The following is a 72,089-nucleotide window of genomic DNA, read 5'->3' as shown; positions in this document are numbered from 1 at the left end:
GTGCAGTGGTTCTTAGGGTTTGCCAAATACTACCGGAGGTTTATCCGGGGTTTTGGCCAAGTAGCGGCCCTCATTACCTCACTGCTAAAGGGGGAACCGGTGCGTTTGCGGTGGTCGGCAGAGGCTGACAGAGCCTTCAATAGGTTGAAGGCGCTGTTCACAGATGCCCCCGTGTTAGCGCGCCCGGGTACGTCACCGAAACTCCGCCCCTGTTCTTTCTTTTCGAGGAAGCTCAGTCCGGCGGAGCATAACTATGATGTGGGGGACCGGGAGTTGTTAGCGGTGGTAAAGGCCATGAGGGTATGGAGACACTGGCTTGAGGGGGCTAGGCACCCTTTTCTCATCTGGACCGACCACCAGAATCTGGAGTATATCCGGGAAGCTAGGAGACTGAATCCGCGTCATGTTCTTCACCCGATTCAGGTTCACCCTGTCTTATAGACCAGGCTCCCTTAACATGAAGGCCGACGCGCTGTCCCGTCTCCATGACATGAAGGATCGGCCCACTGATCCTACGCCCATCCTTCCAGCCTCTAGGCTGGTGGCACCAGTGGTATGGGAGGTGGACTCGGACATCGAGCGGCGTTATGGGTGGAACCTGCACCTCCTCAGTGTCCGACTGGTCGCAAGTACGTGCCGCTTGGCGTTCGTGATCAACTATTTCGGTGGGCTCACACACTACCCTCTTCGGGTCATCCTGGTGTGGCGAGGACAGTGGGGTCTCAGGGGGAAGTATTGGTGGTCCACCTTGGCTAGGGACGTTAGGTTCTTCCTGTTCGGTATGCACCCAGAGTAAGGCTCCTAGGCACCTTCCTAGAGGGAAGTTACAACCCCTCCCCGTTCCACAACGGCCATGGTCTCACTTGTCAGTGGATTTCCTGACCAATCTTCCCCCGTCTCAGGAGAACACTACGGTCCTGGTTGTTGTGGATCAGTTTTCTAAGTCCTGCCGTCTCCTCCTGTTGCCTGGTCTCCCTACGGCCCTACAGACTGCGGAGGCATTATTCACCCAGTCTTCCGGCACTACGGGGTGCCGGAGGACATCATCTCTGATCGAGGTCCCCAGTTCACGTCCCGGATATGGAGGGCGTTTATGGAGCGTCTGGGGGTCTCGGTCAGCCTGACCTCCGGTTATCACCCCGAGAGTAATGGGCAGGTGGAGAGAGTGAACCAGGAGGTGGGTAGGTTTCTGCGGTCGTATTGCCAGGACCGGCCAGGGGAGTGGTCTAGGTACGTCCCATGGGCGGAGTTGCCCCAGATCTCACTCTGTCACTCCTCTATGAACCTATCACCATTCCAGTGTGTGTTGGGCTACCAGCCGGTCCTGGCACCATGGCATCCAAGTCAGACCTGTCACGACTCCTACCGAAGGTGGCTCTCCTTCCTGTTCGGGTGGCGCTCGGCGGTCGTAGTCACCGGCCTACTAGCTGCCACTGATCCTTTTCCCCCTTTCTGTTTATTGGTTTCACCTGTTTTGTGTTTAGGCTGATTAGTCGGGCTATGTTAACCAGTAGGCCCGTCTTGTCTTTGTGCGGGATTGTTTGTGTAACTAGTGTGCACGTTTGAGTTTGTCATTTCATGGGGTTGCCCCCGTGTTTGGGGCATTTGTTTTGGGTGCCCCCTGTGTTTCGTGGGGTTGCTTATGTTCGCCATTTGTGCATTAAATAGCACTACCCTGAACTCTCTGCTTCCCGTGCCTGACTTCGCACCCACTACACCCAGATCGTTACACCATGATGATTATTTAGATGAATCTGCACTAAAATGTGTGACTGGTTGCTATAGGCAACATTCTCAAATGATGTAATCTTACACTAGCTTGTTTGAATAGTAGTCCAACTGGACCTGTGTTCTCTTCGTTGACAGTTTACAGTATCACATCACTGGCAGATTTCGGATCCTATTCTGATTCACAACAAAGTTTCAATGATACAGCTCTGACCTCCATCAGATGCCATGGTCATATCATAGAAACTCTTCCCCCTCCTCTCTGCTGCATTCACACCATGGTACTTGAGTCTTCATAGTCCACATTTGTCCTTCCGATGATGACTGATCGTTAAACCAAACGGCCTAATTGTTTAATTAGGTTGGTCAAAGGAGAAGTGGCAGCTGCAGGGTGATTCATGTTGTTGCTACGTTTCCTGCTACAGTAATGGCCTGTCAGCGGGTGGTGGTGTGCAGGCGGGCGGAGGGGTGGCGAGGAGTGATGCGCCCTTTAGCAGGAGAGCTGGCATCTGTCACTCGTGTCAGGGTAATGGGGGAGCGAGAGGTTGCCAGGTGGAACTGGGTGGTTGACTTTCTTTGTTTGTTTCTACACTGGGCTTAAACGTTCTCTCTCTCTGTTTCTCATTCCCAACTCACCTGTGCGGTTTAGAAGGGAAAATGAACAAATGTGAGGTAGTCTGTTTTACAATGTCCAGTATCTGCTCTGTACTACTAGCAGTTCTCTCATTGGGAGATTCTCAATTGGAAAAAGTCCATCCTCGTCTCCTCCATCCTCCATCCGGAAACCGATAAGCGGTCAAGGAGAGTGTCAATTTGTTAGTAGGCGAACTAAGGAGTATCCTCCCCTCCCGGATTACCTCCTTTGGTTCGAGGATGCACCAGAGTATCCAACCAGCGTCTATTGCAGAAGACTTTTGAAACCAGCCACGCCCCCTTTGAAACAGCTGTGCTTCTCTCGGAGGAGGAAAGCATATATTTAAAACAATATGATACATTATTTTATCCTTAAATGGTCTAGCACAATTAGATTTGATTTGACAATTTTACACATTTATTTTGTTATTCCCTGTAAACGTAATTTGCACGATGACGCGCTAGTGATTATGAAGAGTCTCATTTCTTTCAAGCACATTTGTTTCCATGTTTTCTCTCCTCATTTATCTTTAACCTTTTACAAAAGGAACATTTCCTGTTGTCCTCGGTTGGCTGGCAGGCATCTTTTGTTTCCGACCAGTCTTTGTCAGCCTAGACAGTGGGAAGTCAGTCAGTCAGTCACGTGTGTCTTCTCCGAGTGTGTAGTTTGTGTTATGCCTTGTTGAAGTTAAAGGTCCAATGCAGCCATTTTAATCTCAATATCAAATCATCTCTGGGTAACAATTAAGTACCTTACTGGGATTGTTTCAATTAAAATTGTTTAAAAAAAGCAAAAAGCTTCTAAGTAAAGAGTCATTTCTGGGAGTGGTTTGAGAGGGGAGGGACAAACTAAAAACTAGCTGTTATTGGACCTTTCTTTTTTGTTTGTCACCAGGCAGGCCAAAACTCCACCCCACCAAAACAGGCTGAAATTTCAGGTGGTATTTTCAAACAGCTCTTACACTAAAAGGGCATTATCATAATTTTCACAATTTCACAGTATTATTCCAACCTCATAGTGTGGAACTACTAAAACACAGGAAAAATAAAAATGTTGATTGCACTGGGCCTTTAATGCTCGGGAGCTTTTGGTTTAAATATTTCAAAACAAGATGATCGGATGAAGTTTCCTTGTTGTGTGGTGACATCCATTAGTGTGATGTTCCGAGCCCATCCTAAGGGGGAAGAGGAACGAAGCCAGCAGAGAGAGAAGACCCCTAAAAGGATTTCACTATCTGCCAATAGACTTTTCTCACTGGCAGCTGTGTCACCCACAACAGCTAGACTACACTACTTTCCAGCATCACATCACCTTAGGGCTGAAGTTGTTGATGCTTGGAAGGATTTATGTGCCAGCTTTCTCTGATGTTCGCTTTAAAATGTGACCTGATTAAACACCTCAAGTCTCTCTCTCTCCCTCTCTATCGACCTCCCTCTCTTTCTCACACTTCTCTCTCTATCTTTCTCTCTTCTCCGTCTCTCTCTTCTTATTCCTTCTGTCTCACTGGTCTCTCTCTCTCTCCCCCTCTTTCCCTCTCTATCATACACTAACACGCTTCATATTTTACACGTCTGTAGATTGGGACAGGTGGCCTTTACATAATTGACCACATTGCTGTGTGGGCTCTTCTCCCTCCCCTCCCTTGGCGTGTGGGGCGGCTATGCCGGCTAAAACTCAGCCATGCTGCTTCCATCGAACCCCTCAGCTGAACCCATCACACTGTATCTAGAGCTAAGAGCATTCGCTAAGAGGAATCTCTCCCAATCTCACAGACAAACTTTTGGGTAACTGCAAAATGCATTATGATTCAGGTATAATGCATTGCAAGACTTGTCATATGAATGTTATGACACCTTTATAATGGATTATTGATGCCTGTCAGAAAAGCCCAACCTTGCGTGGTACTAATACTATGAAATGTTCTTCTCGAGGGAATGAAATATCAAATAACATTGGCTCTGGTCCAAACAAACTGCCATCCGTAATTTATTACCCTGTTAGTGGGTTTATCATGTAATACAGTAGGTTGGGTTGGGTTGGGTTGGGTGACAGTTGAGATAAACATGGTGTTGTAGATTGATTCTGACAATCTCTGTTGGTTGCATGGTTGGTGTATTTATACTGGACAAAAATACAAAGGCAACCTGTAAAGGGTTGTTCCCATGTTTCATGAGCTGAAATAAAAGATCCAGGAAATGTTCAATACGGTGTCGATACCAACTTCAGTGGTCAAATGCTACCCTTCGATGGCCACTGGCACGCTGGTGAAGTGTGCTCTTAACGCATGAATCCTGGTTTCAACTGTACAGGGCAGATGTCAGACAGCGTGTATGGAGTTGTGTGGGTGAGTGGTTTGCTGATGTTAACGTTGTGAACAGAGTGCCCCGTGGTGGCGATGGGGTTATGGTATGGGCAGGCATACGCTACGGACCACAAACACAATTGCATTATATTAATGGCAATTTGAATGCACAAAGATACTGTGACGAGATCCTGAGGCCCATTGTCGTGCTATTCATCCCCACTTCTTCCATGGCCTGCAATACTGACATGTTTGGGATGCTCTGGATCGACGTGTACGACAGCGTGATCCAGTTCCCGCCAATATCTAGCAACTTCGCACAGCAATTGAAGAGGAGTGGGACAACATTCCACAGACCACAATCAACAACTCTATGCGAAGGAGATGTACTGTGCTGCAATGAAGCAAATGGTGGTCACACCAGATACTGACTGATTTCTGATCCACACCTCTACATTAAGGTATCTGTGACCAACAGATTCACATCTGTATTCCCATGTGAAATCCATAGATTAGGGCCTAATGAATGTATTTCAATTGCCTGATTTCCTAATATCAACTGTAACTCAGTAAAATATCTGAAATTGTTGCATGTTGCAATTAGGCCGTTATATTTTTGTTCAGTAGTATTTTATTAGGATCCCCATTAGTTGTTGACAAGGCAGCAGCTAGTCGTCCTGGGGTCCAAACAGGAATAAAACAATTCTTCATAACCTACATCGTAAAATAAAACACTACATCGAACCGAACATTGTGCATTATAAATATGTACACTGCTCTATTACTGCATCCTGTATTTACAGTATACAATGTACAGTATTCAAATGTGTGGGTGTGTGTAGCGTGTGTGTAGCGTGTGTGTGTGTGTGTATGCGTGCGGGCGTGTGTGTCTCTTCACAGTCCGCGTTGTGATGCGAGGTGTTGTTTTATCAGTTTATCTGGTGTGTGAGTTATATGGCCTACTGTATATTACAGTTGTATGTCCCTGGAGCCAGTCGGTGGAGCCATGCCAGTCTCATGCCTCTACGGCTGTAAATCACTACCATTGACAGACTGAATATTGGTCTGGGGAAATCTCTAGGTGTGTGTGTGCCTGCCCTGGGTTCCTCTCTCATGGGGAAATGTGCAGAGGGATGGATAGTGGGTCGAACTGGGTTTTGTTACCGGATAACCTAGCATGGCCTCAATAGACTATGTCAAAGATGCTGAGATAGGCGTTTTACATTCATTCAAGCTTTACATTGTTTTATAGTTATATCGATGAGCTCCTGGTGTTGAGTGTGTTTCTATATTTGTTGTGCAACCAGGCTGCTCGTAAAGTTTGGTAGAAGAATTGAGAGTCCCATAAATACGATCAAACACCCCTCTCTTCTGAAACACGCCACTCAAACAGACAAGCTATAACACTATTCTCGTGTTGGATAACAACCTAAAGCAATACCAAAATGTCGCTATGTTGCCAATAGCATGTTAAGTAGCTGACTTGCAGCACTGCAGAACTACAATTTTTTTATTTTATTTTTTATTTCACCTTTATTTAACCAGGCAGGCTAGTTGAGAACAAGTTCTCGTTTGCAACTGCGACCTGGCCAAGATAAAGCATAGCAGTGTGAACAGACAACACAGAGTTACACATGGAGTAAACAATTAACAAGTCAATAACACAGTAGAAAAAAAGGGGCAGTCTATATACAATGTGTGCAAAAGGCATGAGGAGGTAGGCGAATAATTACAATTTTGCAGATTAACACTGGAGTGATAAATGATCAGATGGTCATGTACAGGTAGAGATATTGGTGTGCAAAAGAGCAGAAAAGTAAATAAATAAAAACAGTATGGGGATGAGGTAGGTGAAAATGGGTGGGCTATTTACCAATAGACTATGTACAGCTGCAGCGATCGGTTAGCTGCTCAGATAGCAGATGTTTGAAGTTGGTGAGGGAGATAAAAGTCTCCAACTTCAGCGATTTTTGCAATTCGTTCCAGTCACAGGCAGCAGAGTACTGGAATGAAAGGCGGCCAAATGAGGTGTTGGCTTTAGGGATGATCAGTGAGATACACCTGCTGGAGCGCGTGCTACGGATGGGTGTTGCCATCGTGACCAGTGAACTGAGATAAGGCGGAGCTTTACCTAGCATGGACTTGTAGATGACCTGGAGCCAGTGGGTCTGGCGACGAATATGTAGCGAGGGCCAGCCGACTAGAGCATACAAGTCGCAGTGGTGGGTGGTATAAGGTGCTTTAGTGACAAAACGGATGGCACTGTGATAAACTGCATCCAGTTTGCTGAGTAGAGTGTTGGAAGCAATTTTGTAGATGACATCGCCAAAGTCGAGGATCGGTAGGATAGTCCGTTTTACTAGGGTAAGTTTGGCGGCGTGAGTGAAGGAGGCTTTGTTGCGGAATAGAAAGCCGACTCTTGATTTGATTTTCGATTGGAGATGTTTGATATGAGTCTGGAAGGAGAGTTTACAGTCTAGCCAGACACCTAGGTACTTATAGATGTCCACATATTCAAGGTCGGAACCATCCAGGGTGGTGATGCTGGTCAGGCGTGCGGGTGCAGGCAGCGAACGGTTGAAAAGCATGCATTTGGTTTTATTATTCACCAAGTGGAACAAACGAGGACTTGTTGAAACAGTCTAGAGACACCAGGGGAATGTAGACGTGACAGTGCGTTCAGTAGAAGCATTTGGAGAAATTCAAGAAATGAGAAGTGAGAGGTTGGGACAAAATATAGGCCAATCATTTGATCACTTTCCCACTTTTCCTGTCCGTGAGAACTAATATTACAGAGTGAGATATATAGTATGTAGATGCAGGGGAATTGCCCTAAACATTCACATATAGAACAGAGACATAATGGCTGGAATGGATCGTTAGAGGCAAGTTGCACACACAAAGCACCATTCCAAGAAACACAGTATCTGTAATGGCCGACATTATGCGATGTGACAAGAATGTATGTGGGAAAGCTGTGTGTGTGAAAACAGTAGGACTTGTTTAGCATTAGGCTATATGGTTGCTGGAGCTACAGTAGTTGATTATTTTAGAGTCTCCCATGCTATGATGTGGAGGTTTCTGGAGATAACTCGGTGACTCGGTAACAGAATGCCAAAGCAAAGTATTGAGGGAGTGGATATAATAGGAGATGTTTAGGTTAAGTGTAACTAAGGACACTTCCTCGTTCCACGTACAGTACCCTGAGTACAACTATCCAAGGTGCTGGACACCTCACATCCTCTATGTATACATATACTACGGTAAAAAGGAACTTGAAGCGGTTGCCATCAAGAAGAGTCAGCAAAAAAGAAAAGTTTTCCAATAAGTGTGAGATTGTGCGTGTGTGTGCAACTCTTCACAGGAAGCTCATTAACACTGGAGCCATGGCAAATTCCACAGCTGATATACTGAAAGTGCTTTGGCTAACTATCTAAGAGTGTGGACAGGCTTAGATTGGAGTCATAGGTCTCTCAATTATTGAGAATGGATATTGTCATAGGAAGAGCCAGATCAAGGTTCCTCAGGGGACCAAGATAATCTTTCAGAGAAACCATGGATGAAAAGGAAAACTTCAACCAGGAATCAAATATACTGTTAAACTTGATAACACAACCAATATATAAAACATCAAACAAAAACTGCATCTCTAGGTCTAAGGTCAAGGAGAACAACAACTAAACAGCTCAGCAATACAGCTTGAGTCTGAATCTCTGAGGTAAAGGTCAAGAACAACAACGTGTTGATTTGTGTTACAGGAGTTTCCTCTAAATCGCCTCCAAAGGATGAGCTTTAGGCCTGGCCCTGTTATGTTTGTTAACTCACAACACACCATGAAGGGTGTGACCTTTCCCCTCCTAACCCTGCTACACACACACACACACACACACAGCTATTCTATTGTGGCCTCAGGGCGGCTAACTTCCCCTCCGACTGACGAACAAGTCCTCTGCTCTGTGATTCTGACTCCAGTCCAGTGGGGTCTGGCCTGGGGGGGAAGGAAGGAGGTAGTATTTCCCATCAGGAAAGTCAAATCTTGCCAACGGTCAGCAGATCTGGAGTTATTCCTAAAACAACTAAAAATAAAACAGCCTAACCTTTATGTACCTGTTTTGTCTTCACTTACTGTACAACTAGTCTCTGTGTGCTTGATTCCTGTTATTTGCTGTGTTATTGAATGGTGAGTTAGAGGGACGTCCCTGCTTCACTATACACAGTATCTGTGTCTTTATAACACATCAACATGGTTCTCCTACTCTTTTCACACTGTTTTGCTGACCCAATCCGTACTATGCTGCCTTGGATATTTTCAGCATAGTTCCAGAAACTATGTTGGATTGCGTAACTAGGTCAGCCCGGTACGGCTTGGTTGGGCTCAGTGGTGTAGAAAGGGTAACAGAGGATGTTATGGTCCTTCTAAAGGTGAAGTGTGTGTTTTCTGTCATGTGACTCTGCTGGAGGGCCCATGTGGGTCCCCTCTGTGGATTCCTCCCTAACAGATGGTTATGGGCTGTGTCTGTGTGTCTCTCTCTTTCTCTCTCTCTCTCTCTCTCTCTCTCTCTCTCTCTCTGTCTCTTCCTCTCTCTCTGTATCTCTATCTCTCTGTCTCTCTGTGTGTTTCTCTCTCTATCTAATTTTCTCTCTGTGTCTCTGTCTCTCTCTATCTCTTATTCTCTCGCTGTCTCTCCCTCTCTCTCCCTCTCTGTCTCTCCCTCTCTGTCTCTCTCCCTATGTGTCTCTCTGTCTCTCCCTCTCTGTGTCTCTCCCTATGTGTCTCCCTGTCTCTCCCTCTCTGTGTCTCTCCCTCTCTGTGTCTCTCTCTATCTCTTACTCTCTCGCTGTCTCTCCCTCTCTCTCCCTCTCTGTCTCTCCCTATGTGTCTCCCTGTCTCTCCCTCTCTGTCTCTCCCTCTCTGTGTCTCTCCCTCTCTGTCTCTCCCTCTCTGTGTCTCTCCCTATGTGTCTCTCTGTCTCTCCCTCTCTGTGTCTCTCCCTATGTGTCTCCCTGTCTCTCCCTCTCTGTGTCTCTCCCTCTCTGTGTCTCTCTCTCTGTATGTACTAGTATGTTATTAGTGCAGTAGGTGTCCTGTGGGCGACCTGATCCTTTAGTGAATGGTTTATCACTACAAAGGGAATTATTTAGCCAGGGCCTTTATCCCAAACTGACCTATATTTTACATTGAATTACTTGTTGCTTATCATTTTGCTTTAATTGTAATGTTTTCCTCAGGTAACAATCGGAACAATCAGTCTAGACAACCCACAATCAATTCAGGACAAATACTCCTATGCTGACCTATTGTCTGACTAGACCAGACTGAATCAACAGTGCATATTTTGGGGTAAATGTGAAACATGCAGGACGGGCCCGTTATTATTGTATCATACAGTACATAATGGTCATTCTCCTTACGGATAATTAGAGGGATAACAGTGAATACTAAAATGTCTTATGACAATGTCAGAAATAGTCAGCTAGATCAGGTGAAAATGTCAAACTTGACAGAGTCAAGAGATGTTAAAACTAATTTCCGAACCCCAAAAGGCACAATTAAAGGGGATAGGTGTCTATCTATCCCCTTTAAAACAATGTACTGAAATCAGTATTCAGACATTGCTCTTACACAATGACCTTTCCTTGAGGTATAGGTTGTGCTATATTTGATGTTGCACAAAAGCAGAATCTTTAGTAGCTTGAATGAAACTAACTGTCCACTGGCGCATTCAGCAGATGGATACACAATTATGTTGAACAGTGTGTGTGTGTGTGTGTGTGTGTGTAGCAGGGTTAGGAGGGTAAAGGTCATATCCTTTATGGTGTGTGTGTGTGTGTGTGTGTGTGTGTGTGTGTGTGTGTGTGTGTGTGTGTGTGTGTGTGTGTGTGTGGGACAGGTATAAGCCAGAGGAACTGTTCTGGTATTAGCCAGAGGATCTGTTCTTGTCCCACTGTGCTGTGGACAGTGATGTTAGCCTACTTTGCATGTGTTTGTTGTCTAGGGGTTGTTCAGCTCAGGTTTGTGGCAGAGCTAACCTCTGTTTTGCATTTTCATTTGGGTTTAAAATACATTAATAAAATATTCATTTTGCATGGAATTTGCATTAATGTCAGTTCCCATAAGGGCACGCCAACGTCACATCGCTACAATATTTCTGGCAAGTGTTACAGGTTATTTTTGACGGCTTGGTTGCTGAATATGTTGTTAATGACAATTCAGTTTTTCATAAGGTGTTAGAAATGTACACTGCTCAGTCTCACACTCTCCCTACAACAATAATATAATAAAGTGACAAGGAATAATCAGGAGACAGAAATGTACCATTAGGAACACCCTTAGCATTTTGAATATCGTTGCAATTTGGCAGAAACCTTACTTGAACTATGAGAAATGATTATGTGTTTAATCACTTTATTCTCAAACTGATGAGGAAGCCTCACAGCACAGGTGTCACTACAAGCCTTCTTCTCACTATCCATCCCTACAACACTACTAGCTTCACAAGCATACCATTCTCCGACTTCTCACTATCCATCCCTACAACACTACTAGCTTCACAAGCATACCATTCTCCGACTTTTCACTATCCATCCCTACAACACTACTAGCTTCACAAGCATACCATTCTCCGACTTCTCACTATCCATCCCTACAACACTACTAGCTTCACAAGCATACCATTCTCCGACTTCTCACTATCCATCCCTACAACACTACTAGCTTCACAAGCATACCCTTCTCCGACTTCTCACTATCCATCCCTACAACACTACTAGCTTCACAAGCATACCATTCTCCGACTTCTCACTATCCATCCCTACAACACTACTAGCTTCACAAGCATACCATTCTCCGACTTCTCACTATCCATCCCTACAACACTACTAGCTTCACAAGCATACCATTCTCCGACTTCTCACTATCCATCCCTACAACACTACTAGCTTCACAAGCATACCATTCTCCGACTTCACACTGCAGAGCAAAACAGCACTGCCCATAATTAAATAAGTCTATCAGCTGAGTGAAAGATATGATTACATCCACTGACTATGTTTTTACAGTATATTCCTTAGGGCTGTAGCTCCTGCCTAGGAAATCTTGTTAACCTACAGGGCCATTCATTAATGTTGCATCATCTTCTCATACTGTCTGTGTGTCTGCCTGCCTGTCTGTCTGTCTGTCGGTCTCTGTGTGTGTGTGTGTAATGACTTATTGTGGAAAGGTGTTTACAGAGGAGTTGTCAGGACATGCAGAGTCAACGAGTGTGTGCCTTAGGGGCCACTCCACTCCTATGCAGTAGTAATTAAAGAATCCTCCAAATAGGCCTAGTTTGAGAGAAAAGACAATTACTGTAAATTATTCAAAGGGTTTAATATTTCAAATTAGAGCCAATCGAATTATCAAACTAATTTCCTACAGACAACCCCCAACAACCCTCAACAACCCCTCTATCTACGCAGCTCTCACACAGGAAGGATTCAAGAAAGGCAGTATCTTGGAATCACCTTCATGTTATTGTTTAAGATGAACTGGGCTGTTGCCACGACAACGCTGGGGAGGTGTTGGTCGCCTCAGCCTGCCTAATTTCTTGTTTCCTGAAATAGCCCCTTAGCGCTTTAAATTGTTTAAACAGATAACTGGAAATCTGGCCCTGTGCCAGGAGCATGCCCCACTGCCACATGGGATATTAGAGGCGGCACAAACAGAGGCCCGGCCACTGCGAGGGAATAGGTCCAGCAGCTAGCGAGTCACATCCCCCCCGATCAGTCGCTTTCAACCAGCCCGGCCTGCTAATTGTCTTCATCTCAGTCAGCGAAGGTCTCCCATTTGCTATCGAATTAGACCAATAAGGAGCTAAGTCATAGGGGGCTGTTGTTGGAGTGGAGGGGAGGAGGGGAGGGGGAGGGTTGATGTCTTCGACTTTAGCCAAGTGTAGGCTAGATAATTAGATGATAAATGAATGCTGTCTAGTTCATCCAATAGGCTTGGCTGTCATAAGATCCTGGAGTAATAGTGTTACATTAAAACCAGACAGGAACATAATCTGTTGACTATTAGTTATATTGTTTTCATGGCATTATTACTCAGAAGAGGGCATTCCACACACACACACACACACTCTCCCTCTCTGGCTGCTGGGGTCTGGGGGAGATCATTTTCGGCTACATTAGCAGCAGTCTCCATGTCCCTCCAATCCCCCAGCGAGCCAGCCAAGTCCCCTTGATGAAAGCCATCAGTCACTGCTGACCAACGGCTCTGGTCACTGGACTGTGAAGGGGATGTCTCTATAAGCACCTCTCTGCCCACCGCCAAATTATGATTTAATGCCTTTAATTCCCACCTTCCCGGGGCTTATCAAAAGGTTAGTTCAGGAGCACCCTGACAAGTTTATAAGGGCCTTGTTGGGTGTTTGGCTGGGGGACACTGCAACGCAATTGCTTTGGACTCCGGACACACAAGCTATGTATGGCTTGTTGAATGCATATTTTGGTGGTTGTTGGTTACCACCAGGACTGTTGGTGGTTACCACCGGTGCTGTTGGTGGTTGTTGGTTACCACCGGGGCTGTTGGTGGTTGTTGGTTACCACCAGGGCAGTTGGTGGTTGTTGGTAGTTGTTGGTTACCACCGGGGCCGTTGGTGATTGTTGGTGGTTGTTGGTTACCACTGGGGCTGTTGGTGGTTGTTGGTTGCCCCCGGGGCTCTTGGTGGTTGTTGGTTACCCCTGGGGCAGCTGGTGGTTGTTGGTTACCTCCGGGGCTGTTGGTGGTTGTTGGTTACCCCCGGGGCAGTTGGTGGTTGTTGGTAGTTGTTGGTTACCACTGGGGCTGTTGGTGATTGTTGGTGGTTGTTGGTTACCACTGGGGCTGTTGGTGGTTGTTGGTTACCACCGGGGCTGTTGGTGGTTGTTGGTGGTTTTTGTTACCACCGGGGCTCTTGGTGGTTGTTGGTTACCACCAGGGCTCTTGGTGGTTGTTGCTCGTTGTTGGTTACCACCGGGGTTGTTGGTGGTTGTTGGTTACCACCGGGGCTGTTGGGGGTTGTTGGTTACCACCAGGGCAGTTGGTGGTTGTTGGTAGTTGTTGATTACCACCGGGGCTGTTGGTGATTGTTGGTGGTTGTTGGTTACCACCGGGGCTGTTGGTGGTTGTTGGTGGTTTTTGTTACCACCGGGGCTCTTGGTGGTTGTTGGTTACCACCAGGGCTCTTGGTGGTTGTTGCTCGTTGTTGGTTACCACCGGGGTTGTTGGTGGTTGTTGGTTACCACCGGGGCTGTTGGGGGTTGTTGGTTACCACCAGGGCAGTTGGTGGTTGTTGGTAGTTGTTGGTAACCACCGGGGCCGTTGGTGATTGTTGGTGGTTGTTGGTTACCACTGGGGCTGTTGGTGGTTGTTGGTTACCACCGGGGTTGTTGGTAGTTTTTGGTTACCACAGGGGCTGTTGGTGGTTGTTGGTTACCACTGGGGCTGTTGGTGGTTGTTGGTTACCACCGGGGCAGTTGGTAGTTGTTGGTTACCACCGGGGTTGTTGGTGGTTTTTGGTTACCACCAGGGTTGTTGGTGGTTGTTGGTTACCACAGGGGCTGTTGGTGGTTGTTGGTGGTTTTTGTTACCACCGGGTCTGTTGGTGGTTGTTGGTTACCACCGGGTCTGTTGGTGGTTGTTGGTTACCACCGGGTCTGTTGGTGGTTGTTGGTTACCACCGGGGTTGTTGGTGGTTGTTGGTTACCACCAGGGCTCTTGGTGGTTGTTGGTGGTTGTTTGTTCCATTCCCCCAGCGAGCCAGCCAAGTCCCCTTGATGAAAGCCATCAGTCACTGCTGACCAACGGCTCTGGTCACTGGACTTGGTTACCACCAGGGCTCTTGGTGGTTGTTGGTGGTTGTTTGTTCCATTCCCCCAGCGAGCCAGCCAAGTCCCCTTGATGAAAGCCATCAGTCACTGCTGACCAACGGCTCTGGTCACTGGACTTGGTTACCACCAGGGCTCTTGGTGGTTGTTGGTGGTTGTTTGTTCCATTCCCCCAGCGAGCCAGCCAAGTCCCCTTGATGAAAGCCATCAGTCACTGCTGACCAACGGCTCTGGTCACTAGACTGTGAAGAGGATGTCTCTAGGGCTCTTGGTGGTTGTTGGTGGTTGTTTGCTAACACCAGGGTTTTTGGTGGTTGTTGGTTACCAGCGGGGCAGTTGGTGGTTGTTAGTTACCCTCGGGCTGTTGGTGGTTGTTGGTTACCCACAGGGCTGTTGGTGGTTGTTAGTTACCACCGGGGCTGCTGGTGATTGTTGGTGGTTGTTGGTTACCACCGGGGCTGTTGGGGGTTGTTGGTTACCACCGGTGGTTGTTGGTGGTTGTTGGTTACCACCGGGGTTGTTGGTTACCCCCGGGGCAGTTGGTGGTTGTTGGTTACCACCAGGGCTGTTGGTGGTTGTTGGTGGTTGTTGGTTACCATCGGGCGGTTGGTGGTTGTTAGGAGTTGTTGGTCACCACTGGGGCTCTTGGGGGTTGTTGGTCACAACCGGGGCTGTTGGGGGTTGTTGGTTACCACCGGGGCTGTTGGTGGTTGTTGGTGTTTACCACCGTGGCTGTTGGGGGTTGTTGGTTACCACAGGGACTGTTGGGGATTGTTAGTGGTTGTTGGTTACCACAGGGCTGTTGGTGGTTGTTGGTTACCACCAGGGCTGTTGGTGGTTGTTGGTGGTTGTTGGTTACCATCGGGCGGTTGGTGGTTGTTAGGAGTTGTTGGTTACCACTGGGGCTCTTGGGGGTTGTTGGTCACAACCGGGGCTGTTGGGGGTTGTTGGTTACCACCGGGGCTGTTGGTGGTTGTTGGTGGTTACCACCGAGGCTGTTGGTGGTTGTTGGTGGTTACCACCGGGGCTGTTGGTGGTTACCACCGGGGCTGTTGGGGGTTGTTGGTTAACACAGGGGCTGTTGGGGATTGTTAGTGGTTGTTGGTTACCACCGGGGCTGTTGGTGGTTGTTGGTCAACACCAGGGCTGTTGGTGGTTGTTGGCATTACAGTCATATATTCTTTAGGCAGAGCATGTTGGTGCTCTACACTTTCCCAAACACACACACACACACACACACACACACACACACACACACACAACCCTCTCCTGCCCCCAAACATACACACACTGGGAGTAAGAATAATGTTTGACTGAGTGAGATCAATGTGTGGAAAATGTAACATATGCTCTTGGTGACTGTGTAGATGAAGAGTGATGTCTTGGGGAGTGACATGGAGGGAGAGAGGATAGTCCCATGATTGTAGATAACACACAAACATTTAGAGAGGATAGTTTTCTTGACTCTGTTGATAGCCTGCTTAAACCAGACTAAATGCTGCAATCAACATTGTGAAACAACGTTCAGACAGTTTCAACCAGGCTAATCCACCAACGTTCAGTCAGTTTCAACCAGGCTAATCCACCAACGTTCAGTCAGTTTCAACCAGGCTAATCCACCAACGTTCAGTCAGTATCAACCAGGCTAATCCACCAACGTTCAGTCAGTTTCAACCAGGCTAATCCACCAACGTTCAGTCAGTTTCAACCAGGCTAATCCACCAACGTTCAGTCAGTTTCAACCAGGCTAATCCACCAACGTTCAGTCAGTTTCAATCAGGCTAATCCACCAACGTTCAGTCAGTTTCAACCAGGCTAATCCACCAACGTTCAGTCCGTTTCAACCAGGCTAATCCACCAACGTTCAGTCAGTTTCAACCAGGCTAATCCACCAACGTTCAGTCAGTTTCAACCAGGCTAATCCACCAACGTTTTTCCTACACACACATGGGTCTCTGTCAATCACCCTCATCATGTCTTCTTATGGAGTGATTTACACAAAATATATTCTGATCGAAAGGTAGTCATAATAAGATGCAGCTGCCATACTCGTACACACGCACACGCACGCACACGCACACACACACACACACACACACACACACACACACACACACACACACACACACACACACACACACACACACACACACACACACACAGACATGCTCCCATGATTTCATGAGTGGTGTGCAAAACAGATCGTGCCTAAGCATTGGATTTATCTGTCAGCACCAATTTATGACTGTCATCATCATTATCATTGGGAGTAATGTCTTTGGAGTACATATGGAGCAGTAAATTCTATTCCTGGGTGGGTTGTTAATGGTGAATATTACTCCTACACAGCCTATCTAACAGACATGTCATACACTGTCTGTCTGAGTACATAATCTGGTTATAGGATGGATATGCCTACATATGCCTCTACAACATATGGAAGAACAAGATAGCTTTTATTTAGGGGGAATTGGGATACTGTTGTATGTCTCTATAATATTTTTTTTTAAATGATGGTGATTATGTTGATGGTGATGATGATTTTGTTGTTGATGATGAAAACATTGATGGACAATACAAATAGAATTGTTGATCTCCTCCTTTATATGATATGGGCTTGTTAGGAATGACTTACAAAGACAAGCATTTTGATATTCACTACACTCTTAAAAAAAGGGTTCCAAAAGGGTTCTTCGGCTGTCCCCATAGGCTGGGTTCTACATGGAACTCAAAAGGGTTCTTTAAAGGGTTCTCCTAAGGGGATAGTCGAAGCACCCTTTCAGTGCTCTAGATAACACCTTTATTCCTACGAGTGTACTGTAGGCCTAATAAAGCATTGTCACCATATGCTTATGGCTGTTCAATATGATTACCCATAGGTGCCTCCTCTCCTCAGCCCAGTGACAAACCATCAAATTGAGAACATAAAAGTTTACTAGTAGAGTTGTGAGAATGGCACGGATGAAAGAACCTGTTTTCAAAGGGACTCCTTTTCTTCGTACTGTGTCATGCACATTTAAACCAATATTCTCCAACACAACACAACACAGTGACCTGGATCTGATCTGAAGCCTGTGTGGAGGAAACCAAATAATGAAAGTAGCTATAGTTCCAGTGGATTTTTTATCCTTAGATAATTAAAGATTTACCAAACCGATTCCGCTGTAAGACATAACCACGTAAGTGAAAGTTTGATTTATTTGATTTTAGAAAATAGGATTTGGATTTGTGATTCTATATCAGACTCGTCATGGTTGAGGAAATAACTATCAAAGACTAGAGAAAAAATAATTCTCCCCAATCCCGAATGAAAAGGAAATGTATTTCCAAGATCTCTGAGCCAGATATGCCTTTTTGTTTTGCTAGAGGTAATTACTTTGCTGCATTTAATAACTGCTCTTTTTACAAAACAAAACTGGAAATGTTTTATTCAAAACAAGTTATTTAATGAATGTAGGTCAGATCATTCTATATATATATAAAGACATCTGCATATTTCTCTATTTAATTTAAAAACAATATGTTTGTTGTTGTTGGATGTCTGCCATATCTGCCAAGATAGAATTTAACATGGACAAAATAAGGACAGAATTATGATACCACTTATGTAGAGTACTTGTGAATGTGTTAAAATAAAATACTGAACAAAAATATAAACGCAACGTGCAACAGTTTCAACAATTTTACTGTGTTACAGTTCATATAAGGAAATCAGTCAATTTAAATTAATAAATTAGACCTTAATTTATGGATGTAATTTGAATGGGTATAAGCACACCCACTTGGGAGCCAGGCCCAACCCCTGGGGAGCCAGGCCCAGCCAATTAGAATGAGTTTTCCCCCACAATAGGGCTTTATATCAGACAGTAATACTCCTCAGTTTCATCAGCTGTCCGGTTGGCAGGTCTCAGACAATCTGGCAGGTGAAGAAGCCGGATGTGGAGGTCCTGGGCTGGCGTGGTTTCACATGATCTGTGGTTGTGATCCCGGTTGGACGTACTGCAAAATTCTCTAAAATGACATTTGTGGCGGCTTATGGTAGAGAAATTAACATTAAATTGCATGCTCCCTCAACTTGAGACATCTTTCGCATTGTGTTGTGTGACAAAACTGCACATTTTAGAGTGGTCCCCAGCACAAGGTAAGCACACCTGTGAGCACACCAAGCACAACTGTGTAATCAGCTTCTTGATATGCCTCACCAACAGGGATGTATACAAAGTTGTGCACAACATTTGAGAGAAATACGTTTTTTGTGCGTATGGAAAACTTCCGGGATCTTTTATTTCAGCTCATGAAATATGGGACTTTTCATGTTGCATTTATATTTTTGTTCAGTAATAGTTTGGGCTAAATGAAGAAAACAAACAGTTCTTATATGAGATTGGCACCCTGGCCCATCCTCTTTCCCCGCCTCCCCAGAACTTATGTGGGTCCTCAAACTGACCTTTGACTGCAGTAGTGAGGAAACATGACCTATACAGTAAGGCAACCAAATACTTTCAAGCGCCACAATTTTTTTTTAAGACCCTTTTTCTCCCCAATTTTGTCGTATCCAATTGTTAGTAGTTACTGTCTTGTCTCATCGCTGCAACTCCCGTACAGACTTGGGAGAGGTGAAGGTCGAGAGCCATGCTGTCACGACTTCCGCTGAAGTTGGCTCCCCTGCCTGTTCGGGCAGTGCTCGGTGGTCTTCGTCACCGGCCTACTAGCCGCCACCGATCCCTTTTTAGTTTTCTGTTTGTTTTGTCTTATTAGTTGCACCTGTGTCTTTTGTGTTTGCTTGATGGGCTTCCTAATTTAAAGTTAGTATACCCGCCCTTGTTTTGTGCAGGATTATTCTTGTGTTACGTGTGTGTGTTATTAGGTGTGTTCGTGCTCTGGACCTGGTACCCTGTGTTTTGGGTGCCGTATTAAAGTGCACCTCTTCCTGTGGAACTCTCTGCGCCTGATTCTTCCCCACACACCTAGTCTCTCGTGACACATGCATCCTCCGAAACACAACCCAACCAAGCCGCACTGCTTCTTAACACAGCGCGCATCCAACCCGGAAGCCAGCCGCACCAATGTGTCGGAGGAAACACCGTACACCTCCCGGGTGGTGCAGTAGTTAAGGGCGCCAGCTGTGCCACCAGAGACTCTGGGTTCACGCCCAGGCTCTGTCGTAACCGGCCGCGACCGGGAGGTCTGTGGGGCGATGCACAATTGGCCTAGCGTCGTCCGGGTTACGGAATGCTTGGCCGGTAGGGACATCCTTGTGTCATCGCGCACCAGCGACTCCCGTGACGGGCCGGGCGCAGTGCGCGCTAAACAAGGTTGCCAGGTGCACAGTGTTTCCTCCGACACATTGGTGCGGCTGGCTTCCGGGTTGGATGCGCGCTGTGTTAAGGAGCATTGCTGCTTGGTTGGGTTGTGTATCGGAGGATGCATGACTTTCAGCCTCTCCCGAGCCCATATGGGAGTTGTAGCGATGAGACAAGATAGTAGCTACTAACAATTGGATACCGCGAAATTGTGGAGAAAAAGGGGTAAAATTCAACAACAAAAAACAAACAAAAAAACACCATACACCTAGCAACCTGGTCAGCGTGCACTGTGCCCGGCCCGCCACAGGAGTCGCTAGTGCGTGATGAGACAAGGATATCCCTGCCGGCCAAACCCTCCCTAACCCGGATGACGCTAGGCCAATTGTGCGCCACCCATGGGCCTCCCGGTCAGAGCCTGGGCTCAAACCCAGAGTTTCTGGTGGCACAGCTAGCACTGTGATGCAGTGCCCTAGACCACTGCGCCACCAAGGAGGCCGCAGGTTTTAATGTTAGGATATTATGTTTACTCAGATAACCCAATTCAATCCTGTTTAATATTCATACTGCCAGTGCACGTATGATCCTAATTTACTCTCAACATCACAGCATAATGTAACTGGCCACATAAGGACTCAAGCTTGCTTTAGTTTCTTTTTGTATTGTTCAATTATTCTTCTTTTTTTATCTTAAAAATAAACCAGAATTCCTAGGAGATGACTAAAGAACATGTGCAGCCACAACACTTAGCGATAATGAGGCAGACTACAAACTAAAGAGCAAAGAACTACAGACAACAACACAACTCGTTTCTGAAGTAGTGTGTGTGTGTGTGTGTGTGTGTGTGTGTCTTCTGTGCGGTTGAAGCAGCCTTGAGTGTGTAGCTAAGCTAAAGACTGCATACCCACTGAAGGCTCTGTATTGAACAGACGGTGTCGTCTGCCACTCCAGGCCATTCACGCAGACTCTCGGCAGAGGAGAGTGAAATATGAACAGCTGTCTCTTTTTGCAATTAATCTTATTCTGCTGTCCAGCAATGAGGTATGGTCCTGTTTCAAGGTTATTCAAGTTCTGTGTTTTTATAATAGTTTTAGTTTACTATAATAACCTTGTCTTGTATTACCGTATTGATCGCTTGGGAGGACTGTAATATACTGTATTATTGACAGAGAAAAAAGGAAAACATTCTTGATAGAAACAGTTCTCAATGCCACCGAGGTAGTCAACGGATGATCTGTACACTGTACTGCCCATAGTTCAACTATACCATCATGGTATTAGCCTGACCATGAACTTTCTTATTATTGCCATTGTCCCATGTCTGCACTGACTATCCGATGAGTTCTACAGCAACAAAGGCAATAGTTGACCACTAACACTGCAGCGTTCCTATCTTCTTCTAGACTTTGCTGAGAAACGCAGTGAAACTGGCTTTAGTGGAATCCTTCACTCCGATATTACAGGACCAGACGAGGTCATGTAATCATTTGAGTCTCACAATTTTGTAGTGTATTGAATATCTAAATACCTACTGCTCTGTGGCCGGCGAAGCCTGAGATGCACTGACAATGTTACCTCTAATATTGGAGATCTAGACTGGATCTGTCGATGTTAATACCTGGAACAATTCCCCTCCATCTACACTTATTGCAGCCAGCCACTCAGGTCAGAACTCATATTCCAAAAACCTGAAAAGTTTCAAAAAGTTGTATTTCTCCTGTTGGCAAAGTGCGGACTGTGAAGTGAAGAAAATGATTGTGGAAGCCAGACAAATTTACACCTTGGCGGAATATCATGAGTCCTGCAATTTCACACAGACACAGTTTTTTGCTCCACAGAAACAGCCAGGAAAACAGCCAAGTCTGACACTTTCCAGATGGAGGGTATGCTTATGAATAATGACTAAGTCCGAAAGTTGACTCTGACTGCCGGTGTTACAATGTTAGCTAAGGCGCAAATTTTCATCCACATTACTTATATAACCGAGGATAACTAATTGTGTGTTCATTTGGGGCCAAAGTTTCTTCATTGTTACCAAGCACAGGCCTTTAAAGGTAATAAGAATATGCAATTACAGTATGACAGCATTGTAATATTCTGAAGAGGCTATTTGTTTACTGACATGAACAACACATACTATCAGGTATAAAGGTAAGACCCAGATGGAGACAACGTTGAATAAACAATGGTTTAATAATCCAACAGGGGCAGGCAATAGACAGGTCAAGGCAGGCAGGGGTCAGTAAACCAGAGGTGGGGCAACGGTACCGGCAGGCAGGCTCAGGGTCAGGGTAGGCAGAGGTCAATAATCCAGAGGTGTGGCAAAGGTACAGGTCGGCAGGCAGGTTCAGGGTCAGGACAGGCAAGGGTCAAAACCAGGAGAGCGAGAAAAAGAGAGACTGGAAAAGCAGGAGTTGAGACACAAAACGCTGGTTGACTTGACAAACAAGATGAACTGGCAACAGACAAACAGAGAATCCAGGTATAAATACACAGGGGATAATAGGGAAGATGGGCGACACCTGGATGGGGGTGGAGACAATCACAAAGACAGGTGAAACAGATCACGGTGTGACACATACAGCGCATTCGGAAAGTATTCAGACACCATGACATTTTGTTACATAACAATTTTATGCTAAAATCAATCTACACACAATACCCCATAATTACAAAGCAAAAAAAGTTTTGGGGAAATGTTTGCAAATTTCATTAAAAAAAAAAGAAATATCACATTTACATAAGTATTCCGGCCCTTTACTCAGTACTTTGTTGAAGCACCATTGGCAGCGATTACAGACTTGCGTTTCGGAGACCGAGCATCATACCCAGGTCTTCTTGGGTATGGCTCTACAAGCTTTGCGTACCTGTATTTGGGGAGTTTCAAATCCAATTTTATTTGTCACGTGTGGAATACAACAGGTGTAGACCTTACAGTGAAATGCTTATTTACAAGCCCTTAACCAACAATGCAGTTTTAAGAAAATACCCCCCAAAGAGTAAAAGATAAGAATAAGCAGTACATTTAAATGTTGTATTTTATTTAACCGTAATTTAACTAGGCAAGTCAGTTAAGAACAAATTATTATTTACAATGATGGGCTATCAAAAGGCAAAGGGCCTCCTGCGGAGACGGGGGTTTGGGATTAGAAAAATACAAAAATAAATACAATATAAAAATATAGGACAAAACACACATCACAACAAGAGAGACAACACAACACTGCATAAAGAGAGACCTATAACACAACAACATAGCAAGGCAGCAACACATGACAACACAATATGGTAGCAACACAACATAACAACAACATGGTAGCAACACAACATGGTAGCAGCTCAAAACATAGTACAAACATGATTGGGCACAGTCAACAGCACAAAGGCCAAGAAGGTAGAGACAACAATACATCACACAAAGCAGCCACAACTGTCAATAAGAGTGTCCATGATTGTGTCTTTGAAAAATGAGATTGAGATAAAACTGGCCAGTTAGAGTATTTGTTGCAGCTCGTTCCAGTTGCTAGCTGCAACGAACTGAAAAGATGAGCGACGCAGAGATGTGTATGCTTTGGGGACCTTTAACAGAATGTGACTGGCAGAACGGATGTTGCATGTGGAGGAGGAGGGCTGCAGTAGATATCTCAGATAGGGGGGAGTGAGGCCTAAGGGTTTAAAGAGATGACCAGTTTATAGAGGAGTATAGAGTGCAGTGATATGTCCTATAAGAAGCATTGGTGGCAAATCTGATGGCCGAATGGTGAAGAACATCTAGCCGCCCGAGAGCACCATTACCTGCCGATCTATAAATGATGTCTCCGTAATCTAGCATGGGTAGGATGGTCATCTGAATCAGGGTTAGTTTGGCGGCTGGGGTGAAAGAGATGGTCGATCAGGCTCAAGTCTGGGCTCTGGCTGGGCCACTCAAGGACATTCAGAGACTTGCCCCGAAGCCACTCCTGCGATGTCTTGGCTGTGCGCTTAGGGTCGTTGTCCTGTTGGAAGGTGAACCTTCGCCCCAGTCTGAGGTCCTGAGCGCTCTGGAGCAGGTTTTCATCAAGGATCTCTCTGTACTTTGCTCTGTTTAGCTTTCCCTTGATCCTGACTAGTCTCCCAGTCCCTGCCACTGGAAAACATCCCCACAACATGATGCTGCCACCACCATGCTTCAACTTAGGGATGGTGCCAGGTTTCCTCCAGAAGTGAAGCTTGGTATTCAGGTCAAATAGTTCAATCTTGGTTTCATCAGACCTGAGAATCTTGTTTCTCATGGTCTGAGAGTCCTTAAGGTTCCTTTTGGTAAACTCCAAGTGGGCTGTCATGTTCCTTTTACTGAGGAGTGGCTTCCATCTAGCCACTTTACCATAAAGGTCTGATTGGTGGAGTGATGCAGAGATGGTTGTTCTTTTGGAAGGTTCTCCCATCTCCACAGAGGAACTCTGGAGTTCTGTCAGATTGACCATTGGGTTCTTGGTCACCTCCGAGACCAAGGCCCTTCTCCCCCGATTGCTCAGTTTGGCTGGGTGGCCAGCTCTAGGAAGAGTCTTCGTGGTTCCAAACTTCTTTCATTTAAGAATGATGGAGGCCACTTTGTTCGTGGGGACCTTCAATGCTTCAGACATTTTTTGGTACCCTGCCTCGACACAATCCTGTCGCGGAGCTCTATGGACAATTCAACCTCAAGACTTGGTTTTGCTCTGACATGCACTGTCAACTGTGGGACCTTATATAGACAGGTGTGTGCCTTTCCAAATCATGTCCAATCAATTGAATTTACGACAGGTGGACTCCAATCAAGTTGTAGAAACATCTCAAGGAAGATCAATGGAAACAGGATGCACCTGAGCTGAATTTCAAGACATAGCAAAGGGTCTGAATACTAATGTAATTAAGTTTTTTTATTATTCATAAATTAGCAAACATGTCAACCTGTTTTCTCATTGTCATTATGTGGTATTGTGTGGAGATTGATGAGGAAAAAAAAATATTGTATCAATTTCAGAATAAGGCTGTAACGTAACAAAATTTAGAAAAAGCCAAGGTGTCTGAATAATTTCCGAATGCAGTGTATATAGAAGACATTTGACAAAATGACTTGTTGGAAAGGTGGCATCCTATGCCACGTTAAAAGTCACTGAGCTCTTCTTCAATCAGGCCATTCTACTGCCAATTGTTTGCTATGGAGATTGCATGGCTGTGTGCTCGATTTTATAGCATAGCCGAATCCACTCATTTGAAGGGGTGTCCACATACTTTTGTATATATAGTGTTTATATTATATAAAATAAACAGGTGAAATGAAGAAGAAATACACAAAGAAAGCTTGCAGTGAGTGGTCACACTTCCTCCGATAGTGTAACGACCGTTGGTGGAAGAAGGTGAGGTCCAAGATGCAGCGTGGTAAGTGTTCATCATTATTTTAATAAACTGAACACTAAATACAACAAGGAACAAAAGAAACAACTGAAACAGCTCCGTCAGGTGCAAAACACACAAAACAGAAAATAACTACCCACAAACACCATGGTGGGAACAGGCTACCTAAGTATGGTTCTCAATCAGAGACAGCGATTGACAGCTGCTTCTGATTGGGAACCATACCAGGCCAAACACAGAAATACAAAACATAGAACAAAAACATAGAATGCCCACCCCAACTCACGCCCTGACCAAACTAAAATAGAGACATAAAAAGGAACTAAGGTCAGGACGTGACAGATATGTTACATTTCACTGAAGAATCCACTCCCCTTTTACTCCTTTCAGGCTAGTAGGCATTCCCTCCATTCCTCCCCTCCACCCCACTTTCCCCAGAGCTCTCCACCTAGCAGCAGCTACTCCTTCCTCAAAATTGAAAGGCACTAAAACCTGACAGCACTTGCGGCAAGTCTCTGAGAGAAAGAGAGAGAGAGAGAGAGAGTCAATTGAAAAAAAGTGAATTGAATTGAGAGAGAGAGAGAGAAAGAGAGAGAAAGAAAGAGAGAGGAAGAGCAAGAAAGACAAGTCTCCAAGAGAGAGAGAGAGAGAGAGAGCGAGTGAGAGAAACATGCCTGAGATACAAAGAGAGATAGCGAGAGATAGAGAGAGTGAGAGCGAGAGAGGCACTAAAACAGCCGCCTGGCTGTGGCCTAGATTTTCTTTTCAAATCCGCTCTGGAAGCCCTCGTCTCTCATCCTCAGCTGCACTGTACCACGAGCTCCGGGCTCTGAGTGGAGCTAGGCAGCCGTCTCTCGCCTCGCCGATCTGTGCAGCACAGCACATCAAATCCCAATCTGTGTTAATTTGAGTGTGGGTCATTGTTTATTTTTAGCAACTGCCCTCGTTCTTGGGAAACAGGCAGTGATTTCTTTTTGCTCTGGTGACTCCAAACCTAGAGAGAGACTGGCTGAATATGTACTGTATGTAGACGCATGTTTCTAGTTTATGGATACAGTATTTGATATGTTCTGTCTATTCATGCTGTTTCAATAAATTGTGATAAATCAAGACTACAGTAGTTCTAGTTTGTTTTCTTTCGTCCATCTTCACAACTTTTAGAATTTAGACCTATTTAGGATTTAGACCAATTATTTTCTAATCCATATGGAGTAAAGTAATTGGCCTTAAATCCATTATAATTGAGCAGTAAGGCACGGGGCAGTGTGGTATATGGTCAATATACCACGGCTAAGGGCTGTTCTTACATACAGCGCAACGCGGAGCGCCTGGATACAGCGCTTCGCCGTGGTATATTGGCCATATTTTGTCACTAAAGCACCTTATACCACCCACCACTGCGACTTGTATGCTCTAGTCGGCTGGCCCTCGCTACATATTCGTCGCCAGACCCACTGGCTCCAGGTCATCTACAAGTCCATGCTAGGTAAAGCTCCGCCTTATCTCAGTTCACTGGTCACGATGGCAACACCCATCCGTAGCACGCGCTCCAGCAGGTGTATCTCACTGATCATCCCTAAAGCCAACACCTCATTTGGCCGCCTTTCATTCCAGTACTCTGCTGCCTGTGACTGGAACGAATTGCAAAAATCGCTGAAGTTGGAGACTTTTATCTCCCTCACCAACTTCAAACATCAGCTATCTGAGCAGCTAACCGATCGCTGCAGCTGTACATAGTCTATTGGTAAATAGCCCACCCATTTTCACCTACCTCATCCCCATACTGTTTTTATTTATTTACTTTTCTGCTCTTTTGCACACCAATATCTCTACCTGTACATGACCATCTGATCATTTATCACTCCAGTGTTAATCTGCAAAATTGTAATTATTCACCTACTTCCTCATGCCTTTTGCACACATTGTATATAGACTCCCCCCTTTTTTTCTACTGTGTTATTGACTTGTTAATTGTTTACTCCATGTGTAACTCTGTGTTGTCTGTTCACACTGCTATGCTTTATCTTGGCCAGGTCGCAGTTGCAAATGAGAACTTGTTCTCAACTAGCCTACCTGGTTAAATAAAGGTGAAATAAAAAATAAATAAAAATATACCACAACCCCCTGAGGTGCCTTATTGCTATTATAAACTGGTTACCAACGTAATTAGAGCAGAATAAAAAAGGTTTTGTCATACCCGTGGTATACGTTCTGATGTACCACAGCTGTCAGCCAATCAGCATTCAGGGCTCGAACCCCCCAGTTTATAATTATAAACAGTATTTGCTTTCCTATCACTCCATGTAGTCCAAGTCAGGTCAGTCAGTGTGAGTGAGTCAAAGCAGTGCTGTACTGAGTTTGGTAGCCACCCACCCTGACACATTGTATGGCATGTTATGCAACCAGTATCAACTAAATCACCAGTGACAACACATAGTGTTCTATACTGTAGCCTAATCCCCACTAACAGTGCAATATTATTGTCCAGGGCCCACTATATAGGAAATAGGGTGCCATTTCAAACACAATCCCAGTAAGCAACCCAATTTGTGACGAGTTTGGTAGCCGCCCACCCTGACACATAGTATGGTGCGTTATGCAATCAAGTGTCACAGCCTCCTAATTGCCAGTGACATCGCTCAGAATGCTTCACTGTGAAATGAATCACAACACAAGCGCCAGGCAGCTCTACATATTTTACACCCAGTGCGGCTTGTAATTCACAACAGACGAGCTAATTAATAAACCACATGCAACACAAATACCAATGAGCTACATTACAAGACACTTGATGTCTAAATGATCATCGGCCACCTGTAAAACGATGCGGGGGACTCCGAGTCAGAATACCAAGCAGATAATTTTTTTATATATTTTCTTTCACTAATTGGTCTTTTTGCCAATCACATCAGATCTTTCCCATCAGATTTGTTTCAGAGCAGATCTGATTGGGCAAAAGATCATTTAGTGAAAAACTCATTTGGGCTGCCTGTGTAAATGCAGCCTTAAGAGCAATATCCAGAATCAGTTTGCTTCTAGGTACAGCATGGACAGATAGAACTGATTGTATTTAGGACCACGGTGTACATCCAACTCAAAATACATTCAAAGCTCATTATAAATTGGGTGGTTCGAGCCCTGAGTGCTGATTGGCTGACAGCTGTGGTATATCAGAATGTATACCACAGGTATGAAAAAACATAGATTTATACTGCTCTAATTACATTGGTAACCAGTTTATCTGGGTTTGTGCTACACTACCAGTCAAATGTTTTAGAACACCAACTCATTCAAGGGTTTTTCTTTATTTTGACTATTTTCTACATTGTAGAATAATAGTGAAGACATCAAAACTATGAAATAACACATATGGAATCATGTAGTAACTGCAAAAGTTTTAAACAAATTCAAATGCAATCTACATTTTAGATTCTTCAAATAGCCCCCCTTTGCCTTGATGACAGCTTTGCACACTCTTGGCATTCTCTCAACCAGCTTCACCTGGAATGCTTTTCCAACAGTCTTGAAGGAGTTCCCACATACAGTGGGGCAAAAAAGTATTTAGTCAGCCACCAATTGTGAAAGTTCTCCCACTTAAAAAGATGAGAGAGGCCTGTAATTTTCATCATGTGTTATGAAACTTTAGATACACTTCTCCTTAATGCAACTGCTGTGTCAGATTTCAAAAAATCTTTACGGAAAAAGCAAACCATGCAATAATCTGAGTACGGCGCTCAACAAGCCAAAAAGATATCCGCCATATTGTCCAGTCAACAGAAGTCAGAAATAACATTATACATATTCACTTATCTTTGATGATCTTCATCAGAATGCACTCCCAGGAATCCCAGTTCCACAATAAATGTTTGTTTTGTTCGATAATGTCCATCATTTATGTCCAAATAGCTACTTTTGTTAGCGCGTTTTGTAAACAAATCCAAAGTCACGAAACACATTCACTAGGAGCAGACGAAATGTCAAAAAGTTCCGTTACAGTCCATAGAAACATGTCAAACGATGTATAGAATCAATCTTTAGAATGTTTTTAACATAAATCTTCAATAATGTTTCAACCTGAGAATTCCTTTGCCTGTAGAAAAGCAATGGAACGAGAGCTACCTCTCACATGAACGAGCGTCACGAGCTTGTGGCACTCTGCCAGACCACTGACTCAAAGAGCCCTTATGAGCCCCTCCTTTACAGTAGAAGCCTCAAGCAAGTTTCTAAAGACTGTTGACATCTAGTGGAAGCCTTAGGAAGTGCAACATGACCAATATCACCTGTATCTTCAATAGGGAATGAGTTGAAAATCGACCAACCTCAGATTTCCCACTTCCTGGTTGGATTTTTCCACAGGTTTCTGCCATATGAGTTCTGTTATACTCACAGACGTCATTCAAACAGTTTTAGAAACTTCAGAGTGTTTTCTATCCAAATATACTAATAATATGCATATATTAGGAACTGGGACTGAGTAGCAGGCAGTTTACTCTGGGCACCTCTGGGCACCTTATTCATCCAAGCTACTCAATACTGCCCCCAGCAATAAGAAGTTATTAACACAGTTTGGTAAATGTATCCTTATTTCCAAATGACTGAGCTATTAATGTTGTGCCTGGTATTAATAATTTAGTTATTCTATTGTCACGACAGGTTGAATAAGATATAATGTGAAGATAGCATGTCATGAAGTTACATTTCGAGAGCTTGGGTGTCATGTATCTCCCCAAGGAGAAGTGGGTGGGGAGTCAGGCGCAGGAGAGAGCAAACTTCGAAAAAGGGTGTTTTATTATACAAGTCCAAAGAACAGGAACAGGACTATAACAGTAGCTTCAAAACAACCGGACACCGTCCAGAAAAAAAGACCTGTTCAACAGAACACAAGAAAACGCAACACAAACAAAATGACAGCTAACGTATCAATCCCGCACAAAACCCAGAGGGTATGGCGAGATTAAAATACCCCCCTAATTACTCTAAATCGAACACAGGTGAAACACAAGACAGACATAAACAAACGAAAAGGAAAAAGGATCAGTGGCAGCTAGTAGACCGGCAACGACGACCGCCGAGCGCCGCCCGAACAGGGAGAGGAGCCACCTTCGGTGGAAGTCGTGACATTGGGGCTATATCTGCAACAAGATGATTCTGAGATAATTGACTTTAAAGTTCCAAAACCTCATTTGTTTGAATGGTGTCAGCAATTTTTATATTTATATTCTTTTTTGAGTACTATATAGGTAGAGAACATTGAACAGAACAAGACTGTCAATAACTACTATTTGACAAAAATGCAGATATAACCTTATAGTTCCAAGCTCTGGATTTGTTTGGAGAGGCAATGCAGGGAAAATGACGGCCTCAGACCCATCATAAAGTTATGCTGGAAATGGTCTGTATCTGGGCACCCATGAAGAGTAGTTTATCCCCTCCCGTTTTCTTAGCATTATAAATATATGAACGGTTCCCTCAGAAACACACACGACTGTACATAGAAGGAGTCAAGCATAATTGATGTGACATGCATTTCACATTTAGTACACTTTAACTTCTGGAAGGGCTGGTTCTGACCGGTTTCTGATGTTTGGAACACATACGCCCGGCATGGAGAGATAGTAAGCTGCCCAATTTGGGACGAAGCACAGGCTAATTGGTTTGACATCTCGCTTTTGTTTAATGAGTGTTAAAATTAGGTTGGGATCATGTTTACCTGCTGGTAAACCGTGTTTCTTTTCAGGGGTCTATGATTAGCTTTGAGCTTTGGCGAGGGCTTCTTAGTCTAATTGCTCAGATTGTTTTTTTGTCTGAAAAATACAAAGAAAATAAGTTGCCTTTTCCGTCGAGACATCTTTAAGACGGAGAGCAGACAGACAATTAGTTTATTTTTACAACATTGAAAAAGATGCGAAAAAGTCAACCATTGCTCTTTAGATAACTGTTGATTCTGAAGTTCCTTATTGGTCAGAAGTTCTTTGTTATTCTCCACACGAATGCCCAATGAAGTAATGCTTCATCCATGAATGACATGAAATCTCAGTCTCAAATTTGATCACCAGTGCATCCAGACTGTCTTGTTCTCTGAATAGCATAGCTTCAAGGTGTCTGTGTGAGTTAGTGACAGGTCATTTCACCATATTCACCATGTTTTTCCACCCTTCTCTGAGGCAATCCTTTGCTGCCTCCCACCTGCTCTGGCTGAGATGAGTGTATGTGTGTGTGCGTGTGTGTATGTGTACATTCATACGTGTGTGTGTGTGTGTGTGTGTGTGTGTGTGTGTGTGTGTGTGTGTGTGTGTGTGTGTGGGTAGAATGAGTCAGAATGGGCAGACGGCGAGGAGAGGGAGAGATTTACCAGACATTCAGGAAGCTGGCTACAGCCGCTGGCCGACCAGATTGAATACAGTACTTTAATCAATTTAAGAGATGTGGAGCATCACAAATCAACTAAAGAGATGGGGAAAACCACAGATTATCTATAAGAGATGGGGAACACCACAAATCAACTAAAGAGATGGGGAAAACCACAGATTATCTATAAGAGATGGGGAACACCACAAATCAACTAAAGAGATGGGGAGCACCACAAATCAACTAAAGAGATGGGGAAAACCACAGATTATCTATAAGAGATGTGGAGCACCACAAATCAACTAAAGAGATGGGGAAAACCACAGATTATCTATAAAAGATGGGGAACACCACAAATCAACTAAAGAGATGGGGAGCACCACAAGTCAACTAAAGAGATGGGGAACACCACAGATTATCTATAAGAGATGGGGAACACCACAGATTATCTAAAAGAGATGGGGAACACCACAGATTAACTAAAGAGATGGGGAACACCACAGATTAACTAAAAGAGATGGGGAACACCACAGATTATCTATAAGAGATGGGGAACACCACAAATCAACTAAAGAGATGGGGAACACCACAAATCAACTAAAGAGATGGGGAAAACCACAGATTATCTAAAAGAGATGAGGAACACCACAGATTATCTATAAGAGATGGGGAACACCACAGATTATCTAAAAGAGATGGGGAACACCACAAATCGACTAAAGAGATGGGGAACACCACAAATCAACTAAAGAGATGGGGAAAACCACAGATTATCTAAAAGAGATGGTGAACACCACAGATTATCTAAAAGAGACGGGGAACACCACAAATAAACTAAAGAGATGGGGAACACCACAAATCAACTAAAGAGATGGGGAACACCACAAATCAACTAAAGAGATGGGGAACACCACAAATCAACTAAAGAGATGGGGAAAACCACAGATTATCTAAAAGAGATGGGGAATACCACAGATTAACTAAAGAGATGGGGAACACCACAGATTAACTAAAGAGATGGGGAACACCACAAATCAACTAAAGAGATGGGGAACACCACAAATCAACTAAAGAGATGGGGAACACCACAAATCAACTAAAGAGATGGGGAACACCACAAATCAACTAAAGAGATGGGGAACACCACAAATCAACTAAAGAGTTGGAGAACACCACAAATCAACTAAAGAGATGGGGAAAACCACAGATTATCTAAAAGAGATGGGGAACACCACAAATCAACTAAAGAGATGGGGAACACCACAAATCAACTAAAGAGTTGGAGAACACCACAAATCAACTAAAGAGATGGGGAAAACCACAGATTATCTAAAAGAGATGGGGAACACCACAAATCAACTAAAGAGATGAGGAGCACCACAGATTATCTAAAAGAGATGGGGAACACCACAAATCAACTAAAGAGATGGGGAACACCACAAATCAACTAAAGAGATGGGGAAAACCACAGATTCTCTAAAAGAGATGGGGAACACCACAGATTATCTATAAGAGATGGGGAACACCACAGATTATCTAAAAGAGATGGGGAACACCACAAATCAACTAAAGAGATGGGGAAAACCACAGATTATCTAAAAGAGATGGGGAATACCACAGATTAACTAAAGAGATCAGATTAACTAAAGAGATGGGGAACACCACAAATCAACTAAAGAGATGGGGAACACCACAAATCAACTAAAGAGATGGGGAAAACCACAGATTATCTAAAAGAGATGGGGAATACCACAGATTAACTAAAGAGATGGGGAACACCACAGATTAACTAAAGAGATGGGGAACACCACAAATCAACTAAAGAGATGGGGAACACCACAAATCAACTAAAGAGTTGGAGAACACCACAAATCAACTAAAGAGATGGGGAAAACCACAGATTATCTAAAAGAGATGGGGAACACCACAAATCAACTAAAGAGATGAGGAGCACCACAGATTATCTAAAAGAGATGGGGAACACCACAAATCAACTAAAGTGATGTGGAGCACCACAAATCAACTAAAGAGGTGGGGAAAACCACAGATTATCTAAAAGAGATGGGGAACGCCACAGATTAACTAAAGAGATGGGGAACACCACAAATCAACTAAAGAGATGGGGAACACCACAGATTATCTAAAAGAGAAGGGGAACACCACAAATCAACTAAAGAGATGGGGAACACCACAGATTATCTAAAAGAGATGGGGAACACCACAAATCAACTAAAGAGATGGGGAACACCACAGATTATCTAAAAGAGATGGGGAACACCACAAATCAACTAAAGAGATTGGGAACACCACATATTATCTAAAAGAGATGGGGAACACCACAAATCAACTAAAGAGATGGGGAACACCACAGATTATCTAAAAGAGATGGGGAAAACCACAGATTAACTAAAGAGATGGGGAACACCACAGATTAACTAAAGAGATGGGGACCACCACAAATCAACTAAAGAGATGGGGAGCACCACAAATCAACCAAAGAGATGGGGAAAACCACAGATTAACTAAAGAGATGGGGAACACCACAGATTAACTAAAGAGATGGGGAACACCACAAATCAACCAAAGAGATGGGGAGCACCACAAATCAACTAAAGAGATGGGGAAAACCACAGATTATCTAAAAGAGATGGGGAACACCACAAATCAACTAAAGAGATGGGGAACACCACAAATCAACTAAAGAGATGGGGAACACCACAAATCAACTAAAGAGATTGGGAACACCACAAATCAACTAAAGAGATGGGGAACACCACAAATCAACTAAAGAGATGGGGAACACCACAGATTAACTAAAGAGATGGGGAACACCACAGATTAACTAAAGAGATGGGGAACACCACAAATCAACTAAAGAGATGGGGAACACCACAAATCAACTAAAGAGATGGGGAACACCACAAATCAACTAAAGAGATGGGGAACACCACAAATCAACTAAAGAGTTGGAGAACACCACAAATCAACTAAAGAGATGGGGAAAACCACAGATTATCTAAAAGAGATGGGGAACACCACAAATCAACTAAAGCGATGTGGAGCACCACAAATCAACTAAAGAGATGGGGAAAACCACAGATTATCTAAAAGAGATGGGGAACGCCACAGATTAACTAAAGAGATGGGGAACACCACAAATCAACTAAAGAGATGGGGAGCACCACAAATCAACCAAAGAGATGGGGAAAACCACAGATTAACTAAAGAGATGGGGAACACCACAGATTAACTAAAGAGATGGGGAACACCACAAATCAACTAAAGAGATGGGGAACACCACAAATCAACTAAAGAGATGGGGAACGCCACAAATCAACTAAAGAGATGGGGAACGCCACAGGTTAACTAAAGAGTTGGGGAACGCCACAGATTAACTAAAGAGATGGGGAACGCCACAGATTAACTAAAGAGATGTTGAGCGCCACAGATTAACTAAAGAGATGGGGAACGCCACAGATTAACTAAAGAGTTGGGGAACGCCACAGATTAACTAAAAGAGATGGGAACGCCACAGATTAACTAAAGAGTTGGGGAACGCCACAGATTAACTAAAGAGATGGGGAACGCCACAGATTAACTAAAGAGATGGGGAACACCACAAATCAACTAAAGAGATGGAAACACCACAAATCAACTAAAGAGATGGGGAACACCACAAATCAACTAAAGAGATGGGGAAAACCACAGATTATCTAAAAGAGATGGGGAATACCACAGATTAACTAAAGAGATGGGGAACACCACAGATTAACTAAAGAGATGGGGAACACCACAAATCAACTAAAGAGAAGGGGAACACCACAAATCAACTAAAGAGATGGGGAACACCACAAATCAACTAAAGAGATGGGGAACACCACAAATCAACTAAAGAGATGGGGAAAACCACAGATTATCTAAAAGAGATGGGGAACACCACAAATCAACTAAAGAGTTGGAGAACACCACAAATCAACTAAAGAGATGGGGAAAACCACAGATTATCTAAAAGAGATGGGGAACGCCACAGATTAACTAAAGTGATGGGGAACACCACAAATCAACTAAAGAGATGGGGAACACCACAGATTATCTAAAAGAGAAGGGGAACACCACAAATCAACTAAAGAGATGGGGAACACCACAGATTATCTAAAAGAGATGGGGAACACCACAAATCAACTAAAGAGATGGGGAACACCACAAATCAACTAAAGAGATTGGGAACACCACAGATTATCTAAAAGAGATGGGGAACACCACAAATCAACTAAAGAGATGGGGAACACCACAGATTATCTAAAAGAGATGGAGAACACCACAGATTAACTAAAGAGATGGGGAACACCACAGATTATCTAAAAGAGATGGGGAACACCACAAATCAACTAAAGAGATTGGGAACACCACATATTATCTAAAAGAGATGGGGAACACCACAAATCAACTAAAGAGATGGGGAACACCACAGATTATCTAAAAGAGATGGGGAACACCACAGATTAACTAAAGAGATGGGGAAGACCACAGATTAACTAAAGAGATGGGGAACACCACAAATCAACTAAAGAGATGGGGAACACCACAGATTATCTAAAAGAGATGGGGAACACCACAAATCAACTAAAGAGATGAGGAGCACCACAGATTATCTAAAAGAGATGGGGAACACCACAAATCAACTAAAGAGATGGGGAACACCACAAATCAACTAAAGAGATGGGGAAAACCACAGATTCTCTAAAAGAGATGGGGAACACCACAGATTATCTATAAGAGATGGGGAACACCACAGATTATCTAAAAGAGATGGGGAACACCACAAATCAACTAAAGAGATGGGGAAAACCACAGATTATCTAAAAGAGATGGGGAATACCACAGATTAACTAAAGAGATGGGAAACACCACAGATTAACTAAAGAGATGGGGAACACCACAAATCAACTAAAGAGATGGGGAACACCACAAATCAACTAAAGAGATGGGGAAAACCACAGATTATCTAAAAGAGATGGGGAATACCACAGATTAACTAAAGAGATGGGGAACACCACAGATTAACTAAAGAGATGGGGAACACCACAAATCAACTAAAGAGATGGGGAACACCACAAATCAACTAAAGAGTTGGAGAACACCACAAATCAACTAAAGAGATGGGGAAAACCACAGATTATCTAAAAGAGATGGGGAACACCACAAATCAACTAAAGAGATGAGGAGCACCACAGATTATCTAAAAGAGATGGGGAAGACCACAGATTAACTAAAGAGATGGGGAACACCACAAATCAACTAAAGAGATGGGGAACACCACAGATTATCTAAAAGAGATGGGGAACACCACAAATCAACTAAAGAGATGAGGAGCACCACAGATTATCTAAAAGAGATGGGGAACACCACAAATCAACTAAAGAGATGGGGAACACCACAAATCAACTAAAGAGATGGGGAAAACCACAGATTCTCTAAAAGAGATGGGGAACACCACAGATTATCTATAAGAGATGGGGAACACCACAGATTATCTAAAAGAGATGGGGAACACCACAAATCAACTAAAGAGATGGGGAAAACCACAGATTATCTAAAAGAGATGGGGAATACCACAGATTAACTAAAGAGATGGGAAACACCACAGATTAACTAAAGAGATGGGGAACACCACAAATCAACTAAAGAGATGGGGAACACCACAAATCAACTAAAGAGATGGGGAAAACCACAGATTATCTAAAAGAGATGGGGAATACCACAGATTAACTAAAGAGATGGGGAACACCACAGATTAACTAAAGAGATGGGGAACACCACAAATCAACTAAAGAGATGGGGAACACCACAAATCAACTAAAGAGTTGGAGAACACCACAAATCAACTAAAGAGATGGGGAAAACCACAGATTATCTAAAAGAGATGGGGAACACCACAAATCAACTAAAGAGATGAGGAGCACCACAGATTATCTAAAAGAGATGGGGAACACCACAAATCAACTAAAGTGATGTGGAGCACCACAAATCAACTAAAGAGATGGGGAAAACCACAGATTATCTAAAAGAGATGGGGAACGCCACAGATTAACTAAAGAGATGGGGAACACCACAAATCAACTAAAGAGATGGGGAACACCACAGATTATCTAAAAGAGAAGGGGAACACCACAAATCAACTAAAGAGATGGGGAACACCACAGATTATCTAAAAGAGATGGGGAACACCACAAATCAACTAAAGAGATGGGGAACACCACAGATTATCTAAAAGAGATGGGGAACACCACAAATCAACTAAAGAGATTGGGAACACCACATATTATCTAAAAGAGATGGGGAACACCACAAATCAACTAAAGAGATGGGGAACACCACAGATTATCTAAAAGAGATGGGGAAAACCACAGATTAACTAAAGAGATGGGGAACACCACAGATTAACTAAAGAGATGGGGACCACCACAAATCAACTAAAGAGATGGGGAGCACCACAAATCAACCAAAGAGATGGGGAAAACCACAGATTAACTAAAGAGATGGGGAACACCACAGATTAACTAAAGAGATGGGGAACACCACAAATCAACCAAAGAGATGGGGAGCACCACAAATCAACTAAAGAGATGGGGAAAACCACAGATTATCTAAAAGAGATGGGGAACACCACAAATCAACTAAAGAGATGGGGAACACCACAAATCAACTAAAGAGATGGGGAACACCACAAATCAACTAAAGAGATTGGGAACACCACAAATCAACTAAAGAGATGGGGAACACCACAAATCAACTAAAGAGATGGGGAACACCACAGATTAACTAAAGAGATGGGGAACACCACAGATTAACTAAAGAGATGGGGAACACCACAAATCAACTAAAGAGATGGGGAACACCACAAATCAACTAAAGAGATGGGGAACACCACAAATCAACTAAAGAGATGGGGAACACCACAAATCAACTAAAGAGTTGGAGAACACCACAAATCAACTAAAGAGATGGGGAAAACCACAGATTATCTAAAAGAGATGGGGAACACCACAAATCAACTAAAGCGATGTGGAGCACCACAAATCAACTAAAGAGATGGGGAAAACCACAGATTATCTAAAAGAGATGGGGAACGCCACAGATTAACTAAAGAGATGGGGAACACCACAAATCAACTAAAGAGATGGGGAGCACCACAAATCAACCAAAGAGATGGGGAAAACCACAGATTAACTAAAGAGATGGGGAACACCACAGATTAACTAAAGAGATGGGGAACACCACAAATCAACTAAAGAGATGGGGAGCACCACAAATCAACTAAAGAGATGGGGAAAACCACAGATTATCTAAAAGAGATGGGGAACACCACAAATCAACTAAAGAGATGGGGAACACCACAAATCAACTAAAGAGATGGGGAACGCCACAAATCAACTAAAGAGATGGGGAACGCCACAGGTTAACTAAAGAGTTGGGGAACGCCACAGATTAACTAAAGAGATGGGGAACGCCACAGATTAACTAAAGAGATGTTGAGCGCCACAGATTAACTAAAGAGATGGGGAACGCCACAGATTAACTAAAGAGTTGGGGAACGCCACAGATTAACTAAAGAGATGTGGAACGCCACAGATTAACTAAAGAGTTGGGGAACGCCACAGATTAACTAAAGAGATGGGGAACGCCACAGATTAACTAAAGAGATGGGGAACACCACAAATCAACTAAAGAGATGGGAAACACCACAAATCAACTAAAGAGATGGGGAACACCACAAATCAACTAAAGAGATGGGGAAAACCACAGATTATCTAAAAGAGATGGGGAATACCACAGATTAACTAAAGAGATGGGGAACACCACAGATTAACTAAAGAGATGGGGAACACCACAAATCAACTAAAGAGAAGGGGAACACCACAAATCAACTAAAGAGATGGGGAACACCACAAATCAACTAAAGAGATGGGGAACACCACAAATCAACTAAAGAGATGGGGAAAACCACAGATTATCTAAAAGAGATGGGGAACACCACAAATCAACTAAAGAGTTGGAGAACACCACAAATCAACTAAAGAGATGGGGAAAACCACAGATTATCTAAAAGAGATGGGGAACGCCACAGATTAACTAAAGTGATGGGGAACACCACAAATCAACTAAAGAGATGGGGAACACCACAGATTATCTAAAAGAGAAGGGGAACACCACAAATCAACTAAAGAGATGGGGAACACCACAGATTATCTAAAAGAGATGGGGAACACCACAAATCAACTAAAGAGATGGGGAACACCACAAATCAACTAAAGAGATTGGGAACACCACAGATTATCTAAAAGAGATGGGGAACACCACAAATCAACTAAAGAGATGGGGAACACCACAGATTATCTAAAAGAGATGGAGAACACCACAGATTAACTAAAGAGATGGGGAACACCACAGATTATCTAAAAGAGATGGGGAACACCACAAATCAACTAAAGAGATTGGGAACACCACATATTATCTAAAAGAGATGGGGAACACCACAAATCAACTAAAGAGATGGGGAACACCACAGATTATCTAAAAGAGATGGGGAACACCACAGATTAACTAAAGAGATGGGGAAGACCACAGATTAACTAAAGAGATGGGGAACACCACAAATCAACTAAAGAGATGGGGAACACCACAGATTATCTAAAAGAGATGGGGAACACCACAAATCAACTAAAGAGATGGGGAACACCACAGATTATCTAAAAGAGATGGGGAACACCACAGATTAACTAAAGAGATGGGGAACACCACAGATTAACTAAAGAGATGGGGAACACCACAAATCAACTAAAGAGATGGGGAGCACCACAAATCAACCAAAGAGATGGGGAAAACCCCAGATTAACTAAAGCGATGGGGAACACCACAAATCAACTAAAGAGATGGGGAGCACCACAAATCAACTAAAGAGATGGGGAAAACCACAGATTATCTAAAAGAGATGGGGAACACCACAAATCAACTAAAGAGATGGGGAACACCACAAATCAACTAAAGAGATGGGGAACACCACAAATCAACTAAAGAGATTGGGAACACCACAAATCAACTAAAGAGATGGGGAACACCACAAATCAACTAAAGAGATGGGGAACACCACAGATTAACTAAAGAGATGGGGAACACCACAGATTAACTAAAGAGATGGGGAACACCACAAATCAACTAAAGAGATGGGGAACACCACAAATCAACTAAAGAGATTGGGAACACCACAAATCAACTAAAGAGATGGGGAACACCACAAATCAACTAAAGAGATGGGGAACACCACAAATCAACTAAAGAGATGGGGAACACCACAAATCAACTAAAGAGTTGGAGAACACCACAAATCAACTAAAGAGATGGGGAAAACCACAGATTATCTAAAAGAGATGGGGAACACCACAAATCAACTAAAGCGATGTGGAGCACCACAAATCAACTAAAGAGATGGGGAAAACCACAGATTATCTAAAAGAGATGGGGAACACCACAGATTAACTAAAGAGATGGGGAACACCACAAATCAACTAAAGAGATGGGGAACACCACAAATCAACTAAAGAGATTGGGAACACCACAAATCAACTAAAGAGATGGGGAACACCACAAATCAACTAAAGAGATGGGGAACACCACAAATCAACTAAAGAGATGGGGAACACCACAAATCAACTAAAGAGTTGGAGAACACCACAAATCAACTAAAGAGATGGGGAAAACCACAGATTATCTAAAAGAGATGGGGAACACCACAAATCAACTAAAGCGATGTGGAGCACCACAAATCAACTAAAGAGATGGGGAAAACCACAGATTATCTAAAAGAGATGGGGAACGCCACAGATTAACTAAAGAGATGGGGAACACCACAAATCAACTAAAGAGATGGGGAGCACCACAAATCAACCAAAGAGATGGGGAAAACCACAGATTAACTAAAGAGATGGGGAACACCACAGATTAACTAAAGAGATGGGGAACACCACAAATCAACTAAAGAGATGGGGAGCACCACAAATCAACTAAAGAGATGGGGAAAACCACAGATTATCTAAAAGAGATGGGGAACACCACAGGTTAACTAAAGAGTTGGGGAACGCCACAGATTAACTAAAGAGATGGGGAACGCCACAGATGAACTAAAGAGATGTTGAGCGCCACAGATTAACTAAAGAGATGGGGAACACCACAGATTAACTAAAGAGTTGGGGAACGCCACAGATTAACTAAAGAGATGTGGAACGCCACAGATTAACTAAAGAGTTGGGGAACGCCACAGATTAACTAAAGAGATGGGGAACGCCACAGATTAACTAAAGAGATGGGGAACACCACAAATCAACTAAAGAGATGGGGAACACCACAAATCAACTAAAGAGATGGGGAAAACCACAGATTATCTAAAAGAGATGGGGAATACCACAGATTAACTAAAGAGATGGGGAACACCACAGATTAACTAAAGAGATGGGGAACACCACAAATCAACTAAAGAGATGGGGAACACCACAAATCAACTAAAGAGATGGGGAACACCACAAATCAACTAAAGAGATGGGGAACACCACAAATCAACTAAAGAGTTGGAGAACACCACAAATCAACTAAAGAGATGGGGAAAACCACAGATTATCTAAAAGAGATGGGGAACACCACAAATCAACTAAAGCGATGTGGAGCACCACAAATCAACTAAAGAGATGGGGAAAACCACAGATTATCTAAAAGAGATGGGGAACGCCACAGATTAACTAAAGAGATGGGGAACACCACAAATCAACTAAAGAGATGGGGAGCACCACAAATCAACCAAAGAGATGGGGAAAACCACAGATTAACTAAAGAGATGGGGAACACCACAGATTAACTAAAGAGATGGGGAACACCACAAATCAACTAAAGAGATGGGGAGCACCACAAATCAACTAAAGAGATGGGGAAAACCACAGATTATCTAAAAGAGATGGGGAACACCACAGGTTAACTAAAGAGTTGGGGAACGCCACAGATTAACTAAAGAGATGGGGAACGCCACAGATGAACTAAAGAGATGTTGAGCGCCACAGATTAACTAAAGAGATGGGGAACGCCACAGATTAACTAAAGAGTTGGGGAACGCCACAGATTAACTAAAGAGATGTGGAACGCCACAGATTAACTAAAGAGTTGGGGAACGCCACAGATTAACTAAAGAGATGGGGAACGCCACAGATTAACTAAAGAGATGGGGAACACCACAAATCAACTAAAGAGATGGGGAACACCACAAATCAACTAAAGAGATGGGGAAAACCACAGATTATCTAAAAGAGATGGGGAATACCACAGATTAACTAAAGAGATGGGGAACACCACAGATTAACTAAAGAGATGGGGAACACCACAAATCAACTAAAGAGATGGGGAACACCACAAATCAACTAAAGAGATGGGGAACACCACAAATCAACTAAAGAGATGGGGAACACCACAAATCAACTAAAGAGATGGGGAACACCACAAATCAACTAAAGAGATGGGGAAAACCACAGATTATCTAAAAGAGATGGGGAATACCACAGATTAACTAAAGAGATGGGGAACACCACAGATTAACTAAAGAGATGGGGAACACCACAAATCAACTAAAGAGTTGGAGAACACCACAAATCAACTAAAGAGATGGGGAAAACCACAAATCAACTAAAGAGATGGGGAACACCACAAATCAACTAAAGAGTTGGAGAACACCACAAATCAACTAAAGAGATGGGGAAAACCACAGATTATCTAAAAGAGATGGGGAACACCACAAATCAACTAAAGAGATGAGGAGCACCACAGATTATCTAAAAGAGATGGGGAACACCACAAATCAACTAAAGCGATGTGGAGCACCACAAATCAACTAAAGAGATGGGGAAAACCACAGATTATCTAAAAGAGATGGGGAACGCCACAGATTAACTAAAGAGATGGAGAACACCACAAATCAACTAAAGAGATGGGGAACACCACAGATTATCTAAAAGAGAAGGGGAACACCACAAATCAACTAAAGAGATGGGGAACACCACAGATTATCTAAAAGAGATGGGGAACACCACAAATCAACTAAAGAGATGGGGAACACCACAAATCAACTAAAGAGATTGGGAACACCACAGATTATCTAAAAGAGATGGGGAACACCACAAATCAACTAAAGAGATGGGGAACACCACAGATTATCTAAAAGAGATGGGGAACACCACAAATCAACTAAAGAGATTGGGAACACCACATATTATCTAAAAGAGATGGGGAACACCACAAATCAACTAAAGAGATGGGGAACACCACAAATCAACTAAAGAGATGGGGAACACCACAAATCAACTAAAGAGATGGGGAACACCACAAATCAACTAAAGAGATGGGGAACACCACATATTATCTAAAAGAGATGGGGAACACCACAAATCAACTAAAGAGATGGGGAACACCACAGATTATCTAAAAGAGATGGGGAACACCACAAATCAACTAAAGAGATGGGGAACACCACAGATTATCTAAAAGAGATGGGGAACACCACAGATTAACTAAAGAGATGGGGAACACCACAGATTAACTAAAGAGATGGGGAACACCACAAATCAACTAAAGAGATGGGGAACACCACAGATTATCTAAAAGAGATGGGGAACACCACAAATACACTAAAGAGATGGGGAACACCACAGATTATCTAAAAGAGATGGGGAACACCACAGATTAACTAAAGAGATGGGGAACACCACAGATTAACTAAAGAGATGGGGAACACAACAAATCAACTAAAGAGATGGGGAGCACCACAAATCAACCAAAGAGATGGGGAAAACCACAGATTAACTAAAGAGATGGGGAACACCACAGATTAACTAAAGAGATGGGGAACACCACAAATCAACTAAAGAGATGGGGAGCACCACAAATCAACTAAAGAGATGGGGAAAACCACAGATTATCTAAAAGAGATGGGGAACACCACAAATCAACTAAAGAGATGGGGAACACCACAAATCAACTAAAGAGATTGGGAACACCACAAATCAACTAAAGAGATGGGGAACACCACAAATCAACTAAAGAGATGGGGAACACCACAGATTAACTAAAGAGATGGGGAACACCACAGATTAACTAAAGAGATGGGGAACACCACAAATCAACTAAAGAGATGGGGAACACCACAAATCAACTAAAGAGATTGGGAACACCACAAATCAACTAAAGAGATGGGGAACACCACAAATCAACTAAAGAGATGGGGAACACCACAAATCAACTAAAGAGATGGGGAACACCACAAATCAACTAAAGAGTTGGAGAACACCACAAATCAACTAAAGAGATGGGGAAAACCACAGATTATCTAAAAGAGATGGGGAACACCACAAATCAACTAAAGCGATGTGGAGCACCACAAATCAACTAAAGAGATGGGGAAAACCACAGATTATCTAAAAGAGATGGGGAACGCCACAGATTAACTAAAGAGATGGGGAACACCACAAATCAACTAAAGAGATGGGGAGCACCACAAATCAACCAAAGAGATGGGGAAAACCACAGATTAACTAAAGAGATGGGGAACACCACAGATTAACTAAAGAGATGGGGAACACCACAAATCAACTAAAGAGATGGGGAGCACCACAAATCAACTAAAGAGATGGGGAAAACCACAGATTATCTAAAAGAGATGGGGAATACCACAGATTAACTAAAGAGATGGGGAACACCACAGGTTAACTAAAGAGTTGGGGAACGCCACAGATTAACTAAAGAGATGGGGAACGCCACAAATCAACTAAAGAGATGGGGAACACCACAAATCAACTAAAGAGATGGGGAACACCACAAATCAACTAAAGAGATGGGGAACACCACAAATCAACTAAAGAGTTGGAGAACACCACAAATCAACTAAAGAGATGGGGAAAACCACAGATTATCTAAAAGAGATGGGGAACACCACAAATCAACTAAAGCGATGTGGAGCACCACAAATCAACTAAAGAGATGGGGAAAACCACAGATTATCTAAAAGAGATGGGGAACGCCACAGATTAACTAAAGAGATGGGGAACACCACAAATCAACTAAAGAGATGGGGAGCACCACAAATCAACCAAAGAGATGGGGAAAACCACAGATTAACTAAAGAGATGGGGAACACCACAGATTAACTAAAGAGATGGGGAACACCACAAATCAACTAAAGAGATGGGGAGCACCACAAATCAACTAAAGAGATGGGGAAACCACAGATTATCTAAAAGAGATGGGGAACACCACAGGTTAACTAAAGAGTTGGGGAACGCCACAGATTAACTAAAGAGATGGGGAACGCCACAGATGAACTAAAGAGATGTTGAGCACCACAGATTAACTAAAGAGATGGGGAACGCCACAGATTAACTAAAGAGTTGGGGAACGCCACAGATTAACTAAAGAGATGTGGAACGCCACAGATTAACTAAAGAGTTGGGGAACACCACAGATTAACTAAAGAGATGGGGAACACACAGATTAACTAAAGAGATGGGGAACACCACAAATCAACTAAAGAGATGGGGAACACCACAAATCAACTAAAGAGATGGGGAAAACCACAGATTATCTAAAAGAGATGGGGAATACCACAGATTAACTAAAGAGATGGGGAACACCACAGATTAACTAAAGAGATGGGGAACACCACAAATCAACTAAAGAGATGGGGAACACCACAAATCAACTAAAGAGATGGGGAACCACAAATCAACAACAAATCAAAGAGATGGGGAACACCACAAATCAACTAAAGAGATGGGGAACACCACAAATCAACTAAAGAGATGGGGAAAACCACAGATTATCTAAAAGAGATGGGGAATACCACAGATTAACTAAAGAGATGGGGAACACCACAGATTAACTAAAGAGATGGGGAACACCACAAATCAACTAAAGAGTTGGAGAACACCACAAATCAACTAAAGAGATGGGGAAAACCACAAATCAACTAAAGAGATGGGGAACACCACAAATCAACTAAAGAGTTGGAGAACACCACAAATCAACTAAAGAGATGGGGAAAACCACAGATTATCTAAAAGAGATGGGGAACACCACAAATCAACTAAAGAGATGAGGAGCACCACAGATTATCTAAAGAGATGGGGAACACCACAAATCAACTAAAGCGATGTGGAGCACCACAAATCAACTAAAGAGATGGGGAAAACCACAGATTATCTAAAAGAGATGGGGAACGCCACAGATTAACTAAAGAGATGGAGAACACCACAAATCAACTAAAGAGATGGGGAACACCACAGATTATCTAAAAGAGAAGGGGAACACCACAAATCAACTAAAGAGATGGGGAACACCACAGATTATCTAAAAGAGATGGGGAACACCACAAATCAACTAAAGAGATGGGGAACACCACAAATCAACTAAAGAGATTGGGAACACCACAGATTATCTAAAAGAGATGGGGAACACCACAAATCAACTAAAGAGATGGGGAACACCACAGATTATCTAAAAGAGATGGGGAACACCACAAATCAACTAAAGAGATTGGGAACACCACATATTATCTAAAAGAGATGGGGAACACCACAAATCAACTAAAGAGATGGGGAACACCACAAATCAACTAAAGAGATGGGGAACACCACAAATCAACTAAAGAGATGGGGAACACCACAAATCAACTAAAGAGATGGGGAACACCACATATTATCTAAAAGAGATGGGGAACACCACAAATCAACTAAAGAGATGGGGAACACCACAGATTATCTAAAAGAGATGGGGAACACCACAAATCAACTAAAGAGATGGGGAACACCACAGATTATCTAAAAGAGATGGGGAACACCACAGATTAACTAAAGAGATGGGGAACACCACAGATTAACTAAAGAGATGGGGAACACCACAAATCAACTAAAGAGATGGGGAACACCACAGATCAACTAAAAGAGATGGGGAACACCACAAATACACTAAAGAGATGGGGAACACCACAGATTATCTAAAAGAGATGGGGAACACCACAGATTAACTAAAGAGATGGGGAACACCACAGATTAACTAAAGAGATGGGGAACACCACAAATCAACTAAAGAGATGGGGAACACCACAAATCAACTAAAGAGATGGGGAAAACCACAAATTAACTAAAGAGATGGGGAACACCACAGATTAACTAAAGAGATGGGGAACACCACAAATCAACTAAAGAGATGGGGAGCACCACAAATCAACTAAAGAGATGGGGAAAACCACAGATTATCAACTAAAGAGATGGGGAACACCACAAATCAACTAAAGAGATGGGGAACACCACAAATCAACTAAAGAGATGGGGAACACCACAAATCAACTAAAGAGATGGGGAACACCACAAATCAACTAAAGAGATGGGGAACACCACAGATTAACTAAAGAGATGGGGAACACCACAAATCAACTAAAGAGATGGGGAACACCACAAATCAACTAAAAGAGATGGGGAACACCACAAATCAACTAAAGAGATGGGGAACACCACAAATCAACTAAAGAGATGGGGAACACCACAAATCAACTAAAGAGATGGGGAACACCACAAATCAACTAAAGAGATGGAGAACACCACAAATCAACTAAAAAGAGATGGGGAAAACCACAGATTATCTAAAAGAGATGGGGGCGATGTGGAGCACCACAAATCAACTAAAGAGATGGGGAAAACCACAGATTATCTAAAAGAGATGGGGAACACCACAGATTAACTAAAGAGATGGGGAACACCACAAATCAACTAAAGAGATGGGGAGCACCACAAATCAACCAAAGAGATGGGGAAAACCACAGATTAACTAAAGAGATGGGGAACACCACAGATTAACTAAAGAGATGGGGAACACCACAAATTAACTAAAGAGATGGGGAACACCACAAATCAACTAAAGAGATGGGGAAAACCACAGATTATCTAAAAGAGATGGGGAATACCACAAATTAACTAAAGAGATGGGGAACACCACAAATTAACTAAAGAGTTGGGGAACACCACAGATTAACTAAAGAGATGGGGAACACCACAGATGAACTAAAGAGATGGAGCACCACAGATTAACTAAAGAGATGGGGAACACCACAGATTAACTAAAGAGATGGGGAACACCACAGATTAACTAAAGAGATGTGGAACGCCACAGATTAACTAAAGAGATGGGGAACACCACAGATTAACTAAAGAGATGGGGAACACCACAGATTAACTAAAGAGATGGGGAAACCACAAATCAACTAAAGAGATGGGGAACACCACAGATTATCTAAAAGAGATGGGGAACACCACAAATCAACTAAAGAGATGGGGAACACCACAGATTATCTAAAAGAGATGGGGAACACCACAGATTAACTAAAGAGATGGGGAACACCACAGATTAACTAAAGAGATGGGGAACACCACAAATCAACTAAAGAGATGGGGAACACCACAAATCAACTAAAGAGATGGGGAACACCACATATTATCTAAAAGAGATGGGGAACACCACAAATCAACTAAAGAGATGGGGAACACCACAGATTATCTAAAAGAGATGGGGAACACCACAAATCAACTAAAGAGATGGGGAACACCACAGATTATCTAAAAGAGATGGGGAACACCACAGATTAACTAAAGAGATGGGGAACACCACAGATTAACTAAAGAGATGGGGAACACCACAAATCAACTAAAGAGATGGGGAACACCACAGATTATCTAAAAGAGATGGGGAACACCACAAATCAACTAAAGAGATGGGGAGCACCACAAATCAACCAAAGAGATGGGGAAAACCACAGATTAACTAAAGAGATGGGGAACACCACAGATTAACTAAAGAGATGGGGAACACCACAAATCAACTAAAGAGATGGGGAGCACCACAAATCAACTAAAGAGATGGGGAAAACCACAGATTATCTAAAAGAGATGGGGAACACCACAAATCAACTAAAGAGATGGGGAACACCACAAATCAACTAAAGAGATTGGGAACACCACAAATCAACTAAAGAGATGGGGAACACCACAAATCAACTAAAGAGATGGGGAACACCACAGATTAACTAAAGAGATGGGGAACACCACAGATTAACTAAAGAGATGGGGAACACCACAAATCAACTAAAGAGATGGGGAACACCACAAATCAACTAAAGAGATTGGGAACACCACAAATCAACTAAAGAGATGGGGAACACCACATATTATCTAAAAGAGATGGGGAACACCACAAATCAACTAAAGAGATGGGGAACACCACAGATTATCTAAAAGAGATGGGGAACACCACAAATCAACTAAAGAGATGGGGAACACCACAGATTATCTAAAAGAGATGGGGAACACCACAAATCAACTAAAGAGATGGGGAACACCACAGATTAACTAAAAGAGATGGGGAACACCACAAATCAACTAAAGAGATGGGGAACACCACAGATTATCTAAAAGAGATGGGGAACACCACAAATCAACTAAAGAGATGGGGAACACCACAGATTATCTAAAAGAGATGGGGAACACCACAGATTAACTAAAGAGATGGGGAACACCACAGATTAACTAAAGAGATGGGGAACACCACAAATCAACTAAAGAGATGGGGAACACCACAAATCAACTAAAGAGATTGGGAACACCACAAATCAACTAAAGAGATGGGGAACACCACAAATCAACTAAAGAGATGGGGAACACCACAAATCAACTAAAGAGATGGGGAACACCACAAATCAACTAAAGAGTTGGAGAACACCACAAATCAACTAAAGAGATGGGGAAAACCACAGATTATCTAAAAGAGATGGGGAACACCACAAATCAACTAAAGCGATGTGGAGCACCACAAATCAACTAAAGAGATGGGGAAAACCACAGATTATCTAAAAGAGATGGGGAACGCCACAGATTAACTAAAGAGATGGGGAACACCACAAATCAACTAAAGAGATGGGGAGCACCACAAATCAACCAAAGAGATGGGGAAAACCACAGATTAACTAAAGAGATGGGGAACACCACAGATTAACTAAAGAGATGGGGAACACCACAAATCAACTAAAGAGATGGGGAGCACCACAAATCAACTAAAGAGATGGGGAAAACCACAGATTATCTAAAAGAGATGGGGAATACCACAGATTAACTAAAGAGATGGGGAACACCACAGGTTAACTAAAGAGTTGGGGAACGCCACAGATTAACTAAAGAGATGGGGAACGCCACAGATGAACTAAAGAGATGTTGAGCGCCACAGATTAACTAAAGAGATGGGGAACGCCACAGATTAACTAAAGAGTTGGGGAACGCCACAGATTAACTAAAGAGATGTGGAACGCCACAGATTAACTAAAGAGTTGGGGAACGCCACAGATTAACTAAAGAGATGGGGAACGCCACAGATTAACTAAAGAGATGGAGAAAACCACAAATCAACTAAAGAGATGGGGAACACCACAGATTATCTAAAAGAGATGGGGAACACCACAAATCAACTAAAGAGATGGGAACACCACAGATTATCTAAAAGAGATGGGGAACACCACAGATTAACTAAAGAGATGGGGAACACCACAGATTAACTAAAGAGATGGGGAACACCACAAATCAACTAAAGAGATGGGGAGCACCACAAATCAACTAAAGAGATGGGGAACACCACATATTATCTAAAAGAGATGGGGAACACCACAAATCAACTAAAGAGATGGGGAACACCACAGATTATCTAAAAGAGATGGGGAACACCACAAATCAACTAAAGAGATGGGGAACACCACAGATTATCTAAAAGAGATGGGGAACACCACAGATTAACTAAAGAGATGGGGAACACCACAGATTAACTAAAGAGATGGGGAACACCACAAATCAACTAAAGAGATGGGGAACACCACAGATTATCTAAAAGAGATGGGGAACACCACAAATCAACTAAAGAGATGGGGAGCACCACAAATCAACCAAAGAGATGGGGAAAACCACAGATTAACTAAAGAGATGGGGAACACCACAGATTAACTAAAGAGATGGGGAACACCACAAATCAACTAAAGAGATGGGGAGCACCACAAATCAACTAAAGAGATGGGGAAAACCACAGATTATCTAAAAGAGATGGGGAACACCACAAATCAACTAAAGAGATGGGGAACACCACAAATCAACTAAAGAGATTGGGAACACCACAAATCAACTAAAGAGATGGGGAACACCACAAATCAACTAAAGAGATGGGGAACACCACAGATTAACTAAAGAGATGGGGAACACCACAGATTAACTAAAGAGATGGGGAACACCACAAATCAACTAAAGAGATGGGGAACACCACAAATCAACTAAAGAGATTGGGAACACCACAAATCAACTAAAGAGATGGGGAACACCACAAATCAACTAAAGAGATGGGGAACACCACAAATCAACTAAAGAGATGGGGAACACCACAAATCAACTAAAGAGTTGGAGAACACCACAAATCAACTAAAGAGATGGGGAAAACCACAGATTATCTAAAAGAGATGGGGAACACCACAAATCAACTAAAGAGATGTGGAGCACCACAAATCAACTAAAGAGATGGGGAAAACCACAGATTATCTAAAAGAGATGGGGAACGCCACAGATTAACTAAAGAGATGGGGAACACCACAAATCAACTAAAGAGATGGGGAGCACCACAAATCAACCAAAGAGATGGGGAAAACCACAGATTAACTAAAGAGATGGGGAACACCACAGATTAACTAAAGAGATGGGGAACACCACAAATCAACTAAAGAGATGGGGAGCACCACAAATCAACTAAAGAGATGGGGAAAACCACAGATTATCTAAAAGAGATGGGGAATACCACAGATTAACTAAAGAGATGGGGAACACCACAGGTTAACTAAAGAGTTGGGGAACGCCACAGATTAACTAAAGAGATGGGGAACGCCACAGATGAACTAAAGAGATGTTGAGCGCCACAGATTAACTAAAGAGATGGGGAACGCCACAGATTAACTAAAGAGTTGGGGAACGCCACAGATTAACTAAAGAGATGTGGAACGCCACAGATTAACTAAAGAGTTGGGGAACGCCACAGATTAACTAAAGAGATGGGGAACGCCACAGATTAACTAAAGAGATGGAGAAAACCACAAATCAACTAAAGAGATGGGGAACACCACAGATTATCTAAAAGAGATGGGGAACACCACAAATCAACTAAAGAGATGGGAACACCACAGATTATCTAAAAGAGATGGGGAACACCACAGATTAACTAAAGAGATGGGGAACACCACAGATTAACTAAAGAGATGGGGAACACCACAAATCAACTAAAGAGATGGGGAGCACCACAAATCAACCAAAGAGATGGGGAAAACCACAGATTAACTAAAGAGATGGGGAACACCACAAATCAACTAAAGAGATGGGGAGCACCACAAATCAACTAAAGAGATGGGGAAAACCACAGATTATCTAAAAGAGATGGGGAACACCACAAATCAACTAAAGAGATGGGGAACACCACAAATCAACTAAAGAGATGGGGAACACCACAAATCAACTAAAGAGATTGGGAACACCACAAATCAACTAAAGAGATGGGGAACACCACAAATCAACTAAAGAGATGGGGAACACCACAGATTAACTAAAGAGATGGGGAACACCACAGATTAACTAAAGAGATGGGGAACACCACAAATCAACTAAAGAGATGGGGAACACCACAAATCAACTAAAGAGATTGGGAACACCACAAATCAACTAAAGAGATGGGGAACACCACAAATCAACTAAAGAGATGGGGAACACCACAAATCAACTAAAGAGATGGGGAACACCACAAATCAACTAAAGAGTTGGAGAACACCACAAATCAACTAAAGAGATGGGGAAAACCACAGATTATCTAAAAGAGATGGGGAACACCACAAATCAACTAAAGCGATGTGGAGCACCACAAATCAACTAAAGAGATGGGGAAAACCACAGATTATCTAAAAGAGATGGGGAACGCCACAGATTAACTAAAGAGATGGGGAACACCACAAATCAACTAAAGAGATGGGGAGCACCACAAATCAACCAAAGAGATGGGGAAAACCACAGATTAACTAAAGAGATGGGGAACACCACAGATTAACTAAAGAGATGGGGAACACCACAAATCAACTAAAGAGATGGGGAGCACCACAAATCAACTAAAGAGATGGGGAATACCACAGATTAACTAAAGAGATGGGGAACACCACAGGTTAACTAAAGAGTTGGGGAACGCCACAGATTAACTAAAGAGATGGGGAACGCCACAGATGAACTAAAGAGATGTTGAGCGCCACAGATTAACTAAAGAGATGGGGAACGCCACAGATTAACTAAAGAGTTGGGGAACGCCACAGATTAACTAAAGAGATGTGGAACACCACAGATTAACTAAAGAGTTGGGGAACGCCACAGATTAACTAAAGAGATGGGGAACGCCACAGATTAACTAAAGAGATGGGGAACACCACAAATCAACTAAAGAGATGGGGAACACCACAAATCAACTAAAGAGATGGGGAAAACCACAGATTATCTAAAAGAGATGGGGAATACCACAGATTAACTAAAGAGATGGGGAACACCACAGATTAACTAAAGAGATGGGGAACACTACAAATCAACTAAAGAGATGGGGAACACCACAAATCAACTAAAGAGATGGGGAACACCACAAATCAACTAAAGAGATGGGGAACACCACAAATCAACTAAAGAGATGGGGAACACCACAAATCAACTAAAGAGATGGGGAAAACCACAGATTATCTAAAAGAGATGGGGAATACCACAGATTAACTAAAGAGATGGGGAACACCACAGATTAACTAAAGAGATGGGGAACACCACAAATCAACTAAAGAGTTGGAGAACACCACAAATCAACTAAAGAGATGGGGAAAACCACAAATCAACTAAAGAGATGGGGAACACCAAAAATCAACTAAAGAGTTGGAGAACACCACAAATCAACTAAAGAGATGGGGAAAACCACAGATTATCTAAAAGAGATGGGGAACACCACAAATCAACTAAAGAGATGAGGAGCACCACAGATTATCTAAAAGAGATGGGGAACACCACAAATCAACTAAAGCGATGTGGAGCACCACAAATCAACTAAAGAGATGGGGAAAACCACAGATTATCTAAAAGAGATGGGGAACGCCACAGATTAACTAAAGAGATGGGGAACACCACAAATCAACTAAAGAGATGGGGAACACCACAGATTATCTAAAAGAGAAGGGGAACACCACAAATCAACTAAAGAGATGGGGAACACCACAGATTATCTAAAAGAGATGGGGAACACCACAAATCAACTAAAGAGATGGGGAACACCACAAATCAACTAAAGAGATTGGGAACACCACAGATTATCTAAAAGAGATGGGGAACACCACAAATCAACTAAAGAGATGGGGAACACCACAGATTATCTAAAAGAGATGGGGAACACCACAAATCAACTAAAGAGATTGGGAACACCACATATTATCTAAAAGAGATGGGGAACACCACAAATCAACTAAAGAGATGGGGAACACCACAAATCAACTAAAGAGATGGGGAACACCACAAATCAACTAAAGAGATGGGGAACACCACAAATCAACTAAAGAGATGGGGAACACCACATATTATCTAAAAGAGATGGGGAACACCACAAATCAACTAAAGAGATGGGGAACACCACAGATTATCTAAAAGAGATGGGGAACACCACAAATCAACTAAAGAGATGGGGAACACCACAGATTATCTAAAAGAGATGGGGAACACCACAGATTAACTAAAGAGATGGGGAACACCACAAATCAACTAAAGAGATGGGGAACACCACAGATTATCTAAAAGAGATGGGGAACACCACAAATCAACTAAAGAGATGGGGAACACCACAGATTATCTAAAAGAGATGGGGAACACCACAGATTAACTAAAGAGATGGGGAACACCACAGATTAACTAAAGAGATGGGGAACACCACAAATCAACTAAAGAGATGGGGAGCACCACAAATCAACCAAAGAGATGGGGAAAACCACAGATTAACTAAAGAGATGGGGAACACCACAGATTAACTAAAGAGATGGGGAACACCACAAATCAACTAAAGAGATGGGGAGCACCACAAATCAACTAAAGAGATGGGGAAAACCACAGATTATCTAAAAGAGATGGGGAACACCACAAATCAACTAAAGAGATGGGGAACACCACAAATCAACTAAAGAGATGGGGAACACCACAAATCAACTAAAGAGATTGGGAACACCACAAATCAACTAAAGAGATGGGGAACATCACAAATCAACTAAAGAGATGGGGAACACCACAGATTAACTAAAGAGATGGGGAACACCACAGATTAACTAAAGAGATGGGGAACACCACAAATCAACTAAAGAGATGGGGAACACCACAGATTATCTAAAAGAGATGGGGAACACCACAAATCAACTAAAGAGATGGGGAACACCACAGATGATCTAAAAGAGATGGGGAACACCACAGATTAACTAAAGAGATGGGGAACACCACAAATCAACTAAAGAGATGGGGAACACCACAGATTATCTAAAAGAGATGGGGAACACCACAAATCAACTAAAGAGATGAGGAGCACCACAGATTATCTAAAGAGATGGGGAACACCACAAATCAACTAAAGCGATGTGGAGCACCACAAATCAACTAAAGAGATGGGGAAAACCACAGATTATCTAAAAGAGATGGGGAACGCCACAGATTAACTAAAGAGATGGGGAACACCACAAATCAACTAAAGAGATGGGGAACACCACAGATTATCTAAAAGAGAAGGGAACACCACAAATCAACTAAAGAGATGGGGAACACCACAGATTATCTAAAATAGATGGGGAACACCACAAATCAACTAAAGAGATTGGGAACACCACATATTATCTAAAAGAGATGGGGAACACCACAAATCAACTAAAGAGATGGGGAACACCACAAATCAACTAAAGAGATGGGGAACACCACAAATCAACTAAAGAGATGGGGAACACCACAGATTATCTAAAAGAGATGGGGAACACCACAGATTAACTAAAGAGATGGGGAACACCACAGATTAACTAAAGAGATGGGGAACACCACAAATCAACTAAAGAGATGGGGAACACCACAGATTATCTAAAAGAGATGGGGAACACCACAAATCAACTAAAGAGATGGGGAACACCACAGATTATCTAAAAGAGATGGGGAACACCACAGATTAACTAAAGAGATGGGGAACACCACAGATTAACTAAAGAGATGGGGAACACCACAAATCAACTAAAGAGATGGGGAGCACCACAAATCAACCAAAGAGATGGGGAAAACACCAGATTAACTAAAGAGATGGGGAACACCACAGATTAACTAAAGAGATGGGGAACACCACAAATCAACTAAAGAGATGGGGAGCACCACAAATCAACCAAAGAGATGGGGAAAACCACAGATTAACTAAAGAGATGGGGAACACCACAGATTAACTAAAGAGATGGGGAACACCACAAATCAACTAAAGAGATGGGGAGCACCACAAATCAACTAAAGAGATGGGGAAAACCACAGATTATCTAAAAGAGATGGGGAACACCACAAATCAACTAAAGAGATGGGGAACACCACAAATCAACTAAAGAGATGGGGAACACCACAAATCAACTAAAGAGATTGGGAACACCACAAATCAACTAAAGAGATGGGGAACACCACAAATCAACTAAAGAGATGGGGAACACCACAGATTAACTAAAGAGATGGGGAACACCACAGATTAACTAAAGAGATGGGGAACACCACAAATCAACTAAAGAGATTGGGAACACCACAAATCAACTAAAGAGATGGGGAACACCACAAATCAACTAAAGAGATGGGGAACACCACAAATCAACTAAAGAGATGGAGAACACCACAAATCAACTAAAGATTTGGAGAACACCACAAATCAACTAAAGAGATGGGGAAAACCACAGATTATCTAAAAGAGATGGGGAACACCACAAATCAACTAAAGTGATGTGGAGCACCACAAATCAACTAAAGAGATGGGGAAAACCACAGATTATCTAAAAGAGATGGGGAACGCCACAGATTAACTAAAGAGATGGGGAACACCACAAATCAACTAAAGAGATGGGGAGCACCACAAATCAACCAAAGAGATGGGGAACACCACAAATCAACTAAAGAGATGGGGAACACCACAAATCAGCTAAAGAGATGGGGAAAACCACAGATTATCTAAAAGAGATGGGGAATACCACAGTTTAACTAAAGAGATGGGGAACACCACAGATTAACTAAAGAGATGGGGAACACCACAAATCAACTAAAGAGATGGGGAACGCCACAAATCAACTAAAGAGATGGGGAACGCCACAGGTTAACTAAAGAGTTGGGGAACGCCACAGATTAACTAAAGAGATGGGGAACGCCACAGATTAACTAAAGAGATGTTGAGCGCCACAGATTAACTAAAGAGATGGGAACGCCACAGATTAACTAAAGAGATGTGGAACGCATACAGATTAACTAAAGAGTTGGGGAACGCCACAGATTAACTAAAGAGATGGGGAACGCCACAGATTAACTAAAGAGATGGGGAACACCACAAATCAACTAAAGAGATGGGAAACACCACAAATCAACTAAAGAGATGGGGAACACCACAAATCAACTAAAGAGATGGGGAAAACCACAGATTATCTAAAAGAGATGGGGAATACCACAGATTAACTAAAGAGATGGGGAACACCACAAATCAACTAAAGAGATTGGGAACACCACAAATCAACTAAAGAGATGGGGAACACCACAAATCAACTAAAGAGATGGGGAACACCACAAATCAACTAAAGAGATGGGGAAAACCACATATTATCTAAAAGAGATGGGGAACACCACAAATCAACTAAAGAGTTGGAGAACACCACAAATCAACTAAAGAGATGGGGAAAACCACAGATTATCTAAAAGAGATGGGGAACGCCACAGATTAACTAAAGAGATGGGGAACACCACAAATCAACTAAAGAGATGGGGAACACCACAGATTATCTAAAAGAGAAGGGGAACACCACAAATCAACTAAAGAGATGGGGAACACCACAGATTATCTAAAAGAGATGGGGAACACCACAAATCAACTAAAGAGATGGGGAACACCACAAATCAACTAAAGAGATTGGGAACACCACAGATTATCTAAAAGAGATGGGGAACACCACAAATCAACTAAAGAGATGGGGAACACCACATATTACCCAAAAGAGATGGGGAACACCACAAATCAACTAAAGAGATTGGGAACACCACATATTATCTAAAAGAGATGGGGAACACCACAAATCAACTAAAGAGATGGGGAACACCACAGATTATCTAAAAGAGATGGGGAACACCACAAATCAACTAAAGAGATGGGGAACACCACAGATTATCTAAAAGAGATGGGGAACACCACAGATTAACTAAAGAGATGGGGAACACCACAGATTAACTAAAGAGATGGGGAACACCACAAATCAACTAAAGAGATGGGGAACACCACAGATTATCTAAAAGAGATGGGGAACACCACAAATCAACTAAAGAGATGGGGAAAACCACAGATTATCTAAAAGAGATGGGGAATACCACAGATTAACTAAAGAGATGGGGAACACCACAGATTAACTAAAGAGATGGGGAACACTACAAATCAACTAAAGAGATGGGGAACACCACAAATCAACTAAAGAGATGGGGAACACCACAAATCAACTAAAGAGATGGGGAACACCACAAATCAACTAAAGAGATGGGGAACACCACAAATCAACTAAAGAGATGGGGAAAACCACAGATTATCTAAAAGAGATGGGGAATACCACAGATTAACTAAAGAGATGGGGAACACCACAGATTAACTAAAGAGATGGGGAACACCACAAATCAACTAAAGAGTTGGAGAACACCACAAATCAACTAAAGAGATGGGGAAAACCACAAATCAACTAAAGAGATGGGGAACACCACAAATCAACTAAAGAGTTGGAGAACACCACAAATCAACTAAAGAGATGGGGAAAACCACAGATTATCTAAAAGAGATGGGGAACACCACAAATCAACTAAAGAGATGAGGAGCACCACAGATTATCTAAAAGAGATGGGGAACACCACAAATCAACTAAAGCGATGTGGAGCACCACAAATCAACTAAAGAGATGGGGAAAACCACAGATTATCTAAAGAGATGGGGAACGCCACAGATTAACTAAAGAGATGGGGAACACCACAAATCAACTAAAGAGATGGGGAACACCACAGATTATCTAAAAGAGAAGGGGAACACCACAAATCAACTAAAGAGATGGGGAACACCACAGATTATCTAAAAGAGATGGGGAACACCACAAATCAACTAAAGAGATGGGGAACACCACAAATCAACTAAAGAGATTGGGAACACCACAGATTATCTAAAAGAGATGGGGAACACCACAAATCAACTAAAGAGATGGGGAACACCACAGATTATCTAAAAGAGATGGGGAACACCACAAATCAACTAAAGAGATTGGGAACACCACATATTATCTAAAAGAGATGGGGAACACCACAAATCAACTAAAGAGATGGGGAACACCACAAATCAACTAAAGAGATGGGGAACACCACAAATCAACTAAAGAGATGGGGAACACCACAAATCAACTAAAGAGATGGGGAACACCACATATTATCTAAAAGAGATGGGGAACACCACAAATCAACTAAAGAGATGGGGAACACCACAGATTATCTAAAAGAGATGGGGAACACCACAAATCAACTAAAGAGATGGGGAACACCACAGATTATCTAAAAGAGATGGGGAACACCACAGATTAACTAAAGAGATGGGGAACACCACAAATCAACTAAAGAGATGGGGAACACCACAGATTATCTAAAAGAGATGGGGAACACCACAAATCAACTAAAGAGATGGGGAACACCACAGATTATCTAAAAGAGATGGGGAACACCACAGATTAACTAAAGAGATGGGGAACACCACAGATTAACTAAAGAGATGGGGAACACCACAAATCAACTAAAGAGATGGGGAGCACCACAAATCAACCAAAGAGATGGGGAAAACCACAGATTAACTAAAGAGATGGGGAACACCACAGATTAACTAAAGAGATGGGGAACACCACAAATCAACTAAAGAGATGGGGAGCACCACAAATCAACTAAAGAGATGGGGAAAACCACAGATTATCTAAAAGAGATGGGGAACACCACAAATCAACTAAAGAGATGGGGAACACCACAAATCAACTAAAGAGATGGGGAACACCACAAATCAACTAAAGAGATTGGGAACACCACAAATCAACTAAAGAGATGGGGAACATCACAAATCAACTAAAGAGATGGGGAACACCACAGATTAACTAAAGAGATGGGGAACACCACAGATTAACTAAAGAGATGGGGAACACCACAAATCAACTAAAGAGATGGGGAACACCACAGATTATCTAAAAGAGATGGGGAACACCACAAATCAACTAAAGAGATGGGGAACACCACAGATGATCTAAAAGAGATGGGGAACACCACAGATTAACTAAAGAGATGGGGAACACCACAAATCAACTAAAGAGATGGGGAACACCACAGATTATCTAAAAGAGATGGGGAACACCACAAATCAACTAAAGAGATGAGGAGCACCACAGATTATCTAAAAGAGATGGGGAACACCACAAATCAACTAAAGCGATGTGGAGCACCACAAATCAACTAAAGAGATGGGGAAAACCACAGATTATCTAAAAGAGATGGGGAACGCCACAGATTAACTAAAGAGATGGGGAACACCACAAATCAACTAAAGAGATGGGGAACACCACAGATTATCTAAAAGAGAAGGGGAACACCACAAATCAACTAAAGAGATGGGGAACACCACAGATTATCTAAAATAGATGGGGAACACCACAAATCAACTAAAGAGATTGGGAACACCACATATTATCTAAAAGAGATGGGGAACACCACAAATCAACTAAAGAGATGGGGAACACCACAAATCAACTAAAGAGATGGGGAACACCACAAATCAACTAAAGAGATGGGGAACACCACAGATTATCTAAAAGAGATGGGGAACACCACAGATTAACTAAAGAGATGGGGAACACCACAGATTAACTAAAGAGATGGGGAACACCACAAATCAACTAAAGAGATGGGGAACACCACAGATTATCTAAAAGAGATGGGGAACACCACAAATCAACTAAAGAGATGGGGAACACCACAGATTATCTAAAAGAGATGGGGAACACCACAGATTAACTAAAGAGATGGGGAACACCACAGATTAACTAAAGAGATGGGGAACACCACAAATCAACTAAAGAGATGGGGAGCACCACAAATCAACCAAAGAGATGGGGAAAACACCAGATTAACTAAAGAGATGGGGAACACCACAGATTAACTAAAGAGATGGGGAACACCACAAATCAACTAAAGAGATGGGGAGCACCACAAATCAACCAAAGAGATGGGGAAAACCACAGATTAACTAAAGAGATGGGGAACACCACAGATTAACTAAAGAGATGGGGAACACCACAAATCAACTAAAGAGATGGGGAGCACCACAAATCAACTAAAGAGATGGGGAAAACCACAGATTATCTAAAAGAGATGGGGAACACCACAAATCAACTAAAGAGATGGGGAACACCACAAATCAACTAAAGAGATGGGGAACACCACAAATCAACTAAAGAGATTGGGAACACCACAAATCAACTAAAGAGATGGGGAACACCACAAATCAACTAAAGAGATGGGGAACACCACAGATTAACTAAAGAGATGGGGAACACCACAGATTAACTAAAGAGATGGGGAACACCACAAATCAACTAAAGAGATTGGGAACACCACAAATCAACTAAAGAGATGGGGAACACCACAAATCAACTAAAGAGATGGGGAACACCACAAATCAACTAAAGAGATGGAGAACACCACAAATCAACTAAAGATTTGGAGAACACCACAAATCAACTAAAGAGATGGGGAAAACCACAGATTATCTAAAAGAGATGGGGAACACCACAAATCAACTAAAGTGATGTGGAGCACCACAAATCAACTAAAGAGATGGGGAAAACCACAGATTATCTAAAAGAGATGGGGAACGCCACAGATTAACTAAAGAGATGGGGAACACCACAAATCAACTAAAGAGATGGGGAGCACCACAAATCAACCAAAGAGATGGGGAACACCACAAATCAACTAAAGAGATGGGGAACACCACAAATCAGCTAAAGAGATGGGGAAAACCACAGATTATCTAAAAGAGATGGGGAATACCACAGTTTAACTAAAGAGATGGGGAACACCACAGATTAACTAAAGAGATGGGGAACACCACAAATCAACTAAAGAGATGGGGAACGCCACAAATCAACTAAAGAGATGGGGAACGCCACAGGTTAACTAAAGAGTTGGGGAACGCCACAGATTAACTAAAGAGATGGGGAACGCCACAGATTAACTAAAGAGATGTTGAGCGCCACAGATTAACTAAAGAGATGGGGAACGCCACAGATTAACTAAAGAGATGTGGAACGCCACAGATTAACTAAAGAGTTGGGGAACGCCACAGATTAACTAAAGAGATGGGGAACGCCACAGATTAACTAAAGAGATGGGGAACACCACAAATCAACTAAAGAGATGGGAAACACCACAAATCAACTAAAGAGATGGGGAACACCACAAATCAACTAAAGAGATGGGGAAAACCACAGATTATCTAAAAGAGATGGGGAATACCACAGATTAACTAAAGAGATGGGGAACACCACAAATCAACTAAAGAGATTGGGAACACCACAAATCAACTAAAGAGATGGGGAACACCACAAATCAACTAAAGAGATGGGGAACACCACAAATCAACTAAAGAGATGGGGAAAACCACATATTATCTAAAAGAGATGGGGAACACCACAAATCAACTAAAGAGTTGGAGAACACCACAAATCAACTAAAGAGATGGGGAAAACCACAGATTATCTAAAAGAGATGGGGAACGCCACAGATTAACTAAAGAGATGGGGAACACCACAAATCAACTAAAGAGATGGGGAACACCACAGATTATCTAAAAGAGAAGGGGAACACCACAAATCAACTAAAGAGATGGGGAACACCACAGATTATCTAAAAGAGATGGGGAACACCACAAATCAACTAAAGAGATGGGGAACACCACAAATCAACTAAAGAGATTGGGAACACCACAGATTATCTAAAAAGAGATGGGGAACACCACAAATCAACTAAAGAGATGGGGAACACCACATATTACCCAAAAGAGATGGGGAACACCACAAATCAACTAAAGAGATTGGGAACACCACATATTATCTAAAAGAGATGGGGAACACCACAAATCAACTAAAGAGATGGGGAACACCACAGATTATCTAAAAGAGATGGGGAACACCACAAATCAACTAAAGAGATGGGGAACACCACAGATTATCTAAAAGAGATGGGGAACACCACAGATTAACTAAAGAGATGGGGAACACCACAGATTAACTAAAGAGATGGGGAACACCACAAATCAACTAAAGAGATGGGGAACACCACAGATTATCTAAAAGAGATGGGGAACACCACAAATCAACTAAAGAGATGGGGAACACCACAGATTATCTAAAAGAGATGGGGAACACCACAGATTAACTAAAGAGATGGGGAACACCACAGATTAACTAAAGAGATGGGGAACACCACAAATCAACTAAAGAGATGGGGAGCACCACAAATCAACCAAAGAGATGGGGAAAACCACAGATTAACTAAAGAGATGGGGAACACCACAGATTAACTAAAGAGATGGGGAACACCACAAATCAACTAAAGAGATGGGGAGCACCACAAATCAACTAAAGAGATGGGGAAAACCACAGATTATCTAAAAGAGATGGGGAACACCACAAATCAACTAAAGAGATGGGGAACACCACAAATCAACTAAAGAGATGGGGAACACCACAAATCAACTAAAGAGATTGGGAACACCACAAATCAACTAAAGAGATGGGGAACACCACAAATCAACTAAAGAGATGGGGAACACCACAGATTAACTAAAGAGATGGGGAACACCACAAATCAACTAAAGAGTTGGAGAACACCACAAATCAACTAAAGAGATGGGGAAAACCACAGATTATCTAAAAGAGATGGGGAACACCACAAATCAACTAAAGAGATGGGGAACACCACAAATCAACTAAAGAGATGGGGAACACCACAAATCAACTAAAGAGATTGGGAACACCACAAATCAACTAAAGAGATGGGGAACACCACAAATCAACTAAAGAGATGGGGAACACCACAAATCAACTAAAGAGATGGGGAACACCACAAATCAACTAAAGAGATGGGGAAAACCACAGATTATCTTAAAGAGATGGGGAACACCACAAATCAACTAAAGCGATGTGGAGCACCACAAATCAACTAAAGAGATGGGGAAAACCACAGATTATCTAAAAGAGATGGGGAACGCCACAGATTAACTAAAGAGATGGGGAACACCACAAATCAACTAAAGAGATGGGGAACGCCACAAATCAACTAAAGAGATGGGGAACGCCACAGGTTAACTAAAGAGTTGGGGAACGCCACAGATTAACTAAAGAGATGGGGAACGCCACAGATTAACTAAAGAGTTGGGGAACGCCACAGATTAACTAAAGAGATGTGGAACGCCACAGATTAACTAAAGAGTTGGGGAACGCCACAGATTAACTAAAGAGATGGGGAACGCCACAGATTAACTAAAGAGATCGGGAACACCACAAATCAACTAAAGAGATGGGAAACACCACAAATCAACTAAAGAGATGGGGAAAACCACAGATTAACTAAAGAGATGGGGAACACCACAGATTAACTAAAGAGATGGGGAACACCACAAATCAACTAAAGAGATGGGGAAAACCACAGATTATCTAAAAGAGATGGGGAATACCACAGATTAACTAAAGAGATGGGGAACACCACAGATTAACTAAAGAGATGGGGAACACCACAAATCAACTAAAGAGATGGGGAACACCACAAATCAACTAAAGAGATTGGGAACACCACAAATCAACTAAAGAGATGGGGAACACCACAAATCAACTAAAGAGATGGGGAACACCACAAATCAACTAAAGAGTTGGAGAACACCACAAATCAACTAAAGAGATGGGGAAAACCACAGATTATCTAAAAGAGATGGGGAACACCACAAATCAACTAAAGCGATGTGGAGGACCACAAATCAACTAAAGAGATGGGGAAAACCACAGATTAACTAAAGAGATGGGGAACACCACAGATTAACTAAAGAGATGGGGAACACCACAAATCAACTAAAGAGATGGGGAACACCACAGATTATCTAAAAGAGATGGGGAACACCACAAATCAACTAAAGAGATGGGGAACACCACAGATTATCTAAAAGAGATGGGGAACACCACAGATTAACTAAAGAGATGGGGAACACCACAGATTAACTAAAGAGATGGGGAACACCACAAATCAACTAAAGAGATGGGGAGCACCACAAATCAACCAAAGAGATGGGGAAAACCACAGATTAACTAAAGAGATGGGGAACACCACAGATTAACTAAAGAGATGGGGAACACCACAAATCAACTAAAGAGATGGGGAGCACCACAAATCAACTAAAGAGATGGGGAAAACCACAGATTATCTAAAAGAGATGGGGAACACCACAAATCAACTAAAGAGATGGGGAACACCACAAATCAACTAAAGAGATGGGGAACACCACAAATCAACTAAAGAGATTGGGAACACCACAAATCAACTAAAGAGATGGGGAACACCACAAATCAACTAAAGAGATGGGGAACACCACAGATTAACTAAAGAGATGGGGAACACCACAAATCAACTAAAGAGTTGGAGAACACCACAAATCAACTAAAGAGATGGGGAAAACCACAGATTATCTAAAAGAGATGGGGAACACCACAAATCAACTAAAGAGATGGGGAACACCACAAATCAACTAAAGAGATGGGGAACACCACAAATCAACTAAAGAGATTGGGAACACCACAAATCAACTAAAGAGATGGGGAACACCACAAATCAACTAAAGAGATGGGGAACACCACAAATCAACTAAAGAGATGGGGAACACCACAAATCAACTAAAGAGATGGGGAAAACCACAGATTATCTAAAAGAGATGGGGAACACCACAAATCAACTAAAGCGATGTGGAGCACCACAAATCAACTAAAGAGATGGGGAAAACCACAGATTATCTAAAAGAGATGGGGAACGCCACAGATTAACTAAAGAGATGGGGAACACCACAAATCAACTAAAGAGATGGGGAACGCCACAAATCAACTAAAGAGATGGGGAACGCCACAGGTTAACTAAAGAGTTGGGGAACACCACAGATTAACTAAAGAGATGGGGAACGCCACAGATTAACTAAAGAGTTGGGGAACGCCACAGATTAACTAAAGAGATGTGGAACGCCACAGATTAACTAAAGAGTTGGGGAACGCCACAGATTAACTAAAGAGATGGGGAACGCCACAGATTAACTAAAGAGATGGGGAACACCACAAATCAACTAAAGAGATGGGAAACACCACAAATCAACTAAAGAGATGGGGAACACCACAAATCAGCTAAAGAGATGGGGAAAACCACAGATTATCTAAAAGAGATGGGAATACCACAGATTAACTAAAGAGATGGGGAACACCACAGATTAACTAAAGAGATGGGGAACACCACAAATCAACTAAAGAGATGGGGAACACCACAAATCAACTAAAGAGATTGGGAACACCACAAATCAACTAAAGAGATGGGGAACACCACAAATCAACTAAAGAGATGGGGAACACCACAAATCAACTAAAGAGATGGGGAAAACCACAGATTATCTAAAAGAGATGGGGAACACCACAAATCAACTAAAGAGTTGGAGAACACCACAAATCAACTAAAGAGATGGGGAAAACCACAGATTATCTAAAAGAGATGGGGAACACCACAAATCAACTAAAGCGATGTGGAGGACCACAAATCAACTAAAGAGATGGGGAAAACCACAGATTATCTAAAAGAGATGGGGAACGCCACAGATTAACTAAAGAGATGGGGAACATACAGATTAACTAAAGAGATGGGGAACACCACAAATCAACTAAAGAGATGGGGAACACCACAGATTATCTAAAAGAGAAGGGGAACACCACAAATCAACTAAAGAGATGGGGAACACCACAGATTATCTAAAAGAGATGGGGAACACCACAAATCAACTAAAGAGATGGGGAACACCACAAATCAACTAAAGAGATTGGGAACACCACAGATTATCTAAAAGAGATGGGGAACACCACAAATCAACTAAAGAGATGGGGAACACCACAGATTACCTAAAAGAGATGGGGAACACCACAAATCAACTAAAGAGATGGGGAACACCACAGATTATCTAAAAGAGATGGGGAACACCACAGATTAACTAAAGAGATGGGGAACACCACAGATTAACTAAAGAGATGGGGAACACCACAAATCAACTAAAGAGATGGGGAACACCACAGATTATCTAAAAGAGATGGGGAACACCACAAATCAACTAAAGAGATGGGGAAAACCACAGATTATCTAAAAGAGATGGGGAACGCCACAGATTAACTAAAGAGATGGGGAACGCCACAGATTAACTAAAGAGATGGGGAACACCACAAATCAACTAAAGAGATGGGGAACACCACAGATTATCTAAAAGAGAAGGGGAACACCACAAATCAACTAAAGAGATGGGGAACACCACAGATTATCTAAAAGAGATGGGGAACACCACAAATCAACTAAAGAGATGGGGAACACCACAAATCAACTAAAGAGATTGGGAACACCACAGATTATCTAAAAGAGATGGGGAACACCACAAATCAACTAAAGAGATGGGGAACACCACAGATTACCTAAAAGAGATGGGGAACACCACAAATCAACTAAAGAGATGGGGAACACCACAGATTATCTAAAAGAGATGGGGAACACCACAGATTAACTAAAGAGATGGGGAACACCACAGATTAACTAAAGAGATGGGGAACACCACAAATCAACTAAAGAGATGGGGAACACCACAGATTATCTAAAAGAGATGGGGAACACCACAAATCAACTAAAGAGATGGGGAACACCACAGATTATCTAAAAGAGATGGGGAACACCACAGATTATCTAAAAGAGAAGGGGAACACCACAAATCAACTAAAGAGATGGGGAACACCACAGATTATCTAAAAGAGATGGGGAACACCACAAATCAACTAAAGAGATGGGGAACACCACAAATCAACTAAAGAGATTGGGAACACCACAGATTATCTAAAAGAGATGGGGAACACCACAAATCAACTAAAGAGATGGGGAACACCACAAATCAACTAAAGAGATGGGGAACACCACAAATCAACTAAAGAGATGGGGAACACCACAAATCAACTAAAGAGTTGGAGAACACCACAAATCAACTAAAGAGATGGGGAAAACCACAGATTATCTAAAAGAGATGGGGAACACCACAAATCAACTAAAGCGATGTGGAGGACCACAAATCAACTAAAGAGATGGGGAAAACCACAGATTAACTAAAGAGATGGGGAACACCACAGATTAACTAAAGAGATGGGGAACACCACAAATCAACTAAAGAGATGGGGAACACCACAGATTATCTAAAAGAGATGGGGAACACCACAAATCAACTAAAGAGATGGGGAACACCACAGATTATCTAAAAGAGATGGGGAACACCACAGATTAACTAAAGAGATGGGGAACACCACAGATTAACTAAAGAGATGGGGAACACCACAAATCAACTAAAGAGATGGGGAGCACCACAAATCAACCAAAGAGATGGGGAAAACCACAGATTAACTAAAGAGATGGGGAACACCACAGATTAACTAAAGAGATGGGGAACACCACAAATCAACTAAAGAGATGGGGAGCACCACAAATCAACTAAAGAGATGGGGAAAACCACAGATTATCTAAAAGAGATGGGGAACACCACAAATCAACTAAAGAGATGGGGAACACCACAAATCAACTAAAGAGATGGGGAACACCACAAATCAACTAAAGAGATTGGGAACACCACAAATCAACTAAAGAGATGGGGAACACCACAAATCAACTAAAGAGAAGGGGAACACCACAGATTAACTAAAGAGATGGGGAACACCACAAATCAACTAAAGAGTTGGAGAACACCACAAATCAACTAAAGAGATGGGGAAAACCACAGATTATCTAAAAGAGATGGGGAACACCACAAATCAACTAAAGAGATGGGGAACACCACAAATCAACTAAAGAGATGGGGAACACCACAAATCAACTAAAGAGATTGGGAACACCACAAATCAACTAAAGAGATGGGGAACACCACAAATCAACTAAAGAGATGGGGAACACCACAAATCAACTAAAGAGATGGGGAACACCACAAATCAACTAAAGAGATGGGGAAAACCACAGATTATCTAAAAGAGATGGGGAACACCACAAATCAACTAAAGCGATGTGGAGCACCACAAATCAACTAAAGAGATGGGGAAAACCACAGATTATCTAAAAGAGATGGGGAACGCCACAGATTAACTAAAGAGATGGGGAACACCACAAATCAACTAAAGAGATGGGGAACGCCACAAATCAACTAAAGAGATGGGGAACGCCACAGGTTAACTAAAGAGTTGGGGAACACCACAGATTAACTAAAGAGATGGGGAACGCCACAGATTAACTAAAGAGTTGGGGAACGCCACAGATTAACTAAAGAGATGTGGAACGCCACAGATTAACTAAAGAGTTGGGGAACGCCACAGATTAACTAAAGAGATGGGGAACGCCACAGATTAACTAAAGAGATGGGGAACACCACAAATCAACTAAAGAGATGGGAAACACCACAAATCAACTAAAGAGATGGGGAACACCACAAATCAGCTAAAGAGATGGGGAAAACCACAGATTATCTAAAAGAGATGGGGAATACCACAGATTAACTAAAGAGATGGGGAACACCACAGATTAACTAAAGAGATGGGGAACACCACAAATCAACTAAAGAGATGGGGAACACCACAAATCAACTAAAGAGATTGGGAACACCACAAATCAACTAAAGAGATGGGGAACACCACAAATCAACTAAAGAGATGGGGAACACCACAAATCAACTAAAGAGATGGGGAAAACCACAGATTATCTAAAAGAGATGGGGAACACCACAAATCAACTAAAGAGTTGGAGAACACCACAAATCAACTAAAGAGATGGGGAAAACCACAGATTATCTAAAAGAGATGGGGAACACCACAAATCAACTAAAGCGATGTGGAGGACCACAAATCAACTAAAGAGATGGGGAAAACCACAGATTATCTAAAAGAGATGGGGAACGCCACAGATTAACTAAAGAGATGGGGAACGCCACAGATTAACTAAAGAGATGGGGAACACCACAAATCAACTAAAGAGATGGGGAACACCACAGATTATCTAAAAGAGAAGGGGAACACCACAAATCAACTAAAGAGATGGGGAACACCACAGATTATCTAAAAGAGATGGGGAACACCACAAATCAACTAAAGAGATGGGGAACACCACAAATCAACTAAAGAGATTGGGAACACCACAGATTATCTAAAAGAGATGGGGAACACCACAAATCAACTAAAGAGATGGGGAACACCACAGATTACCTAAAAGAGATGGGGAACACCACAAATCAACTAAAGAGATGGGGAACACCACAGATTATCTAAAAGAGATGGGGAACACCACAGATTAACTAAAGAGATGGGGAACACCACAGATTAACTAAAGAGATGGGGAACACCACAAATCAACTAAAGAGATGGGGAACACCACAGATTATCTAAAAGAGATGGGGAACACCACAAATCAACTAAAGAGATGGGGAAAACCACAGATTATCTAAAAGAGATGGGGAACGCCACAGATTAACTAAAGAGATGGGGAACGCCACAGATTAACTAAAGAGATGGGGAACACCACAAATCAACTAAAGAGATGGGGAACACCACAGATTATCTAAAAGAGAAGGGGAACACCACAAATCAACTAAAGAGATGGGGAACACCACAGATTATCTAAAAGAGATGGGGAACACCACAAATCAACTAAAGAGATGGGGAACACCACAAATCAACTAAAGAGATTGGGAACACCAC

The sequence above is a fragment of the Oncorhynchus nerka genome, linkage group LG18, assembly GCF_034236695.1.
Source record: "Oncorhynchus nerka isolate Pitt River linkage group LG18, Oner_Uvic_2.0, whole genome shotgun sequence".
NCBI classification, from domain to species: Eukaryota; Metazoa; Chordata; class Actinopteri; order Salmoniformes; family Salmonidae; genus Oncorhynchus; species Oncorhynchus nerka.
Note: the sequence above shows the minus strand (reverse complement) of the source record.